This window comes from Pelophylax lessonae, assembly GCF_965119305.1.
Source record: "Pelophylax lessonae genome assembly, chromosome: 4".
NCBI lineage: Eukaryota > Metazoa > Chordata > Amphibia > Anura > Ranidae > Pelophylax > Pelophylax lessonae.
In genome coordinates this window covers 493,008,072-493,080,160 of record NC_138771.1, presented here as the reverse complement: position 1 = coordinate 493,080,160, position 72,089 = coordinate 493,008,072, and the positions used below count along the sequence as shown (strand labels likewise).

The window sequence follows — 72,089 nt, the reverse complement described above, 5'->3', positions numbered from 1 at the left end:
TTATATATTTTCTTAGCTCACTCCGTCATCCCTGTGCCATAAACCCAAAACCCAGCTCATTCCCTCACCTATCCCACGTTTTTTGTACAAAGAATTTTTGCTCTGCTAGTATATTGTACAAATATATATATAAATATCTATTTTTGCAAACTGAACACACAAAATGCCTTAAATGGACGCTGCAGAAGCAAAGAAGTCTTAATGCCAAAGGATTCCGAGTGATTGTGAGCTACGGGAGACATCCAGACTTAACCAGGGTAGGTGGCGGTATTCGAAGAGCAGCAATTGGCGCCAGTTCATCCTTGCTTTTGGCACTTCCTGGGTTGGTAATGTCTTTGGTATTTGATTTGGTTTTAAGGTCAACAAGACAAATTCTGAACAGAAACCTTATATCCATATAGAGATCTACTTTTTACAGATGGGAAAATCCAGAAAACTCCATGTGAACCAATTGGACTGCAGGATCAGGATTTTTTTTATTGTTTTTAACCATCATACTCGGTTCTCTTCTATGTGATTGGACAGGTCTACAGTGTTTTTACAAAAACGTGGAGTGCGCTGCCCAAGACTTAGATCACTCTCCTAAGAAACTGGGTACTGAGCACCTGTGAGGATCATCCTACACCTCACATACTGCAAAAAAAAAAAAAAAAAAGTGAAAAGACAGAGACTGCACTCCTTGAAAATTCAAACACTAGTAGATTTATCCTAGACAATGGCGTACCCGATGGAGACCTATTTATCTGAAGAGGGCACTCTTTGTCTATATTCAAATAAATTTAGTTACCAACATTAGAATTTCCAGGCAGTGCAGCCTGTCTTTTCACTTGGATTTCTACAGTGTTTTTAACTGACCTTTTACTGTGTAAATTATTTTTTTATTTTTTACATATTTTATAATTGGTGAACACACGGTGGCTCTTCCTTAACCCAGGCTCGGTGCTGGAGGCTGCCATAACTCTGAAGTGCCATGCAAGTAAAGCTCTTATCCCTGCCCTAGCACTGATTCTGGCTAGGGTGCAGCCTCTGGCAGTGACAAGCAATTTCAATAGGGTCCCCTTAAAACTGTTAAACATAGCAGGTGGAAATCGGATGTTGCTGATCTTTTCCTGCACACTTCATTTAGACAATCATGCATGTGTCCCCACATGAGAAGCATCTGCATCATTAGAAATTTGATACACAGCAAGAAATCCCAGCTATTAGAGCAGAGAAATCAGCTGAAGGTGTTTTATTTTGTAGATGTTCTCATTTCGGCATCATCAGAGAGTACAGCCAGCCTTGCCCATACATTGATTACAATTTGGCTGGTTCCTGCTAAATGGGCCAAATGTATGGCCTGATTTGGGGAATTTCTTGTTACCTCTCTGGAAAAAAAAATATTTTAGGTTGTTTTAGGACTTTTTATTTCCTCCTTGTTCTTGCACAATATTTATAAGGTTCTGGAAGTTTTATACTATTGGCAAAGTCCTGGAAGTTCTATCTGCTCTGCGACCCGCGTAATTAAATATACCACTACTGTAACGTCAGGGATACATGCTGGGAGAAACCACTAAAACCAGTGTGCAGGGCTATTAACTGGGGCCCTCCAGCTTGCCTGCGCCTGTCAAATCAGAGTAGCTTGGTTTTGTATTTAAAATGGACCTAAAGTGACCCAAAAGATGCCACAGGATTAGAACTATTTCACAGCAGGCAGCGTTCCTTAAATATTTTATTTGGAATATAGCCCCAAATCTTTTGGTACTGTAGTATGAAAATTCCAGCCAGCTTTCCTGGCTATCTCTGCAGTGGGTGACTTCCATGGCCATTAGAAAGATGAAGGTGGCTAGTAATTTGCATGCCGGATTACCCCAGGATTAAAGCAGACCTCTCTCCCATTATTTTAAACTAACATCTATGAAATTATTATAGCAACATATTGTAACCACTTAAGTGCCGGTTCACACTTGTGCAATGCGGGAAGGCTGCGAATTCGCAGCCTGTTCCCGCATCGCATCCGCACAAGAGGCAGTTCACACTGCCATATGCGATACGCAGGGGGTGTCAATTAAATGTTAACGACACCCCCAGTTTGATCGCATATCGCAGTGCGATCTGACAGTTCACACTGGATCGGATAGCACAAGTGTGAACCACTGTGCGATCCGATCCTGATGCGGCTGAAAAAAAGGGTCCTGTGCGTCTTTTGTGCGGGTGCAGTGCGAATTTCAGCCATACAAAGTGTATGGCTGAATTCGCATCCGCACAGGAGATCACATGTAATGAAGGAGCAGTGCGCTCCGAATTACATGCGATCAGCGCATCCGCAGTAGTGTGAACCGGCACTAATACCAGGCCTTTTTCTGACATTTGTTGCTCACAAGTAAAAATCAGAATTTTTTTGCTACAAAATTACTTGGAACCCCTAAACATTATATTTTTTTTTTCTTTTTCTTTTTTTTTTTTTAAGTCGAACTGTCAAACGCAATTTTTTTAGGGGGAAAAAAAAAAACTTTAATGAATTAAAGGAAAAAACAAAATCGTAAAATTAATCCATTTTTTTGTATAATGTGAAAGATGTTACGCTGAGTAAATAGATACCCAACATGTCATGCTTTGAAATTGTGCACATTCATGGAATGTCAACAAACAAAGGTACTTAAACATTTCCATAGGCGACGCTTTAAAAATGTTTACAGGCTACCTGTTTAAAGTTACTAAGTAGGTCCTGTGCTAGAATTATTGCTCTCTACCGATCGCCATGATACCTCACATGTATGACTCTTAACGCCGTTTACATATGCGGGTGCAACTTAAGTATGTGTTCGCTTCTGCGTGCAAGCACGGAGGAGTGGGGCGTGTTAATCAATTTTTTTTTCTTATTTATTTCACTCTTTTTATTTTTACGCTGTTCCCTTTTTTTTTTTTTACTTTTTTTTTCCTATTGCAAGGAATGTAAACATCCCTTGTAGTAGAAGTAAGCATTACAGGTCCTCTTTATTGAGATCTGTCATTTATTCTAAAAGCAGAAGAAAAAAATAAAACCTTTTGACAGTTTGACTTAAAAAGAAAAAAAAAATCACGTCTTTAAGCCCGAGAACCACAAGTGATGTTGAAAGGTCACTCCGGTCCTCCAAGGGCATAGAACTATATGGGGGCTATCTTGCCCTCACTCGGCTTCCTGCCTAGCCATCGGCCTCATTAGATCGATTCCAAGCTTATAAAAGTGATCCCGTGGCAAATCCACCGCCAAGATCCCTGTTATCTAAAAGCTGGCCACCTAAGGGAAAAACAAACAATACTAGGGTTATGCCAGCTAGCCGTTATTTAACATTAAAATCATGACGTACATTCGCAGTTTCGTGGTCAGCAAGTGTTTTAATATTGTTAACTTTGGCTTTTGAATTTTTATTTTCGCCAGTCGATTTGCTTTGTCCACACCTTATGTGAAATCCTGCACCACCATTTTAAAAACAAACCGGATTGGTGGCCGGCTTCTTCTACTGATGGCGTCCCAGCACAAATGTCATCTGTGTGCTGTATGAGATCTGGAATGGTTTATTTATACTTTGTGAACACTTAAAAAGTAAAAAGCAAAGTAGGTTTCATTACTCCACCCAACACTCGTCGCTGAAGCCACAGTAATGGATAACCCCCAAATGGCACTAGATTGCCCAAGGCCTGTGTGGGAGGTCTGGAGTGGTTTGTTAGATATACATATATCGCTGCAAACAACAAAAAGGCCCTTTTCCCAAGATCCAGCGAGATTTCACATAAAATTCAAGAATTTGCTGGTAAACCAAATAAGTTTCCTGGAAAATACTTCCCAGGGGACAGCTTCGGGAGACACTGGCTACTTCACCAGTGTCTTGAAAATGCCAGAAGTGAAATAAATGCGAGTGTAATTATATACAATTGCTGGTTTTAAACGTATGACTGAATCATGCTTTACATGTTTATTAGGTTTGGGAAGAAAGGTCTGCTTTAAGTTTTTCGGGTCTGAATAGATTGTGTTTACGATTTCATGGATTCTTGGATTATGGCAGGTTCATTTTAGCCCTTCTCTTGTCTGAGATCTGCTGGATCCTCCCCTAGTAGTCGAAGCCTGAAAAAATGTGTTTTCTATTTTCCGAAGCTGCGAATGTTAAGTGTTTTTATACCATGTATGATGTAGATACTGTATTTGTATTTATAAACGCAAAATGTAACATTTTTCTAATAGTGTATATCCCATTTATATATCCTTGCAGTATGTTCAAATAATTGCTTCGTACAGTCACCAGAATGCAGGAGTTTAAAATGTGCCCTTAGTGAAGGGGTTATGAAGGGTTTTGTGACTGTTTTGCTATGTAATTGCACATTTTAGCTTTGCATTAGATAAACACACTTTCATCCTCTTATAGTGCTACAGAAAACTTCGGCAACAAAGGTTGCTAGTTCATCATGGTAATGTAGACCTTACAGGAGGTTGTTGGAATGGAAGACAGTTGAGGCAGCCCATGTCACCTACTAACCTCCCCTCCATTTCTGTGATGCCACCTCTAACACTTTGGCTTTGCACACTCCCGGAGTGGCTCCATCCACAGACTATGTCACTGCTGAGTCCTGTAGAGTGATGTACAGGTTGGTGGATAAAACCAGAGCAGGCAGCAGGGAACACAGGTATCCAGCCCTCCATGTGCAAGAGTCTTACAAACGCTGCACTGTTGGAATGGGTAAGAGCCAGGAGAAATGAGCCATCAGAGACAGGGTCACTGGAAGTAATAGACCATAAACAAAGTGAATTTTGTTAATGTGTGACTAAAACCATCAATTTAACGGTTTCCCAAAATAGTTAAATTCAAGACATGCCCTGGATGATAGTCATTTTCTTTCACCGTTTTAGTGGTCTCAACTGAACGATCAAGCTTTCAAATGGTTAGTATAACTGATCAAATGTGCAGCACTAGGACAATGGAAAATCCTACACTAAAGCCGGGTAACACACTTCATTTTTTTGTTCAACCCTGCGTGTTAAACAAAAAAAAAAATCAGTCCACTCTGTTTGGAGCCGCTGTACTAACCATGCGAGGTTAGTTCAGCGGTCACCCCCGCTGAGCTACCAGAACTCTACAATCAGTTCTCTCGGTCATTGGCTTAGGCTGGCCATACATGTTCAACTTTTGTTGTACACTTTGTTAGATTTACCACAAACCACAAAATATAAGGTCAAAGCTAAACAACACTTTCACTTGTATCTAATTAGGCAGGCCTTTGTACTACATATTTGAAGGTAAATTTCTAGAAAATTGTATAGTGTATGGCCAGCCTAAGAGCATGTACCAACAGACCAACATACACACAGGCCGAATGTCAGCCAGTTTTTGGGGGGTTTTTTTTAACCGGCTGTTGTCTTTTGACATTTGGCCTGTGTGTACCTGGCTTAAAGCAGAAGTACAGCCTAATACCTTAAATTCTCCACTGCAATCATTAATGTAAGCGGATTTCAGCCTTATGTGTCAAAATGAAAAAAAAAAATCCCAGTTTTTTTACCTTTATTTTGCAGTTTTTAGTGCGCTCACATGACTTCAATTCCTCTTCCTGCGGAGTCCAAGAGCAGCAAGTGGGTGTGGTTACTGAAAACTAGTGAAATCACTTCCAGGGAAGGACACTGTGCCTGTGTAGCTGGTGGGCGTATACAAGATGGGAGGAGCTGATTATATGTTCCCGCCCAGTGTTCCCTCATCAGTAAGGATGCATTGTTAATCCTTTTTCATGAGAAAATTAAGAATTAATTCACAGAGGGGGGAGGGGGGGGGCTGTCAGTGTAGCTGGAAGTGTTCCAGGGTTTCAGCTCACAATCTACAATGATGAGTACAGGCAACCACACTAATGGGCCATGCACACTATAAGATTTTCTGAAGACTTTTTCCTTTAGACTTACCAAAACCATATAATATGAGGTCAAACCTAAACACTTTCAATTTGAATGCAATCTGGCAGGCCCCTGCACTACATAGAAAATGTAAATCTGAAGGAAAAATAACCACAAAAGTTGGATAGTGTGTATCCAGCTTAAGTCTACGTTTCCACTAGTGCAACTAATCAATGCCACCTGTTCCCATCTATGCGAGTTTGAAAATCTGCAGCTTTGGAAAGGTACCTGCTCTACTTTGATGCAACTTTTGATGTGACTTTGTTCCAGAGAGTGTAAAGTTGGATCAAACTCGCGCTCTAATTTGCGTTAGTGTAAACGTAGCCTAAAGCTCTGTTTCCACTAGTGTGACTTGTCATGCGACTTTGGACACACATTCGCATGACAAGTCACAGCCCAATGATTTCAATGGCACCTGTTCCCATCTATGCAAATTTGAAAATCAGCAACCTTGACAAGGTACCTGCACTACTTGTTGCGACTTTGATCCATAGAGTGTAAAGTTGGATCAAAGCTGCACTCAGTCGCACTGTAGCCTAGTAGCTACGTTTCCACTAGTGCGGCTCTTAAGTTGTGCGATTTGGAGTGCAACTTTGAGTGCAGCTTTGAGCCAACTTTGCACTCTCAATGAAATTCACATCAGAGTAGTGCAGGCATCTTTTCAAAGTCGCTGGTTTTCAAAGTGGCATAGATGGGAACGGGTGCCATTGAAATCAATGGGCTATGATTTGCCATGCGACTTTGTGTCCAAAGTTGCATGACAAGTCGCACTAGTGGAAACTGAGCCTAAAACTCATTACATGTAATGAGGAATAGTAATTGATCTGTATCCTTCTAAACTAAAAAAATGTTCCTTTGTACCTTGTTTATTTCATATATTGCTCGGTCACATAAAAGACAGCTTAGCAAATTCAGATAAAGGGAGATAGCGTTGTCTGTGAAGAACAGGAAGAAGCTGTTTAGTTTAGATAAGACTTTCTAAGCTACACAAACAGCTAGCCAAAAAATGAATAATATCAAAAATAAAGATATTTAACATATTGATTAAAAAAATGTCATTTTTACTGGAGTTTTCCCTTAAGATTGCAGCTTACTTGGCTGTAAAGAATAGCAGGGTTTAGTTCCACTTTTATTTACAGAGATACGTTTGAATTCTAGAAAACTACTCTTAAAACTTGGATGGTTTTATAGCCATAAAGAGCCAATTAGTACACATTTCCATTGACTACAGCAGGAAAAAAAAAGTGTTCTACAATAGTAGCAGGGTTCTGGCCCGTTTCCTAGGTTTTGTCCATCCCTGTCCTAGCAAAATAAAAATCAGCCTACTGTTGGATGTTTTAACAACTAAATTAAATAAAATCTGCCGTGTCTTGTCGTTTTAAACCAAATTGTAAAATGTTTACAAAGTCGCTAACGCATGCAGATAAGTATATGTAATCCCTCATTCTTGTGTCATGAGAGCGCCTTGTATGTAACATGATACATAATACCGTTTATTTTTTTCCCAGGCATAGGGCACCACCAACTAAATTCAACTCTTTTGTTCTTTCATTCAAAGACATGGGGATCTGTGCCTTTTACATATTCACATGTGCACCAGTGCAAAAAGTTTACAGATAATACCTGTATAAAATTACATTTTCACAGTATATTACTTTATTTTATTTTTTTTACTCAAGGCAGTTATTCTGCTCTTTAGAATCATTCCCTCTTGCTGATGGCATTTTTATTTACTTCCCTTTTGCAAATATATTTTTTTAATTTCAAGATTTAAAGTATAACCAAAGGCATTTTTTTTTTCCAATTATGGACGGAGTGGAGATAGATTAGAGCACATGTTAGGTGTTTATTGCTGTCTGTGTCCCTGTTAGGGAGAATTCCCTGTTTTATAATTGTTATTGAAAGTAAAATAAAATCCCAAATTTGCGTTGTCCCCAGAAAATAGAATCTGAATCTTGCAATGGGGACACTAGTTTTGTTACCTCAATTCGCGTGGATTCCTTCTCACTTCCTGTTTTGGCTGTGGGACAGGAATTGAAAGGAAATCTCCCCAATAGGACACCAATGGCAAAAACCCTGACTGGTTCTAACCCTTGTTTGCTCTATAGCTTTGCCTATAGTTCTGTTTTAAAGCGTAACTTCACTTTTGTTGAGAAGAAAAACATTCCCCTCTGGGTGATCTATGTATATTGCAAGGGTTATAACAACCTTTGTTGCAGATTCCTGTCTTTTGTTCCAAATAAAAACCCTGTTTGTTTCTCTGTGCCCCTGTGCTAAGTGGGTCTACTGGGAGTGGTTTCATAATGATCAATCAGCTGCTGCACCTGTAGAGCACTAATGAGGAAAGCTGCTTGGCCTTGCATCCCATTAGACGTGTTCCTATTGGAAGTATCCTACCAAAAATGACATTTTTGTTCCAGGGGATGCCTGAAATTTGGCTTGTATCTAAGACTTCTGGGAAAATCAGTGAGCCAATCACACAAGCAGAAAATTGTTTCTGTGGGTTGGTCAGTACACATTCTGTGTACTGAACACCTCTAGGTAGCCATATTGTGTTGCCTTTTTCAGAAAATTACAGCGGCTGCAGATTGAAAAGTAAAGGTCATTTTTTTATAACATTCAATTACAATATGACTTGTGTCCCAATTGTATACGCTATATCCTTTTTTTTTTTTTTTTTCTTTAGTTGCTATTTTTTTTTTCCCAAAAAGGTGGAATAACCCTTTAAGGCAATTGTAAAAGTGCATGTTTAATGGGCTGTTGCCAAATGCACACTGTTCTTGTGATCATATTTCCAGATCTGGATGTTTTGGGACCAAATTTTTTCACCCGGCTTGTGGATGAATTTTCATATTCAGTGGCTCATTCAGTTCCGCTTTATATGGAGAAACTAGAATGCTATGAGGTTTTGTGGCTCTGCTTGTCCATGTTGTATAAATCTCTGGGTAGAAAGTCCTGTGAGGTTGCTTCGATTAATTTTTGATAAAGGGACCCTGTCTTCCCCATTCAGAGTAAAGTAGCAGTGTCTGTCAGCTGATTTTGGGCTTGTGTTGATGCCATTTGTTTAAGGTGCTTTCATTCAGTATTTATGGACAGATGCATATGACCTGAAGTTGTCGTCCTGTCCAACATTTGACCTGCTTCTAGCAGGTTTTACATTCCCAAAGACTTGTATAGGGAAGCAATACCTGCTTGAATTGAACGAAAGCTGCTCAATGCAAACCCATTAACCCACTCCTAACCACCTTATACTCACATCTTCAGTGCTTGCCTGCCAGCCAATCCATCTTTAGAGAAGGTTGCTGCAAAATGTCCAGCGCTTTCATAGATCTTTCTATATGCTCAGGGTTAGGCCCAAGCAATGTCTCATGACAGAGCACCCAGAATTGTGGCTTCCACAGAGGAAGGAGTAGCAGGAGATCACTGTACATGTGTGAATAAAGTGCTTGGGGAGTTTTACAAAGACACAAACTTAACCCTGAATAGACAAGATGGAGGCATCTTTATAACTCATTTGGTGTCATTTCCATTTAGTAAAAAATGCTGAGAATTAGCAAGAGCTGTCTCCGGTACTGTGGACTGTAGGGCTCTGCTCACCACCTTACATCTTATGTTCTTCCCACCATATTTCTCAGATCTGCTATCCCGCTCACTTTGGCTTCCTTTTCTGCAAAAAGTCATCAATTCTGCTGAATCCACTTTAATAGAGATAGGAAAAGTCCAACAGCCAGAGCAAGAGTTACTCAGCTTCTTCCATAGTTTCATTCCCCAAGGCTCTCGATCATAGACACTGTTTTGCTGGATTTGTGCATTCTCAGCGACAAGTCTGGTTGCTAGTGCATGAATAGGGAGGGCCTCCTGTCCTACTTGTCACATTTCCTGTTCAACTTCCTGAAACTGTCCCCTGTTTATTATATGTAGAACTTTTCAATTATTAGGACAATGAGGGGTAATTCCAGTGTGTGCTATAACTACATCAGTGTACGTTTTATTTTGTGGATCTTTGTAAGTGCATTGCGCAAGAAGGTTTATATGGTTGCGATGGCACTGATCCTATATGAATGTCTTATTCATGTTCCAAGCTTTAACTCTCACCACTTCCTATCTCCTGCCGCTGGTACGACAGATCTGCACAAGGATGTATTGTTTTATGCTATCGGCCAACATTTGGTCATCTCAGAGCCACTCATTCAAAGTTTTTTTCTTTTTCATATATTTTTTTTTTTTTGTAAAATATGGGCTTTATTTGGAAGCTGTGTATAATTAAAAAAAAAAATTCCAATGACTGTGTATAAAGTTTTATTATTACTGTAAGCCGAATTGTAACAAAGAATTAATTTTTATAATAAAACAAAAGCTTAAAACAGAGTTTTATATGTTTGGTAATGTGACATTCTTGTCTGGTAATGAATTGCTAAACTTCAAAGTTAATTGCCTCTGCTCTTGAGTTTTGTTAGGATTTGAAAATGCAGTTTTCTCAGAGACCATTGGTATCTATTAATGAATTATATTTTACATTTTTATCACAAAAAAAAATCATTGAGTTCTATGAAGAAAATCTTCAACTCCTTGTGTGCAAAAAAAAAATCTTGATGTTGTCCCCATCTTGTGAAATTGTACACCGACACATGCTAGTGGGATCGCAGTACTCCTTTAACACAGGATTTTTAAAAAAAGTACCTTTGCTTATGTTTCAGCCCTGTGTGGGCCTTAATAAAAGCCTCCTGTCGTCCTCGTATACAGTCATCTGAAAGAAGTACACTCCATGGAAATTGTCATACTTCACCATGCAAACATTAGATCTTTATCATAGTGCCTACCGCTAATACATATTTATACATGAATAAAAACAAATGATAATTGTGTCTTTTCAATCATTTTTGACACAGATTTCAACAGATTTAATGGTGTTCTGTCGAAAGATTAGGTACATCCTTGGCCTAAGAAGCTGGTATTGCCCCCTTCAGCAGAAATTACTTGTAGGTATTATGCAAAACTGCCCACCAGTCTTGTGACATTTACATTTTTTCTCTCTCTTCAATGCAAAATGTCTTCAGTTGCACAAAGTATGTGGGTTTCCTTGCATGAGCTACCCATTTTAACCACTTTCCACCAAGCGACCTAACAGTACATCGCTAGATTTCAAATGGTTATACCGGTCTGCAGCCGACAGTCAGCTCTCTTGATACTGGTAAAGCTTCCCACGGCTTTACCAGTATCTCCCTACCAATCAGGAGTCCTAAATGATCAGCCGATGCTTCTGTCAGCTGATCAGAGCCAAACAAAGACCAAATTGGCTTTGTTCGGCTCGGATATAGTAACCCGGAAGCGATGACCTTACATCACTTCTGGTTTACCCAGATGTGAACGGCGCCATTTTTAAGAAAGAGAAGCATTTGATCACACTGATCTCATCTTGGTATAAACAATGTCTCAGTATAGGCCTGGGGGGGGGGTCAAGTGGTTGAATCCCTCTACAATACTTCACTGCGATTTAAAACCATCCAGTTTCTCTTTTGATCATTGACGTACACAGCTCCTGGTATTCATAACTATTGGGTATTTTCTGCCCCCTACAGGAGTAGGATACTAGGCAGAGAAAAATTCTGGCTACACCCATGGGCCGTCCCAGGGGGTATACTCCCTCGCTCTGCTATAGCCACTCAGTTTTTTTTCTGCCTAGTGAGGAGTAAGGACCTAGTTCCTTGCTGAGATCTTGGGTCCTGGCAAATTTTTTTAGATAGGAATCTTTTTCCTTCTGGATTTTTCCTGTGATTTTGTTTCTGGATTCCCCTCCTTCCCACAGGCACCCCCCTTGCCGAATCCCTCATCATGCCCCCCCCCCCAAATATGCTGATACTGTATGGGTGGTCTGGCCACTTTCCAGGGGTGGGGGCAGGGTGCTGACTGGCGATGGGGGACTGGACAATTGTCCAGGGGGGGGGGGGGTTACCTGGCAGGGGCTCCTGCCATGGCCCCCCAGCCTGTCTGGATCTCTCCTTGAGGCCTTGTCTTCTAATCCTGGGTCCCTGTATGCCTAGTGGTGCCACCATTTTGTTGTAGCCTGTGTGTTATATACACGGCGGCTATGTTTTGTGTAGTCCGGCGGCCATTTTGCTGTGGTTTGCCATTGAAAATAGTGGTGGCCATGAAAGTGGAGCCCTGTGGGGGGCAATTTTGATGGTGGGAGCCCCTCCTCATCCCCTAGTGCTAACTTCTGGATCATTTTACTTCCTGATCGCTGCATGTGTGCAGATTATCCTGGCTGCAGGTGCTTGAGTCTGGTGGGGTCCTCTCCCTCTGCTGAAGATCGCTTGGTGCTTTGTGCCTGGCGACCAGCGTCTGGAATCCTCTGATAGTGAGGATGATTCCTCCACATCTATGTCCACGCAGGAAAAGGCGCTGGTAGTCCACTGATAGTTTGAGTTTGAGACCCTGAAGATGGAGAACGCAGCTGAAGCTGCGACTGAGGCGCAGGTACCCTTTGGCACTCACAAGCCATCCAGAGCGGCAAAGGAGTTCCCTTTCCCTGCCTATTTTGGCAGAATTGTCGTTAGAGTGGGGATGACCAAATCGTCCCTGTGGGGTCCCCAAGCACTTTACTAGGCGTTACCCCTATGAGGAGTCCCTTCTTAAGAAGTGGACTGTGCTGCCAGTGGTGGACCCTCCTGTTTCCAGATTAAACAAGGAAACCATTATTCCGGTTGAGGAGTTCCCGGCCTTTAACCACTTTAAGACCGGAAGCATTTCCCCCCCCCCCCCCCCAAATGATCAGGCCCTATTTTGCGATTCGGCACTGTTACTTTAACGGACAATTGCGTGGTCATGCGACGCTGTACCCAAATAAAATTGACTTTTTTTCCCCACAAATGGAGCTTTCTTTTGGTGCTATTTAATCACCTGTGCAATTTTTATTTTTTTGCGCTATAAACAAAAAAAGCGACAATTTTGAAAAATAAAACAATATTTTTCACATTCTGCTATATGACATTCTCAAAAAAAAATGTAAAAATCAAATTTTTTTTAAACATTTTAGGCCAATTTGTTTTCTGCTACATATTTTTGGTAAAAAAATCGCAATAAGCGTATTTTGATTGGTTTGCGCAAAAGTTATCGCGTCTACTAAGGGAAAGATTGATGTCATTTTTAATGTGTTTTTTTTTTTTTTTCATTTTTTTTACTAGTAATGGCGATCTGCGACTTTTTTTTTTTTTTCTTTCGGGATTGCGGCAGACAGATCGGACAAGGCTTCTTCAGCATTCGCTGGTTTCCAGACCCGTGGACTTCCCTAGTGCAAGACAAGTGGGTCCATGAACTCATTCAGTCAAGCCACAAGATCGAGTTTCGCTCTTGTCCCTCGGCAAGGTTTTTTCCTTCCAACTTGCGCCTGTCCCCATCCCCAGACCCCTTACAGGGCCTGTTTGGGGCCGTAAAAGACCTGTTCTTTCATGGGGCGATTGTCTTGGTTCCCACTTTGGAACAGTTTCAGGGTTTTTACTCAAACCTGTTCAGTCCCCAGGAAGTAAGGCAAAGTGCGTCCAATCCTGGACCTCAAGGCGCTAAACTGCATTGTGCGGGGACAGAAGTTTAGAGTGGAGACCGTTCGAACCGTGGTGGCATCCCTGCATCGGGGATTTCCTTGCCTCTATCGATATCAAGGATGCCTACCTTCATATTCCAATATGTGCCAGTCACCAGCGTTTTCTCTGTTTTGCTATGGGAGAGGAGCATTATCAGTTTGTGGGGTTACCCTTTGGTCTCGCCTCTGCTCCTCCGGTCTTCACCAAAGTGTTAGTCCCAGTGCTAGCCTTGCTACGTCAACGGGGGATAGCAGTACTGGTCTACTTGCACCATCTCTTTTTCTGAGCGGAGTCTTCTGTTGCTCTGGTGTACAGCCTGGAGATCACAATATGAACTCTGCGGGAGTTTGGCTGGATTCTGAACCTTCAGAAGTCTGCTCTGGTTCCATCCACAAAGCAGGACTATCTGGGCCTGACTCTGGATTAAGCCTTAGCCTTGCTCCTTCCTCTGGACAAACTCCAAAAATCCTCCCGACTTGCATGCGGGTGCTGGGCCTGATGGTGTCTACCTTCGAGGCAGTTCCCTTTTTGACAGTGATATACGAGGTCCCTGCAAAGGGAGATTCTGACCAAATGGGACAAGACTCCCCAGTCTCTGGAAAATTTGATCCAGCTGATTCGGGAAACGAGGGAGTCCTTGTTATGGTGGCTTTGTTCTCCGGCGCTTCGGCTGGGAAAATCCTTCCTCTCCTTGTATTGGACAGTGATCACCACGGATGCACTTATTACTGCAGTGCGTGAGACTTTAAAAAATGGAGGATGTGGCTATCGTGGCCATGGACGTGGCTGTCCCTTTTGGTACATACAAGTCACCTCCTACAACTAAGGTGTTTCCTTATCTTATTTTGACAGATTTATCTATAAGGAGTGGGGGCAACCAAAGCAACCCTGCACCGACGAACCAAGTGACTGCCTGCAAACCTGAGATATTGGCGCTTGATGACAGAAGACCCAAGAAGTACTAGGCACCCAGGTAGAATGTGCTGTGGCAGGGAAAGGAGAAACCTGGCCTTTAATAGAATAGGCCTGAGTCACTGACTGATCCATCTAGAAATGGTAGCCGAAGAAGCGGGCAGCCCTTTTCTTGGTCCTTTTGTAACCACAAAAAGCGAGTCTGACCTCCGAAAAGACTCAGTAGCTGCCATACACCCGAATCCCTCTAACCACATCCCCAAGGTATGCAAAGAAAATTCCTTGGGATGAGCCGGCTTGGGACACAAGGAAGGCAACACAATGTCCTCATTGAAATGGAAATCAGAGACCACTTTGGGCAGGAATGACGGAGAGGTACAAAGAACCAATTTTTTTTGCATCTGTGGATACTTTTTTGGCCACAAGGTTTTGCAGGCTGCTGTTTTAAGAGTGGCTGTTCCCTCTTGAGGGGCAATTTTCTTTACATTTTTATTTCAGGTGGGGCTCTCGTGACCCAGTTAGGGCTCTTTTGTTTTGCCTTGGGTTATTTTCCCCACCCCTCATTTTCCTTTCGGCACTGCTTTTTGGACATCCCTATAGTCATGAATAATGGAGCGCTGTGTTCATCGATGAACTAAAGAGAAAATGGGAGAAAACTCTAAGGAGTTTGATACTTCTAATACTGCTTTCTACTAAACTGAATACCTATAGCAGAAAGGGGGTTATATACCAGCTGAGGACGACCCATGGGCGTAGCCAAGTTTTTTTGTTCTGCCTAGTCCTACTCCTGCAGGAGGCGATATAACCTATAGTCATGATTAATGAAGCGCTGTGTCCGTCTATTAATTTTACAGTGAGTACAAAATCCCATTTTCTCTGTCGCTCATTGACAGACGTAGTCTTCTTGATTCACAAGAACTGGGTTATGTTGTCTCCGCAGGAGTAGGACTAGGCAGAAAAGAAAAAACGTTCTGGCTCCACCCTAGGGGCAGTCCCAGAGGGTATATCCTCCCTCTCTCTGCTACAAGGCAAGTAAGTATGCGGGGCCGGGCGACGGGCTGGATGTTGAGATCCAGTGGTCACCCCGGTTTCTGCCTACGAGCGCGTGCAGACCAGAGCTCCGCGCTGGGTCGGCCGCGACTGAGTCCCATTGGAGGGACTGACCTTGCGAGTTAAAAGTCTCGCTTGGACGCCAGGAACCAGAGAGTCGAGGCGTCCGGAGTGGTCCACAACCCCCCACCCCGGTGGAGAGGGTATTGTGAAGAGAGGGTGCCTGTCGGTTCGGTATGGTGAGTAAACGTTCCCTTTTTTCCTCGTTATGAGGCAGTATGAATTATGGGCCCCTCCATACATGGTCAGTATCTGTCTGACACTAAAAGTCCCCCTTGTAAATACAGCATGTGTTTGGTGGGAAGTGGACTTGGTCTGAGAGCTAACACTCTACCCAGCAGACTGTAGTATTACAGCAGACATAGGAGGTATAATCCTACCTTAATTGTAGTGTACCTCCTGCAGATCGATAAACCGCCATTTAGCAGAGATGCAGGTGGATGTGCTGGGAAAAACGATTTCGGCAGTCCTCCGCCATTTTGCCATAGACCGGGTGCATGAATGTCCTCAGGTCACGCCGGCCGCCATGTTTTTGGAGTCTATTGTCTCCTGTATGGGGGCGGCCATGTTTGATGAGCCCAGCTACCTCGTGGAGAGCTGGGAACGCCGGAAGGCGTACACAGGGGGCGGAGCCACGTCCTTCTACCCGGGAAAACTAACACAGCTCTTTCCAGTCTGTAAAAGACAGACGCTGACTGCAGTTGGTTGGAAACTTCTCTGCATCGGGTGGTGAGCCTTGAGGGTCCCTCTCTCTCTCTGTGGGGATCGAGAAGCAGGTACTCTGAGGGGCGCTATTGCGCTAGGGGGATACACATAAAAAAAAAGGTATTTTTTATTTAAAAAAAAAAAAAAAAGTTTTTGTTTTTTCTGGCAGAGGTGTCCTGAATTAACATGGACCCTGCCACTCATGTATCTCCACCGGATCCTCCAGCACCCCACTGACAGTTGAATCATTGTCAGCTATTATGGAAACTTTTGTGTCCCGGGTGGAAGTGGCTTGTCAGGGACAGGGCGCAAGAAAGCAACCCCCGCCTAACCCCTTATTATCTGAAACTTCGGATTCAGAATCTGAGCCTATTTCTGCAGTTGCAGGTACTTCATCTGGGATTGGTGTCTCGGGTACTGTCTCTTCAGACAGTGAGGAGGATGTTTCGGCATCAGCCATAGCCCGAGAGGAAGCGTTGGTAAACGCACTCATTGTATCTGTTCAAGAAACCTTAAGATTACAGGGTATTCCGTCGGAAATAGCTGAAACTGAAATCCCCTTTGGGACTAAAAAACGCATCAAAGTAGCGACGGTTTTTCCATTGCCCAAATGTTTTGGCAATCCAATCAAAGAAGAATGGAGTCTGCCAAAACGCACTTCTGCTATTTCTAAACGCATTAACAGGCGTTATCGGTTTGAGGAAACCCTCATTAAGTAATGGACAGAACCACCTGTGGTGGATTCACCAATTGCTAGATTGAATAAAGCCACGGTTATTCCTTTAGAAGACGCTCCGTCTTTTAAAGATCCAGTGGATCGCAAGATAGAAGCTATGTCTCGCACCATGTTTTCCTTGATTGGATCAGCTTTCAGACCAATAATTGCTATTGGACTGGTTTCGCAGACTGTAACTGAATGGACCAAGTGGTTGCGCCGGGACTTAGAAGAAGTCCCTCAGGCGGTATCAGATTTGTTGGAACAAATGATACAGGGGTTACAGTTTGTGTGTGATGCGGCGTTAGACGCCACTCCATTATTGGCGCGAGCATCAGTTTCAGCAGTGGTTCTCAGGCGTACACTGTGGCTAAAAGGTTGGTTAGCCGACCAAGGTTCCAAAAAAGCATTGGCTAATATCCCCTTTTTAGGAGAGCGTCTATTTGGAGCCAACTTAGATGAGATCATTAAGGATCTCACGGGAGGAAAGAGCACCTTTTTACCGCAAAATGTTAAAGGTAAAGGACCTCGTCAAAGACGAGGGCCTTCTTTCTCTGCTCACAAAAAGTTTTTTCGTCCCGCGGGTGAAAAAATTAAGTCCTCCAAAGCTCCTTCAGGAGGCTTCAGGGGACGTTGGTCGGGCAAGCAAAAGCCCGCCCCCTCCAGACCTGAAGATAAATCGTCCAAAGCCTGAAGGTGCGCCCCCACCCATAACTGGGGTGGGGGGACGTCTTCGCCGGTTCCCGGATCCATGGCTTTCCAGAATCCCGGACAAGTGGGTTTGCAAAGTCATAAGGTCAGGGTACAAGATCGAGTTTCGATCTCTCCCACTGGCGCGATTCTTCCCTTCCAATATCCGACTATCCCCGGATCGTCTAGAAGATCTGCGGAGAGCAGTCACGGATTTACTACAACAAGGAGTGGTAGTCCACGTTCCTTGGACAGAACGTTTTCAGGGGTTTTATTCAAACCTATTTACAATACCCAGGAAAGAGGGCAAAGTGCGTCCAATTCTGGACTTAAGGGCACTCCATTCCTTTCTCAACATAAGAAAATTCAAGATGGAATCCATTCGCACAGTAGCAGCCTTCCTGCATCCAGGGGATGTCCTAGCGTCCATAGACATCAAGGACGCCTATCTTCACATTCCCATTTTCGCAGGACATCAGCGGTTTCTACGCTTTTCCGTAGAAGAGAACCACTATCAGTTTGTGGCGTTACCTTTCGGTCTCGCCTCGGGTCTTCACGAAGGTGTTGGCCCCAATGTTGGCACTACTGCGCCAAAGAGGCATATCGATTCTAGGTTACCTAGACGATCTCCTGCTTCATGCAGAGTCTCCTCAGACCCTGCTACAAAACATAGAAATTACTATAATTTCTTTACAGGAATTTGGGTGGCTGGTGAACCAGCAAAAGTCATTTCTGGTTCCCACCCAGAGGCTCGAATATCTGGGTCTAATTCTAGACACAGTCAGGACAAGAGTTTTCCTTCCGGTAGGGAAACTCCGGAAGATTCAATCAGAAGTCCAGTTGTTACTATCCAACAGCTGGTCTTCTCTTCGAACTTGCATGAGGGTTCTGGGGTTGATGGTGGCTTCCTTCGAAGCAGTCCCATTTGCCCAGTCCCATACCCGAATTCTTCAGCAAGAGATTCTTGAATCCGGAATCCCTGGACAATCGGATCCGATTGAGCAAACAGACCAGAGAGTCTCTGGTCTGGTGGCTTCGGTCTCCGATGCTCAGCCAGGGAAAGTCATTTCTACCAATATATTGGACGATAGTGACCACGGATGCCAGCCTATCCGGATGGGGAGGAATTCTCGGTCAGTTATCTGTCCAGGGACTTTGGTCCCCGGAAGAATCCAGGTTGCCGATAAATGTATTGGAACTGAGAGCGATCAGACTTTGTCTGATTCACTGGACCGAGCAGCTCCAGGGCAGCCCGGTTCTAATCCAGTCGGACAACGCCACGGCCGTGGCTTATGTCAATCACCAGGGGGGCACCAAGAGTGTCCGAGCGGCCAAGGAAGTGGCTTGCATTCTTCGCTGGGCGGAACGATTTGTTCCAGCGATCTCTGCGGTGTTCATTCCGGGGGTGGAAAATTGGCAGGCAGATTATCTCAGCCGTCAGACTCTGGATCAGGGGGAATGGTCCCTCCATCCAGAAGTTTTCCACCAGTTGTGCCTACGTTGGGGCACCCCGGATGTGGATCTGTTGGCATCACGATTCAACAGGAAAGTACAGAGATTCGTGGCTCGCTCCCGCGATCCTCTAGCAGAGACCGCAGACGCACTGATCGCCCCGTGGGGGCAATACCAGCTAATCCCTCCTCTCGGGTTACTGCCAAGACTTCTTCGCAGGATAGAGGAGGAAGGAATTCCAGTAATCCTGGTAGCTCCGGACTGGCCTCGCCGAGCGTGGTACGCCGACTTGGTCAGACTGGTGGCGGACGTCCCGTGGAGACTTCCTCTCAGGGAGGACCTACTGTCTCAGGGACCGATCTTCCATCCTGCTTTACGATCGCTGGCTTTAACGGCCTGGCTATTGAGACCCAGGTGCTGAAGGACAAGGGTTTGTCAGCTTCAGTTATTCCTACTCTAGTTAAAGCAAGGAAAGCGACTTCCAGAAAGATTTATCATCGCACATGGAAGTCCTACATTGCATGGTGTGAACCTCTGGGGTTCCGTCCACGGTCTTATTCGGTTAGTCGAATATTAGCTTTTCTGCAACAAAAATTGCGTGACTTTGAAGCTGTGCCCCCTTCAATGCAATGAACACTGTGCTGTGCCCCCTTTAATGCAATAAACACTGTGCTGTGCCCCCTTTAATGCAATAAACACTGTGCTGTGCCCCCTTCAATGCAATGAACACTGTGCTGTGCCCCCTTCAATGCAATAAACACTGTGCTGTGCCTCCACAATGCAGAGTTCAGCGTGCATGCCCCTTTCAATTCAGAGCGCCACAGCATTGTCCCCAATCACTGCAGAGCGCCACAGCATTGTCCCCAATGATTGCAGAGTGCCCACAGCATTGTCCCCCAATGATTGCAGAGTGCCACAGAATTGTACCCCAATGATAACAGAGTGCCCACAGCATTGTACCCCAATGATTGCAGAGTGCCCTCAGCATTGTACCCCAATGATTGCAGAGTGCCACAGAATTGTACCCCAATGATTACAGAGTGCCACAGAATTGTACCCCAATGATTGCAGAGTGCCACAGCATTGTACCCCAATGATTGCAGAGTGCCACAGAATTGTACCCCAATGATTGCAGAGTGCCACAGCATTGTACCCCAATGATTGCAGAGTGCCATAGCATTGTACCCCAATGATTGCAGAGTGCCCACAGCATTGTACCCCAATAAATACAGAGCGCCTCAGCATTGTACCCCAATAAATGCAGAGCGCCACAGAATTGTACCCCAATGATGCAGAGTGCCACAGAATTGTACCCCAATGATTGCAGAGTGCCACAGCATTGTACCCCAATGATTGCAGAGCGCCACAGCATTGTACCCCAATAAATGCAGAGTGCCCGCAGCATTGTACCCCAATGATTGCAGAGTGCCACAGCATTGTACCCCAATGATTGCAGAGCGCCACAGCATTGTACCCCAATAAATGCAGAGTGCCCACAGCATTGTACCCCAATGATTGCAGAGTGCCACAGCATTGTACCCCAATGATTGCAGAGCACCACAGCATTGTACCCGAATAAATGCAGAGTGCCCACAGAATTGTACCCCAATGATTGCAGAGTGCCACAGAATTGTACCCCAATGATTGCAGAGCGCCACAGCATTGTACCCCAATAAATGCAGAGTGCCCACAGCATTGTACCCCAATGATTGCAGAGTGCCACAGCATTGTATCCCAATAAATGCAGAGCGCCACAGCATTGTACCCCAATAAATGCAGAGTGCCCACAGCATTGTCCCCCAATAAATGCAGAGTGCCCACAGCATTGTACCCCAATAAATGCAGAGTGCCACAGCAATGTACCCCAATAAATGCAGAGTGCCACAGCAATGTACCCCAATAAATGCAGAGTGCCCACAGCATTGTCCCCCAATAAATGCAGAGTGCCCACAGCATTGTACCCCAATAAATGCAGAGTGCAGTGTGCGTGCTCCCTTCAATGTAATGCACTTACCTGGCGGCGGCGGCAGGTTCTTCCCTCCTCGATCCTCTCTGCGGCGGCGGCGGGAAGGAGAGCGGCTTCTCCCTCGTCCTCTGAGCGGCGGTGACGGTGAGTGACTGACTCATGCACCGGCACCGCCCCCATTGTGACGTCAGGGATCGGATGTCCTGGATGATGATTGGTCCAGGCTGGAGACTGGACCAATCACAGCCAGGATATCCGAAAGTGGGGGTGTCCAATCGCAAGGACTTGCGATCGGGTTACGCCCCCAGAAGGCTGCCGATCTGCGCCTCTTCTGGGATGTAACCCCACCCAGTCACCACTTCCCTTACAAAGGCCGGCGAACCCAATTTTTTTTTTTAAAAAAACTTTATTTGTTCGCTGTCATTTTTTTTTTTTTCTTTTTTTTTCTTTTCTTTTTTTTTAGTGGCAGGGGGGCGGCGCCCTGGCGCCCGCTATGCACGGGCCCCACTGTGTGTAATAACATCTCTCACCCACAGGTGGTTTGGTGAGCTTTGACGCCGTGTGTAAAGATGGCTGCCGGATATCCAATTGACCATGTGGTTTTGGAAGGAAGTGCATGTCTTGCTGGCATCACTCACAAAACAACCTATGAGTGGTCAGCAGGAATATTTACATCCTGTGGGTGGTCTCTGGTCCACAGGACTATAAATAGAGTCTCTAGCATGGGGGAAAGAGGTTTGTTTTGAGACAAAAAAACCTCCTCACTGTCCTGTTCCAGATATCGAGTGCAAGCTGTCACCAGAGTGAAGTATTATTTGACCTTTCTTTTGGATATTGGGAATAGGAGTGTATGTTTGAGTCTTGTTATTGTTTATGGTAATTTTTATGTGTAAGAAGCTTCATGTATTTTAATGTCCAGTAAAGTTTTGTTTTATGCTTTTTACTAAAACTGCTCTTGGTGTTTCTGTTCATTTTAAATATTCACTAGATATTTCAGTGGCTGTCTAGTATACCTTCACTACAAAAAATGTTCACACTTTTTATACAACTGGTGTAGTCAGCAGGATACTGCATGGTCACTAAATATAGCATATTTCGATGAAATATTGTGTTATTGAGGGTGTATGAGTATTTTTCATTAAATTGCTGCTAGAGTCAGCAGTTTAGTGAATAAGCCCTAAGCACAGTAACTTTGAGCCAGGACAATACATAGAGATTGTGATTGTTGTTTTGCATTTGTGTTCCCCTGAGAATAGAGATGTATACTCTGTTTAAACAAAAGTAAGAGAGCATGAGGGAAGCAATCAGCTTCTAAGTATGGAGTGATTCCAACATGGGTCTGTTCTAGGTTCTGGAAACACGTTGCAGAAGAATTGATTAAATATGCTGATCCAATCTATCCAGAACTTGGTATGCAGGTTTTGCGTTTAGATTTGAGCGTATATTCTAAGAAGGAGTGGAAAGCTCCTGCCAATACTGGGTGGTTAGTTGTGTAGGCCCTTTGCCACGAGGTGCAGAAGAATGAAGAGCTTGAGAATACGTTGCTGGAAGTGAAAGATATGTTGGTTATGACTAAACAATGTATGCAAAGTAATGCATGTCGAGTAGTTGCCTTACAGGAAAAGTGTAAAGTGAGAGCGATGATTGCAGATCCCAAATGGAATCCTGAAGACACGCTCCAGTCTTCAGATTATGAGTATGTGTCCTATTCTGATGATAGTGATGATTTGGATGAGTGTCAGGCACGTCCAATAATCACACAACAGAGAAAAAGGAAAATAAATTGTGGGCATGGTGGAGAGAATGGTTTGCGGGATACTGCTCGCGATGAACTAAATGAAGTGGTATACCCAAACTGAGCTCAAAGAGCAGCTTGCAGTGGTGACCGAGTGTTTGGAAGACACTGCAAGCAAGGCGAATGATTTAGGAAATAGGATATTTAAAGTTAAACCTGCAGTGGCTTTGAAGTGTGTTTAATGTGGGGACTGATTTACTTTGGGCGGGGGTCCCTAAAGAGGGAATGGATGGGATTCCTACACCAGCATTGCATAAGAAGTGGAAGCAAGTGGTTGGGAATTGTAGATTCAGTCACATTAAGTGTTTTTGTTGTCATAGAATGGGGCACATTGCTAGAGAGTGCCATGCTGTAAAGACTGGACAACAGCAGGCCTGTTTTCCCAGGACAGCACGGAGAGACATGCAAGTTTATATGTTTCGTTGGAAGTCAATTCCTTTCTGTGAAAGTGTTACAAGGCAACAGTGGGCACTCTACAACAGTTCTTAAGTTTAAAAATGGGCAGATTGAGAAATGTCAGCAGTGATCTATGTTGTTTGGCACAGGTGGAAGGAACATGTAATCTGCTTTGTCTCTTAGGCAGGCCATAGACGATTCGAATTTCGTTCGCAAATCGTAAATGGCAGTGTTATCGAACGATTTTCGTATCGTTAGTGTGGTATGTAAAACGTTCGATTTTCGTACGACAGCAAAAATTCACATATCCAACATGTTGGGTTTTTTTGCGAAAATCGGCCGAATTTCGTATCATTAGTGGGGAAGTTGTATGATTTCGCCTAACAAAACACAGAACAGTAGGGAGTGTGTCCGGTAGAGATGTGGTTAAAAGGCACAAAAAATAGTGTTTTGTCGTACGATTTTCGGCTCACATTGATGGTAACTCGATGATGTGCACGAGTGCCGCTTTCCTTTTTATCGAACGATAAATCGTACGTAATTCGAATCGTCTATGGCCTGCCTTACTCTTTTAAAGTACTGAGCATAGAGAGGTGGAGTAGGCAGAGCAGATGACCAAGCCAGATGGAATGAGGCGGAACAGAAAACCGGATGAGAGCCTGAGGAAGATGCAGATGATTTCCTGATGGTGGTTGAATTGGAGTAGACTTTCATCTGAGCATTTCCATATGACCAGGACGACAAGGAAGGATGACATGGGACTCTCCTCATCTAAAATTTTCTTTCCACAGACTGTCAAGGACATTGCTAACTCTGCTCAAAGGAATGTTAGAGTTTTGCAGGGACTTTGTCTGATTGCCCAGAACATATGGGAGTCGAAAGGGAATTTTTTCCTCCCATTTACAATACGGGGGGTTTATTTCACCCTTTCCTGGAAGAAAGGTGTTAGGAGCTATGAGAATTCTAAAAAATCAAGAGGTTGAAAATGTTGCTATGGATATTTGATGATTTTATAGCAAATGTATTTGTTAGTTGAATTCTGTGTTAGGAAGCTAGGTTTCCCTCATTGATATGCCAATAAACCAGTCCGATTGGCTTAGGAGCTAAACATGTAACAAGACGTATGTGGGGGAGGTGTTAACCACTTTAAGACCGGAAGATTTTCCTGCTTAATAACCATTTGCTGACCACTCACATTGAGCGTACTGCGGCTGAGTGGCTCTCCTGGGTCCAGCGACGTAGACCTACCTCGCTGGATCCCGCCCCCTCACGATTCTGACACAGCGGGAGTCGGGCCAGGGGAGGAGAGGTGGTGATCACCGCCGCTCTTCCCCCGATCGCCGGGGACAGAGCGAGGAAATCTGCCCGCTTGTGTAGACAAAGTGGGCGGATCTCCTCTGTGACAGGCAGGGACAGATTACAGGATTCAGCATAGTTTAACCTGCGATCTGTGTCTGTGTCACACAACCCCCTCCCCCCACACACATCAGTAAGCATGAGGCATACATTTAACCCTTTGATCACCAACAGTGTTAACCCCCTTCCCTGCCAGTGTCATTATTACAGTAACAGTGCATATTTATAGTACTGATTACTTTAGTAATATCACTGGTCCCCCCAAAAGTGTCAAAAATGTCAGTTAGGGGTCCGATCTGTCCGCCCGAAATGTCGCAATCCCGCAAAAAAATCGCAGATCGCCGCCATTACTAGTAAAAAAAAAATAAACAATAAAAATGACAAATCTTTCCCGTAGTTAGTAAACGTAATAACTTTTGCGCAAACCAATCAAAATACGCTTATTGTGATTTTTTTTTTTTTACCAAAAATATGTAGCAGAAAACAAATTGGCCTAAAATGTTAAAAAATGTTGATTTATACATTTTTTTGGGGAATGTTATATATCAGAATGTGAAAAATATATATATTTTTTTTCAAAATTGTCGCTCTTTTTTTCAAAAATTAAAAATCAAATTACACCAAAAGAAAGCTCTATTTGTGGGGGAAAAAAAGGATATACATTTAATTTGAGTACAGCATCGCACGACCGCGCAATTGTCCGTTAAAATAACTTAGTGCCGAATCGCAAAATATAGCCTGGTCAGGAATGGGGTAAAATCTTCCGGTCTTAAAGCAGTTAAAAATAGGCTCATTAAGAATTTTTTTGTCAAAGACATGTAGCTAAATACATTTTAGCCTAAATATATGACAAAAATTATGTAGCTAAATACATTTTGGCCTAAATATATGACAAAATTTAAATATATTGGATATTTTTTAACTGTCAAAGTAGAAAATTTAAATTTTTTCGCAAAATATTCGCTCTTTTTATTAATATCGCAAAAAATTAAAAGCGCAGAGGTGATCAAATGCCACCAAAAGAAAGCTCTGTTTGTGGGAAAAAAAGGACGTAAATTTAGTTTGGGTATGTCCATGCAATTTTTAGTTAGTCGCGCAGTGCCAAGTTGCAAATAGTGGTCTGGTCATTAAGCAGGAAAATCCTCCGGTCCTAAAGTGGTTAATGACCAGGCCCTATTTTGCGATTCGGCACTGCGTTACTTTAACGGACAATTGCGCAGTTGTGCGACGCTGTACGTCCTTTTTTCCCCACAAATAGAGCTTCCTTTTCGTGGTATTTGATCACCTGTGCGATTTTTATTTTTTGCGCTATAAACAAAAAAAGAGCGACAATTGTGAAAAAAAAAAATGATATTTTTCACATTCTGCTATATAACATTCCCAAAAAAAAACAATGTAAAAATCAAAATGTTTTAACATTTTAGGCCAATTTGTTTCCTGCTACATATTTTTGGTGAAAGAAATCGCATAAAAAAAAGCGTATTTTTATTGGTTTGCGCAAAAATTGTTATTGCGTCTACTAACCAGGGGAAAGATTTGTCATTTTTATTGTTTTTTTAATAGTAATGGTGGCGATCTGCGATTTTTTTGGCCGACAGATCGGACCCCTAACTGACATTTTTGACACTTTTGGGGGGACCAGTGACATTACTACAGTAATAAGTGCTAAAAATATGCACTGTTACTGTAATAATGCCATTGGCAGAGAAGGGGTTAACAGTGTTGGTGATCAAGGGGTTAAATGTGACCCTAGGGGAGTGATTCTAACTGTGGGGGGGGGGGGGTTAGGCTTGAGAGATGACCTTTCAAATATTGGGAATAGGAGTTTGAGTCTTGATAATGTTTATGGTAACTTTAATGTGTAAGAACTTGAAGCTTTGTGTATTTTGATGTCAAGTAACATTTTGTTTTATGCTTTTTATCAAAACTGCTTTTGGGTGTGTCTGTTCATTTAAATATTCACTAGATATTTCAGTGGCTGTCAAGTATACCTTCATTATAAATTTTGTTGTTCCCAGATTTGATACAGTACCCAAGAAAAGGATGTGATAGGTAATCCAAAAATCCTTGGATTACATAAATGAATATACCATGTCAATTTTTGTGTAATTTGTCCAAGAATATCATCTCTATCTGTAAGCAATGATTGAAACAATATCTAATGTTTGTCTGTTCAAATGTGTTTTTAAAAAGTAAACAGATTTCTATGGCGTATACCTGCGCAGAGATGTCAATTTTAGTTGTGTGTGGCCACATTGATAGCTACACACATCTAACAGACATCTGAAAAGTTCAGGTTGAGTTGAAATTTGTATTCTGCTCTGTAAAGGCTCTGCTGTCAGTCATGGTGATGAAAAACAGCCCCAACAGGTTTACAGTAGATATTGTTATGTTTGGAAGCTAAAAGAAATACTTTACTATTGTTCATTTTAACCACTTGCCGACCGCCGCAAGTACATAAACTGCGGCGGTCAGCCCCGGCCAGGCAAAGTGACGTACCGGTACGTCACTAGCCTGTCACTGGCTTTTGAGCCAATAGCGGGCGAGCGCGCGCGCCCGGCTCGTTCCCTAACAAGTCAGTGCGTGTGACCGGCGGACCCGATGTCCGCCGGTCACTCGCGATCGTTCGCCGGGAAGGGAGAAAGGCAGGCGGCTAATGTAAACAAGCCGCCTGTCATTCTCCCCTGTGTAAAAATGGAGATCAGACGGTTCTACTATGTAGGACCGTTGATCTCTGTTTTTAAACTAGTAGCCATGTCCAATCACAATTAGAAACACGCCCCTAGGACACACTTAACCCCTCCCTCTCCCATACAGTTAACCCCTTCCCTGTCAGTGTCATTTTTACAGTAACAGTGCATATGTATAGCACTGATTACTGCAGTAATGTCACTGGTAACCCCAAAAGTGTCAAAAATGTCAATCAAGGGTCCGATCTGTCCGCCGCAATGTCGCAGTCCCGCAAAAAAAAAATCGCAGATCGCCGCCATTACTCGTTAAAAAAAAAAACACCAAAAATGACAAAAATCTTTCCCTTTGTTAGTAAACGCGATAACTTTTGCACAAACCAATCAAAATACGCTTTTTGCGATTTTTTTTTTTTTTACCAAACATATGTAGCATAGAACAAATTGGCCGAAAATGTTAAAAAATTTTGATTTTTACATTTTTTTGGGGGGAATTTCATATAAAAAAATGTGAAAAATATTGTTATTTTTGCAAAATTGACGCTCTTTTTTTGTTTATAGCGCATGATCAAAAAATCGCACAGGTGATCAAATATCACCAAAAGAAAGCTCTGTTTGTGGGCTCATTGACAGACGTAGTCTTCTTGATTCACAAGAACTGGGTTATGCTGCCCTCTACAGGAGTAGGACTAGGCAGAAAGAAAAAACGTTCTGGCTCCACCCTAGGGGCAGTCCCAGAGGGTATATCCTCTTCCTGTCTGCTACAGAGAATCAGTTTTTTTCTGTCTAGTCAGGAGTAAGGACCTAAGTTCCTTGCTGGGATCTTTTTGGTCCTGGCAAGATTTTTTCTTTAGAAAAAATATTTTTTAGGTAGTTTTCTCCAGTGTTTTTTTCCTGTGAGATCTTCAAGCAAAAACGCCGGACTGGGCGACACTAGTGGTCACCCCAGCCGGCCTACGAGCGCGCGCAGACCATTGCATTGCGCTTGGTCGGCCGCGACACATTCAAGTAAGTATGCGGGGCCGGGCGACGGGCTGGATGTTGAGATCCAGTGGTCACCCCGGTTTCTGCCTACGAGCGCGTGCAGACCAGAGCTCCGCGCTGGGTCGGCCGCGACGGAGTCCCATTGGAGGGACTGACCTTGCGAGTTAAAAGTCTCGCTTGGACGCCAGGAACCACAGAGTCGAGGCGTCTGGAGTGGTCCACAACCCCCCACGCCGGTGGAGAGGGTATTGTGAAGAGAGGGTGCCTGTCGGTTCGGTATGGTGAGTAAACGTTCCCTTTTTTCCTCGTTATGAGGCAGTATGAATTATGGGCCCCTCCATACATGGTCAGTATATATCTGACACTAAAAGTCCCCCTTGTAAATACAGTATGTGTTTGGTGGGAAGTGGACTTGGTTTGAGAGCTAACACTCTACCCAGCAGACTGTAATATTACAGCAGACATAGGAGGTATAATCCTACCTTAATTGTAGTGTACCTCCTGCAGATTGATAAACCGCCACTTAGCAGAGATGCAGGTGGATTTGCTGGGAAAAACGATTTCGGCGGTCCGCCGCCATTTTGCCGTAGACCAGGTGCATGTATGTCCTCAGGTCACGCCGGCCGCCATGTTTTTGGAGTCTATTGTCTCCTGTGTGGGGGCGGCCATGTTTGATGAGCCCAGCTACCTCGTGGAGAGCTGGGAACGCCGGAAGGCGTACACAGGGGGCGGAGCCACGTCCTTCTACCCGGGAAAACGAACACAGCTCTTTCCAGTCTGTAAAAGACAGACGCTGACTGCAGTTGGTTGGAAACTTCTCTGCATCGGGTGGTGAGCCTTGGGGGTCCCTCTCTCTCTCTGTGGGGATCGAGAAGCAGGTACTCTGAGGGGCGCTATTGCGCTAGGGGGAGACACATAAAAAAAAAAAAGAGGTATTTTTTTATTTAAAAAAAAAAAAAAAAAAAAAGTTTTTTGTTTTTTCTGGCAGAGGTGTCCTGAATTAACATGGACCCTGCCACTCATGTATCTCCACCGGATCCCCTCGAGGTGTCTGCAGGATCCTCCAGCACCCCACTGATGGTTGAATCATTGTCAGCTATTATGGAAACTTTTGTGTCCCGGGTGGAAGTGGCTTGTCATTGACAGGGCGCAAGAAAGCGACCCCCGCCTAACCCCTTATTATCTGAAACTTCGGATTCAGACTCTGAGCCTATTTCTGCAGTTGCAGGTACTTCATCTGGGATTGGTGTCTCGGGTACTGTCTCTTCAGACAGTGAGGAGGATGTTTCGGCATCAGCCATAGCCCGAGAGGAAGCGTTGGTAAACGCACTCATTGTATCTGTTCAATAAACCTTAAGATTACAGGGTATTCCGTCGGAAATAGCTGAAACTGTAATCCCTTTTGGGACTAAAAAACGCATGAAAATGGCGAAGGTTTTTCCATTGCCCAAATGTTTTTGGCAATCCAATCAAAGAGGAATGGAGTCTGCCAAAACGCACCTCTGCTATTTCTAAACGCATTAACTGGCGTTATCCGTTGAGGAAACCCTCATTAAGAAATGGACAGAACCACCTGTGGTGGATTCACCAATTGCTAGATTGAATAAAGCCACGGTTATTCCTTTAGAAGACGCTCCGTCTTTTAAAGATCCAGTGGATCGCAAGATAGAAGCTATGTCTCGCACCTTGTTTTCCTTGATTGGATCAGCTTTCAGACCAATAATTGCTATTGGTCTGGTTTCGCAGACTGTAACTGAATGGACCAAGTGGTTACGCCGGGACTTAGAAGAGGTCCCTCAGGCGGTATCAGATTTGTTGGAACAAATGATACAGGGGTTACAGTTTGTGTGTGATGCGGCGTTAGACGCCACTCCATTATTGGCGCGAGCATCAGTTTCAGCAGTGGTTCTCAGGCGTACACTGTGGCTAAAAGGTTGGTTAGCCGACCAAGGTTCCAAAAAAGCATTAGCTAATATCCCCTTTTTAGGAGAGCGTCTATTTGGAGCCAACTTAGATGAGATCATTAAGGATCTCGAGGGTGGAAAGAGCACCTTTTTACCGCAAGATGTTAAGGGTAAAGGAACTCGTCAAAGACGAGGGCCTTCTTTCTCTGCTCACAAAAAAGTTTTTTCGTCCCGCGGGTGAAAAAATTAAGTCCTCCAAAGCTCCTTCAGGAGGCTTCAGGGGACGTTGGTCGGGCAAGCAAAAGCCCGCCCCCTCCAGACCTGAAGATAAATCGTCCAAAGCCTGAAGGTGCGCCCCCACCCATAATTGGGGTGGGGGGACGTCTTCGCCGGTTCCCGGATCCATGGCTTTCCAGAATCCCGGACAAGTGGGTTTGCGAAGTCATAAGGTCAGGGTACAAGATCGAGTTTCGATCTCTCCCACCGGCGCGATTCTTCCCTTCCAATATCCGACTATCCCCGGATCGTTTAGAAGATCTGCGGAGAGCAGTCACTGATTTACTACAACAAGGAGTGGTAGTCCACGTTCCTTGGACAGAACATTTTCAAGGGTTTTATTCAAACCTTTTTACAATACCCAGGAAAGAGGGCAAAGTGCGTCCAATTCTGGACTTAAGGGCACTCAATTCCTTTCTCGACATAAGGAAATTCAAGATGGAATCCATTCGCACAGTAGCAGCCTTCCTGCATCCAGGGGATGTCCTAGCGTCCATAGACATCAAGGACGCCTATCTTCACATTCCCATTTTTCGCAGGATATCAGCGGTTTCTATGCTTTTCCGTAGAAGAGAACCACTATCAGTTTGTGGCGTTACCTTTCGGTTTCGCCACGGCTCCTCGGGTCTTCACGAAGGTGTTGGCCCCAATGTTGGCACTACTGCGCCAAAGAGGCATATCGATTCTAGGTTACCTAGACGATCTCCTGCTTCATGCAGAGTCTCCTCAGACCCTGCTACAAAACATAGAAATTACTATAATTTCTTTACAGGAATTCGGGTGGCTGGTGAACCAGCAAAAGTCATTTCTGGTTCCCACCCAGAGGCTCGAATATCTGGGTCTAATTCTAGACACAGTCAGGACAAGAGTTTTCCTTCCGGTAGGGAAACTCCGAAAGATTCAATCAGCAGTCCAGTTGTTACTATCCAACAGCTGGTCTTCCCTTCGGACTTGCATGAGGGTTCTGGGGTTGATGGTGGCTTCCTTCGAAGCAGTCCCATTTGCCCAGTCCCATACCCGAATTCTTCAGCAAGAGATTCTTCTCAGATGGAATCGGAATCCGGAGTCCCTGGACTATCGGATCCAATTGAGCAAACAGACCAGAGAGTCTCTGGTCTGGTGGCTTCGGTCTCCGATGCTCAGCCAGGGAAAGTCATTTCTGCCAATATATTGGACGATAGTGACCACGGATACCAGCCTATCCGGATGGGGAGGAATTCTCGGTCAGTTATCCGTTCAGGGACTTTGGTCCCCGGAAGAATCCAGGTTACCGATAAATGTATTGGAACTGAGAGCGATCAGACTTTGTCTGATTCACTGGACCGAGCAGCTCCAGGGCAGCCCGGTTCGGATCCAGTTGGACAACGCCACGGCCGTGGCTTATGTCAATCACCAGGGGGGCACCAAGAGTGTCCGAGCGGCCAAAGAAGTGGCTTGCATTCTTCGCTGGGCGGAACGATTTGTTCCAGCTATCTCTGCGGTGTTCATTCCGGGGGTGGAAAATTGGCAGGCAGATTATCTCAGCCGTCAGACTCCGGATCAGGGGGAATGGTCCCTCCATCCAGAAGTTTTCCACCAGTTGTGCCTACGTTGGGGCACCCCGGATGTGGATCTGTTGGCATCACGATTCAACAGAAAAGTACAGAGATTCGTGGCTCGCTCCCGCGATCCTCTAGCAGAGACCGCAGACGCACTGGTCACCCCGTGGGGGCAATACCAGCTAATGTATGCCTTCCCTCCTCTTGGGTTACTACCAAGACTTCTTCGCAGGATAGAGGAGGAAGGAATTCCAGTAATCCTGGCAGCTCCGGACTGGCCTCGTCGAGCTTGTTACGCCGACTTGGTCAGACTGGTGGCGGACGTCCCGTGGAGACTTCCTCTCAGGGAGGATCTACTGTCTCAGGGACCGATCTTCCATCCTGCTTTACGATCGCTGGTTTTAAACGGCCTGGTTATTGAGACCCAGGTGCTGAAGGACAAGGATTGTCAGCTTCAGTTATTCCTACTCTAGTTAAAACTAGGAAAGCGACTTCCAGAAAGATTATCATCGTACATGGAAGTCTTATATTGTGTGGTGTGAATCCCTTGGGTTCCATCTACATCTTTATTCGGTAGCCCGAATATTGGCTTTTCTGCAACAGGGAGTTGAGCAGAAGCTGGCCTTGAGTGTTATCAAGGGTCTGGTTTCAGCATTTGCTATCTTCTTTCAGAAGCCTTTGTCTACTCATTCCTTGGTGCGGAATTTCATCCAGGGGGTGCGACACCTGGCTCCGCCAGTGCACGCGCCCTTACCATCCTGGGATCTTAATTTGGTGCTGTCGGTTCTTCAGACACCTCCCTTTGAAAATATCAGGGAGATTCCCTTGCTTACTTTATCCCAGAAGGTGGTCTTCTTGGTGGCTATCACTTCTGCACGTAGGGTGTCAGAACTGGCTGCATTATCCTGTTGTTCCCCAGATCTGGTGGTTCATAGGGATAAGGTTGTTCTTCATCCGAATCCATCCTTCCTTCCTAAGGTGGTTTCAAAGTTTCATTGAATGAGGACAGTGTATTGTCCTTCCTATGTCCTTAGCCCAATCATCCTCGAGAATTTGCATGGCATTCCTTGGATGTAGTTCGGGCGATCAGGATATATTTGAATACTACGGATTCAATTTGTAAGACGGATTCACAGTTTGTGATCACGGATGGCCCTAAGAAGGGGTTGCCTGTTCTGCTGCGACCATCTTTAGATGGATCAGACAGACGGTGGTATAGGCTTATTTTATCTAAGGGTCGGGATCCCCCGTTCCCTGTTAAGGCGCTTAGAGTTTCCTGGACCCTCCGCCATCAGGCGTCAGTGGTTCAGGTTTTCAAGGCGACTGTTTAGTCGTCGGTTCATACCTTTACAATATTGTATAAGGTTTATGTGATGGCATCGTCAGATGCCTCTTCTGGCCGCAAGGTTCCTGCAGGCCACTGTTTGAGGAGACTGTTGGTCTACCTCGAGGATTTGTGGGGTAGGTCTCATCTGTTTACTCGATGAGTCCTTTGATACTTCTGGTTGGCTCCGGTTGGGCCTTCTAGTTTGGATTTTGATTTCGGTCAATCCCACCCTTCATTTGTGGCACTGCTACTGGATGTCCCAGTTCTTGTGAATCAAGAAGACTACGTCTGTCAATGAGCGACAGAGAAAATCGGATTTTTGTGAGATCTTACCGTAAAATCCTTTTCTCTTAAGCTCATTGACAGGCGTAGTACCCGCCCCTCTATCATTGAGTTGGGTTGGGTTAAATTCTCTGTTGCTGCTTTGGGACAGAACTGATTCTCTGTAGCAGACAGGAAGAGGATATACCCTCTGGGACTGCCCCTAGGGTGGAGCCAGAACGTTTTTTCTTTCTGCCTAGTCCTACTCCTGTAGAGGGCAACATAACCCAGTTCTTGTGAATCAAGAAGACTACGTCTGTCAATGAGCTTAAGAGAAAAGGATTTTACGGTAAGATCTTACAAAAATCCGATTTTTTGCAAAATTGACGCTCTTTTTTTGTTTATAGCGCATGATCAAAAAATCGCACAGGTGATCAAATATCACCAAAAGAAAGCTCTGTTTGTGGGAAAAAAAGGACGTCAAATTCATTTGGGTACAGCCTTGCACGACCGCGCAATTTTCCATTAAAGTCACGCAGTAAAAAATCGGAAAATACCCCCAATAACAATATTCAGATTTTTGCAATAAAATAATCTTTGTATGTTTTTCTCTTTAGAACAGAGCCTTTGTACTGTGTGCAGTGTATTGGTAGACCAGGTGATCTGTTGTCATTTTCTTTGCAATCCTCCATGTTAGAAGAAAGAAATGTGAAACAATTCCAGCATTAACTAGGTCTTTTTTTTTTTTTTTTTTTACTTTTTTGTACTAATTCATAAATAACACATAAAAATCGGAAACACTTAAACAAATCACATCTAATCATACCCATTACTACATGATGCAGTCACTAATTGCAAATGATGTGCAATACCTTCCTGAAGAAGAATATGACATTTGTGAAAATAGATTTTAAGCATTATAAAAAATGAATATATCAACTATTGGCTTCCTCCAAGCCAGTGCTCTCCAAACTTGACCCTGTTAGCCAAGATATCCATATCGTTTTTGGAATTTCTGTTGCTAACAAAATTTGTAGAGATATGATTGTCGATTACTTGACTGAGGTTTGTATGACCTGATCGATTTATAGAGCAAGCCAGGCTGTTTTTTCAGGGCTGTGTAGGCTGACATTTACACAGGTGTACACATAGCTGGGAACTTTTGAAAACGAGAGGAGAGTATAGGTGTGGAGCGGTCAGTGGGGCTAATCGCAGTGCATGATGCATGCTGCGCCAAATAGTGGGAGTGCCCAAATTGCACTAAAACCGAGAGGCTTAAAGGATTGTTTCTAAATATGTCAAATAACACTTTTATTAGGTGTTGTTAACTAAAATAAAATAATGAAGAGGATTCAGGGATGACAAATGTACCAAGATTAATCAAAGGAAGCCCATTCACACATGGATGTGGATGGAGGAATCCCTTCTGCGGAGTTACTGCATTCTGACAGCAGGGAGTCTTTCCCGCCATCAGAATACACTGATCAGCGCTACTGGCGGCATTGATCGATTTGAAAAAAAAAAAGTTTTAGGGTTGTTATACAGAAGTCGATCAGTAGATCGACTTCTGTACAACCAACTTTCTCATACATGGATCAAGATTCGATCAGTGCCTGCAAAACCAGCCAAATTTCGATCCATGTATGGCTGGCTTAAGTGAAATAAATGAATTGAATACAGCATGACCGGGATAAAAAAAAGGGAAAACAACTGTTGAACAAAGTGTGACTTGTAGTAAAGAAGTTAGAGTGACATTAAACTCAGTTCTAACTGAATATGCAGCAGCTTTATATTTAATTCCTTGCCTATGTTCCAGTTAAGGCTGGTGTCATAATTGCTGCCCAAGGTTTCCTGTTTCAGGTTGGCTTCCTATTCTTGAAATGTCCTATGAAACCATCATTGAAACACACAGCCGTCTTGTAGCAAAGGTTGGCAAGGCACTCTGCTGCTACTCCCACCTTTCTCTGAGCTACCAGACTTGCTCAAGTCTACTGTCTATTGTTAACTTTTTCCTGTGAAGACTTGAAGTCAAAGTAGAAGTTCAGGCAAAACCTAACTAGCGCTAAACCTGCTCTCTGCTACATTCCAAACCTAATCTACCTAATTCTGTAAAGCAAAATCGCTATACTTGCCTATTTTGCAGCTGACCCCGTCCGGTCCCACGCTGAGCTGTCAGCAGCGGCTTCATCGTGGAAGGGGGTGCAGGAGAGGCAACCGACAATGGAAGTCCCATAGTAACAACTTTATGGGTAAAGTCACTTTCCAGGCATTTCACAGCCGTTGTCGGTCCTCTCCTGCACAGACCTTTCATCGCTGGAGACCGGACCGGAGTGGCTGCAGAATAGGTAAGTACAGCGATTTTTGCTTTATAGGGTTAGCTAGATTAGAATGTGGCAGAGAGCAGGTTTAGCGTTCCGTTTTTGCCTTGACTTACACTTTAAGGAAAGCCTCAGCGAGAGAGCAGGAGCCAGCATAGCTGAAAGTTGTAAATAGCAAGTGCTGGGGTAAGAATCTTAAAGCGGTAGTATCCCGCTTTTTGACACTTTTACCTACAGGTAAGCCTATAATAAGGCTTACCTGTAGGTACAATTAATATCTCCTAAACCGGCACGGTTTAGGAGATATTTGCAGTGCATGCAGCCTTTCACGCGAGCAGCGCATGCGCTCTGAAGGTCCGGGGGGACCTCCAGTTTTCCTTGCCGGGAGCTTGCCGGAAAATCATGATCGTGACGTCATCGAAGCTCCGGCCAATCACAGCGCTGGAGCCGCCGAACCCGGAAGAGACGCCGAGGGATCATGGCGGCGCCCGCAGCGAAGTCCGGGGGTCCGTGTCGGGGCTTCGTTCTAAGGTAAGTAATACATAATGAGCTAGTATGCGATGCATACTAGCTCATTATGCCTTTTGTCTTGCAGGTTTTTTTTTTTCGTTTTCGGGATTACAACCGCTTTAACAAATAGTTTACTGGGGAAAGTTTACTGTATTGTGCCTAATGTGTTATGCTAAAAAAAAAAAAACAGAGTTTAACACTACTTTTAAGCATATCCAGGGTCAGTGGGACAGCAAAAACACTGACACACCTTGTTGTAGCAAGTTTAAGTTGCTTTAGAATAATGATGGGGAAGGACCGGGACCAAACTAAAGGTTGATTCTGAGTGACAGGTGAGCACTAAGATGGCTCTATGAAAAAGGGATAGATAACCATCCAGAGAGAGAGGAACAGGGGAGGGTACAATACTGGAAGGAAGGTAGAGGGTATGGAATGATAGAAGTAAGATTTTATACAGTAGAGAAGAGCACAGGGGAGGTGTGTAAATGTTTAGTCCAATGCTTTGCAGCTGAGTGATGCAGGGCAGGGGAGGTTCATACTTGAGCTGTGCCCTCCCCAGCATGCTTCTTCTGATTCACCTGCCACCCGGCAATCTAGCATCATTGGTTGTTATGTTGCAGGCAGCCGGTGATGTGGGTGGAAGCCTGGAGCTTAACAACTTATACCACCATGCATAGCCTTGATAAGGTAGGTACACAGCACCCAAGGGCATTTTTAGTGTGGGCAGACCCAACAGCAATGGAGCAGCATTTGCCTGATTGGAGATTTGCAGAAATTAAATTCTGGCCAAGCGAAGTCATCTCCTGCAAGTTCCCAGGTATATATCCATACACACACCAGGGATACGACCAGGCACATTTAAGCAATTGTCTTTAAAATAGAAAAGATTTGTTGCTTGGAAGGTGCCTACGCATCTAACCACCAAGTCTGTAGCCATTGGTTTAAAGACACAACAACCTCATAAGCTTGTTTTCTGGTATGAGAGGTTAGACAGCTCCTTTCGAGCGGGCCACATCTTCATTCTAATCAACAATTAAAGGCATCCATGGCCTGTACTCCTCAAAAGGCCTTGTGGCAGGCATCTGTCTGTCATCTTGTAGTGGTATAGGTCCAATATGGGTTTCCTAGTTTCATTCTATCTCTTCCTCAGCAACAGTTTGGATTCCCATAAAGTTTTCCTGAAATTAGAGAAAATTATTTAGATGTTGCATGGAATGATTCTTACCACAAGTATCTTGCCCCATTTTTTTTTTTTTTTAATGCACTAAAATACAATACAAAAATTACCTAAGAAAAAAAAAAGAAAAGCTGAAGTTTTTAGAGTACTTTTTGGAGATACAGCACCAAACACATAAGGTATGGGAGTGTAATGATATTAAATTACCACAAGGCAGCTGCTTCAGCTAAAAGTCATCCATGCAGTGACTCCGTAACAGCTAAATAGATGTCTCCTGGTGCTATGAAGATGAGCAGCAGCAGCTGCTACAGAGGAAACTTGCACCACTCACCCACCAATATCTGCCCTCTCTGCCATTTACAGAGCTTTTATGTAAAGTAACCACCGCACCGCTACATATATCATATATATATATATATACACTATTTTGCAAACGTATTGGGATACCTGCCTTTACACGCACATGAACTTTAAAGGAATCCCAGTCTTAATCAATAGGATTCAATATTGAGTTGGCCCACCCTTTGCAGCTTTAACAGCTTCAACTCTTCTGGGAAGGCTGTCCACAAGGTTTAGGAGTGTGCCTATGGGAATGTTTAACCGGTTGCCGACCGCCGCATGACTATATACTGCGGCGGGCAGCCCCGGCCAGACAGAGTGACGTATGGGTACGTCACTCGCCTGTCACTGACTTGAGAGCCAATTGCGGGCGGGCGCGCGCCCGCCGCGGCTCGTTCACTGACAAGTCAGTGCGTGTGACCGGCGGACCCGATGTCCGCCGGTCACACTACGATCGCTCCGGTGAAGGGAGAAAGGCGGAGCGGCTTATGTAAACAAGCCGCCCGTCATTCTCCCTGGTGTAAAAATGAAGATCAGATGGTTCTACTATGTAGGACCGTTGATCTTTGTTTTTACACCAATAGCCATGTCCCTATACAGTTAGAATCACACCCCTAGGACACACTTAACCCCTCCCTCTTCAATACAGTTAACCCCTTCCCTGCCAGTGTCATTTTTGCAGTAATAGTGCATATGTATAGCACTGATTACTGCAGTAATGTCACTGGTAACCCCAAAAGTGTCAAAAATGTCAGTCAAGGGTCCGATCTGTCCGCCGCAATGTCGCAGTACCGAAAAAAAAAAATCACAGATCGCCGCCATTACACGTTAAAAAAAAAAACACCAAAAATGACAAAAATCTTTCCCTTTGTTAGTAAACGCGATAACTTTTGCGCAAACCAATCAAAATACGCTTTTTGCGATTTTTTTTTTTTACCAAACATATGTAGCATAAAACAAAGTGGCCGAAAATGTTAAAAAATTTTGATTTTTACATTTTTTTGGGGGGGAATTTCATATAAAAAAAATGTGAAAAATATTGTTATTTTTGCAAAATTGACGCTCTTTTTTTGTTTATAGCGCATGATCAAAAAATCGCACAGGTGATCAAATACCACCAAAAGAAAGCTGTTTGTGGGAAAAAAAGGACGTCAAATTAGTTTAGGTACAGCGTCGCACGACCGCGCAATTGTCCGTTAAAGTCACGCAGTAAAAAAATCGCAAAAAAACCCCTGTTTTTTTAGCAGCCAAATCCTCCGGGGCTTAAGTGGTTAACCATTCTTTCAGAAGCGCATGACTGAGGTTGGACGAGAAGGCCTTGCTCACAGTCTCGACTCTAATTCATTCAAAGGGTGTTCTGTTGGAATGAGGTCAGGACTGTGTGCAGGCCAGTCAAGTTCCTCCACCCCAAAACTTGCTCATCCATGTCTTTATAGACCTTGCTTTGTGCACTGGTGCGCAGTCATGTTGTAACAGGAAGGAACCATCCCCAAACTGTTCCCACAATGTTGGGAGCATAAAATTGTCTACAATATCTTGGTATGCCGACACCCTAAGTGTTCCCTTCACTGGAACTAAGGGCCCAAGCTCAGTCCCTGAAAAACAACCCCACACCATAATCCCCTCTCCACCAAAATTTGCACTTGGCACAATGCAGTCAGACCAGTACTGTTTTCCTGGCAACCACCAAACCCAGACAAATCCACCTTTTTGCTAGACAGTGAAGCATGATTTGTCACTCCAGAGACCATGTCTCCACTGCTCTAGAGTCCAGTGATGGCGTGCTTTACACCACTCCATCCAATGCCTTGCATAGCACTTGGTGATGTAAGGCTTGGATTTAGCTGCTTGGAAACCCATTCCATGAAGCTCTCTACGCACTGTTGTTGTGCTAATCTGAAGGGAACACGAAGTTTGGAGGTCTGTAGCTATTGACAGTTAGTGACTTCTGCAAACTGTGAGCTTCAGCATGCGCTGACCTCACTCTATCATTTTATGTGGCTTACCACTTCTTGGTTGAGTTGCTGTTGTTCCCAGTTACTTCCACTTTGTTAAATAACCACTAACAGTTGACCGTGGAATATTTAGTAGCAAAGAAATTTCACGGATGGACTTATTGCACTGGTGGAAACCTATCATGGTACCATGCTTGAATTCACTGAGCTCCAGAGAGCGACCCATTCTTTCATAAATGTTTGTAGAAGCAGCCTAGATGCCTAGTAGGGTTGCCACCTCATCCCTTTAAACCAGGACATGTCTGAACTATGCAGGTCCTGAGGCTAATTTATTGTAGATAAAGCATTAAGTGAGTTTAACCACTTCTGGACCGGGCCTTTTTCTGATACTTGTTGTTTACAAGTTAAAATCATTTTTTTTTTTTTTTGCTAGAAAATTACTTAGAACCTCCAAACATTAGATATGTTTTTTAGCAGAGACCCGACAGAATAAAATGGAGATTGTTGCAATATTTTTTATCACGCCGTATTTGCGCAGCGATCTTACAAACGCAATTTCTATGGAAAAAATTCACTTTTTTTAAATAAAAAGATAAGATAAGATTCTATAGTGTGCAAGATAATGTTAAGCCGAGTAAATAGATACCAAACATGTCATGCTTCAAAATTGCGCACGCTCGTGGAATGGCTACAAACATTGGTACTTAAAAATCCCCATAGAAGACATTTTAAACATTTCTACAGGTTACCCGTTTAGAGTTACAGAGGAGGTCTAGGGCTCAAATTATTGCTCTTGCTCTAACGATACCTTACATGTGTGGTTTGAAGAGCGTTTAAATACAGTCAGATCCATGAATATTGGGACATCGACACAATTCTAATCTTTTTGGCTCTATAATGGATTTGAAATGAAACAAACAAGATGTTCTTAAACTGCAGACTTTCAGCTTTAATTTGAGGGTATTTACATCCAAATCAGGTGAAAGGTGTAGGAATTACAACAGTTTGTATATGTGCCTCCCACTTTTTAAGGGACCAAAAGTAATGGGACAATTGGCTGCTCAGCTGTTCCATGGCCAGGTGTGTGTTATTCCCTCATTATCCCATTTACAAGGTGCAGATAAAAGGTCCAGAGCTCATTTAAAGTGTGCTATATGCATTTGGAATCTGTTGCTGTCAACTCTCAATATGAGATCCAAAGAGCTGTCACTATCAGTGAAGCAAGCCATCATTAGGCTGAAAAAAACAAAACAAACCCAGCAGAGAGATAGCAAAAACATTAGGTGTGGCCAAATCAACTGTTTGGAACATCCTTAAAAAGAAAGAACGCACCGGTGAGCTCAGTGATGCCAAAAGTCCTGGAAGACCACAGAAAACAACTGTGGTGGATGACTGAAGAATTCTTTCCCTGGTGAAGAAGACACCCTTCACAACAGTTGGCCAGATCAAGAACACTCTCTAGGAGGTAGGTGTATGTGTGTCAAAGTCAACAATCAAGAGAAGACTTCACCAGAGTGAATACAGAGGGTTCACCACAAGATGTAAACCATTGGTGAGCCTCAAAAACAGGAAGGCCAGATTAGAGTTTGCCAAAAAACATCTAAAAAAGCCTTCACAGTTCTGGAACAACATTCTATGGACAGATGAGACCAAGATCAACTTGTACCAGAGTGATGAGAAGAGAAGAGTATGGAGAAGGAAAGGAACTGCTAAGGATCCAAAGCATGAAAGGGCTAGAAGGAAGGATGGGGAATAGCAATGTTATATGAAATTGGTAACCCTGGGGGAAGGACAACCAGTGGACGGTGATAAATAGGAAAGTTTATTGGAAAGAACAATAAAATCCACAAACTGGTCACACGGTCTTCGGCATCACGTGAGGACATTGTGGGGGTCCCGCTCAGTCTAATTGAATGGCACTACTCCAAATCCAGGGAAGGACCAGGAATGGGATCCGAAGGGTCGCATAGATGGGGAAGGAAGTCAGCCCATCATGTGTGTCAGCCGTAACACACAAGCAGGCGCCGGACCTCACGTCACTTCCGGGATCCTCCTACCGTACAGCGTCACAGGAAACAGAGAGCCGAGGCCAGGACAAGGAGCGGACCGGCATGGAACTCAAGCTTCAGGTTGCCGTGACTACATGTTTCGCGCGCATGCGCTTTGTCAAGTCATGGCAATCAGCAACCTGAAGCTATTTAAAGGCAACGAGAAGGGCGGGGAGTGGACAGAGCAAAAAACCATGGAAACCAAAACATATTAAAGGCACAAAAGGAAAGAAAAAAGGACAGGGAAAGGGAACCCCACATTGACCTCATGGATGGAAAAGGCCACATAAAATCAACTGAAAAAAATAAACCAATGGGATGAGAGATAAAAATATCAAGATATATCGGATACTAAAAAATAAATAAATATGTATTGATATTGATAATAGTTAAATACATATGTGTATTGGTTTATTTGTTTCAGCTGAAAATATAATTGGTCCAGAAAAGTAAAATGGTTTTGTGTCAACTACTTAAGAACCACCCCACATACATTTACTGCAGCAGGGCAAAATCAGGTACCTGTATGTGACGCTTTTTGGGATTTTTTTTACTAAAAATATGTAGCAGAATACAAATTAGTCTAAACTGATAAAGAAATTAGATTTTTTTATTGGCTATGTTTTATAGCAGAAAGTAAAAAATATTGTTTTGTTTTTTTCAAAATTGTCGATCTTTTTTTGTATATAGCGCAAAAAATAAAAACCGCAGAGGTGAGTGATCACATATCACCAAAAGAAAGCTCTATTTGTGGGAAAAAAATGGACACCAATTTTAATTGGGTACAACCTCGCAGGGCCGCGCAATTGTCAGTTAAAGCAATGCAGTGCCGTATTGCAAAAATGGCCTTCTAATTAAGGGGGTAAAACCGTCCGGAGCTGAAGTGATTAAACAAAATTCTACACTGTCTACCAAAAAGTTTGCCTGTCTTGAGTTAATGTCACCACTTGTGGTTAAAAATTATTATACAGCCCTAAGGCCTATGTCGTGGGAAATTGACATATACAGAGAGGAGACATCTAAAGATGCCCACATATAATTTTCGTCCTAGGAATATCCCTTGAGCATCTCAATGACATGTCGTAAATCCCTGTTGTAAGGTGGTAGGTGATAAACTATGGGTTGAAGGAAATAGTCAATATATATTGACAGGCCACTGGTAAAACTGTCCATACTAGCCACTATCGGCCTTCCCGGGGGATTGTCTAAAGATTTGTGCACCTTGGGGAGGTGGTAGACGTATGGGGTGCTGCATAACAGAGGAAGCAAGAACGATCTTTCTTTCCTATCAAGCACCCTATCCCTCCATGCCTCATCGACCAAGGTTTTTAGTTCTAACTGAAAGCATGGAAGGGGATCAGATGGCAATAATTTTTGTGTTTATATCTGCTAAAAGTCGATGTAGCTCCTGAATATAGTCTTTCCTATTTTGGACCACCAAACTTCCACCCTTATCTGCCTGCTTGACTGTTTTATTAGCTGTCAGATGTTTTAGGGCTAGTTGTTCAGACTTTGTCATGTTGCCATGGGTCTTGGTGCTTGGAGCATCGCATAGTTTCACCATTTCTCTAGAGACTGCCTGATAATATGTCCCTATATAGGGTCCCTTGGAATTAACATGATTAAAATTCGACTTTGGTTTAAAATTGGTATGTATAACGTCAGGGTCTAAGAATACCCAGGATCGGGTTTACCCTCTGACCATAGTTCCTGTAGTAGTTGAAGCATATTTTCTTCTGAATGGATAGACTCATTCGGTATCGCTAACTCAGAGTTGGACATTCTTGATTTTATTACCATCAGCATAGTGTCTCTTGATGGTGAGTGACCTTATAAATCGGTTAAGGCCCTTGAAGAGAACAAATGTATCTGGTCTGGTGGAGGGGGAAAACTTAGACCTTTCAATAATAAAGCAAGCTCAGCTCCTGTGAGGGAGTGTGAAGATAAATTATAAATCTTCATAGTGCTCTCGGCTATATTGTGTCTATTTTTTCTTTCTTCATGTCAGCAATCGCCTGCCTGCACACCACGGCGGTCTCTTTCCATCTTGCTTTACCGAATAGTGGATATTAACCTTTCTACATCTGGACCCACTGGCCTGGTACTATATTCATTTATATAATGCAAGGATTTTAACGTACTTGTTCACAATAAAACTGCATTAAGACTTTCCATTTGCTCCTTACATTTAACAAGGATATAGTGTTTACCATCCCATCCAGATAGCGCTGCCTCATCCCTTCATGGATTATTTGGCCACTACTGTATAGTATAGTGAGTTGGGGTGTCATTTAAATTGAATGTTTTTTTTGGTGCATTGCATTGTTTTTTTTCTAATTATATGCATTTAAGCCCTATTAACAACCCATTCAAAATGAATAGGCTGTTTGAACACATAATGCTTCACTGCATGCAAACCTATGCATGGGCTATAAAGCATAGCTGATCCCCTGCGTCCCCTTCAGGTACATATTGACATGGATCTTATGGCTAAAACCTCCTTTCTGCTGACCATGCCCAGTCCTACTTTAGGCTTCTATGGGGCTGTTTCCTTATATAGGATGTGGGTGGGGCCAGGAGGTTGTTACCCAAGTTGAAGGAATGACACACAAAGTCTGGAAAATGTTGAACAGTTATTGTATTGATATGTTTCAGGTAAAACAAATAAGGTAAACAGCGATCTACAATTGCTAGCACTAGTAATATAGCTGTACCAACTGCAGCAGAACACTTGAAGTAACAGTTCCAGGCGCTCTAGTAGTAGCAAGCTCCATACTGCTGGAAGTACAACGGTATAGCTTCAGCACCCCAAGATACAGTAATGTGCAAAAGTTTTAGGCAGGTGTGACGAAATGCTGTATAGTAAGAATGCTTTCAAAAATATATATTTGAATTGTTTATGTTTATAAATTTACAAAATGCAGAGTCCGCGAACAGAAGAAAAATCTAAATAAAATCAATATTTAGTGTGACCACTATTTGGCTTCAAACCAGCATCAATTTTTTACACTTGCACAAAGCCAAGGATAATTTTGTAGGATCAGAGTCAGGTGTCTGATAAACCACTTTTACCAAGCAGGTGCTAATGATCATCAATTTCATATGTAGGTTGAAACACAGTCATTAACTGAAACAGAAACAGCTGTGTAGAAGGATTTACATTGTGTGAGGAACAGCCAAACTCTGCTACTAAGGTAAGGTTGCTGAAGACAGTTTCATGTCAAAGGTCATACACCATGACACGACTAAGCACAGCAACTAGACACACAATAGCAATACTGTATCAGCAAGGTCTCTCCCAGTCAAAGATTTCAAAGCAGACTGGGGTTTTGAGATGTGCTGTTCAAGCTCTTTTGAAAAAGCACAAAGAAAGGGGCAACGTTGATGACTGTAGATGCAGTGGTTGGCCAAGGAAACATAATGCAGCAGATGAAAAACTCATCATGCTTACTTCCCTCCCTTCACATCAGAAGATGTCCAGCAGCGCCATCAGTCAAAAACTGTGACTGGTAACCAGTGGGACCCAGATACATCCAGCTATTGTCCAGAGAAATCTAGCCAGAAGTGATCTTTATGGAAATATTGCAGTCAAAAGGCCATAACTGATGTAGAAACAAGGCTTTATGACTCAACTATGTAACGCTCCTGCGTTTCATGTATGGTGTGGATTTTCAGCTGCAGAAATATTCCACTTCAGTAGTCATGTAAGAGAGATGCTGAGATACCATTCCCAACCTCAATGACTCATCATGTGTGGAAGGTCTTAATTCAGCTAGTAAATACACACACTCAACAAGCTGGTTCCTAGAGTGGCTTTATGTATGTAGTAACACAGTGATGAAGATTTAAGAGACAGGTTGAGTGGAGGTGGTAGGTGACAGACACTTGAAGGTAAGACAGTAGCAGATGGATGCAGGTAGGTTTAGCAATCATGTATGGTAGCAGATGACAGAGTAGCAGGTGGACATACAAGAGAGATCAACCCAGTGCAGGAATAAGTAGCAGTAGTCTTAAGAGCTAGCAATCTAGATATGCAGATGTGATAAATAGTCTTTACTATGCAGAGCTAGATAGTGTAAGCTTAGTATAAGTTTATAGAGGGTTCCCCTGCGGGGTACTTAGCACTAATAGCAATACAGCCGAAGGTTGGTTCAGGAGGAGCGGATGATCCGGAAGCGGGATACAGGGATCAGCGCAGCGAGGTTCCGTCAGCGAGGTATGCTTGCAAGCACGAAAGCTTCAAGCCAAGTTAGCATCCAGGTAAGGGTGTTTGAACGAACACATGTGAGTGAGAACCGGCGATTTAAATAGCCATCTAGTCCGGCGCTGAGTGATGACAGCTTCAGTCTTAAAGGTGTATGCGCACCTTTCCAAAAGAGAATGGTGGGGCGCATACACTTGTAAAAAGAGTAATTTAGGGTACCAAAGGTACTGGAACATTACAAACTAGCGGTAAAGGTCCTAGGCAGTAATTCCAGGGACTGGTAAATAGCAGGGCATACAGTGGTGTTCCTAATATCTCCCTTCTCAAGCAGGAACCTTTCTCTTTGGTTGGCCATACATGTTAAATTTTCTTGTACATTTTTCCAAAAACCATTTAATAAACAAAACTAAACAACTTTCAATTATAACCAATTAGGCAGGCCCTTGCACTACATATTTTAAGGTAAATCTAAAGGAAAATTGTACAAGAAGATTGAACATGTATGGCCAGCCTAAGGCAAATTCACTGTCCCTGACTGGAGTGGTTCCTCTCCCTACTCTAGACACTCACAAATGCATGCTGATATTTATTAACAACTCCCATGCTAAAGAAGCCTGCCAAGGTCACTCAGTGTTGAATTTTTAAATTGAACCACTGCTCCCTTGGTGACACCTATGGAGTCTGCAGAGGAACAACATTCCTTCTAACTTCTACTCTATCTGCACAGCAACACAGTGCCACCTATAGAATGGAACCAACAAGGAGACAATCCGGAGACAGCCCTTTAATGGTCTATAGGGAGCAACTGCAGAGGCATGGACAATGGACAGAGGTTTTCAACTGCGGGATGTGAAGAGTGCAGCAGGTTATGGCCTTGGGTCCAGCTAACTATGCATCTACCATGGGAAGGGAGGTTACTTAGGAGGGGCCAGGCAGGAAGAACAAGTGTAATTTATGTGAAGTTCTGAAGATTTCTTGCAACTTTTACTCTTCCATTTTTGCTTTTAAATGTCTTTCAGCAAAAGAAAAAGCTTGCTGTTTAGGATTTGCAGCCATAAAATGAATCCGCTTTTACAAAAAGTTACAGAGCAAAGTAAGAGTGACAAAACTCTTGCATTCTTATATAATGAAAACATTGATTTTTCGCTTTATCTTACCCATCCTCCTCTGCTCTGAATCCAGGGGGAGTAGTTGTCTTGGAGATAGCGAGCACCGAACCCAAGGCTCTTATTCATTGGTAGACTTTCTAGTGTGGTGAGGGCAGTGGTGGCGTGGAGGCACATGGCGATCTTACTGGTTTGGTCATTTTCCTCTGCCTCGGAGGTGGGGACCACTTCCGAAAGAAAACAGTCTGTCACTTTCTTGTAAAAGCTGTATGACCACAGCCCTTTAATTCTCTCCATGAGAGTTCTTTCCTCCGTTATCTGAAAAAAAGAGAAAAACTGCTTAAAAATGCCTTTGCATTTATCTGTTTAATAGACGCTAAGCTCCTAAAATGTGACTCTAGGCAGATATAAAAACACAGACACCTAAAGCAGAACTCCAGCTAAGCATAACAGGCTACAAATAACCTGCTGAAAGTTCTAGTGCTGGGCTTTCTAATAATAAAATCCAGCATGCACTGTACGCACAATAGAAGGAACGAACCTTGTAATAAGGTCCACCGAAACTCTAATTCTTTCCTTTTAGAGTGATAAACATTTTCACTGCAAGTAGGCATGGTTTATGTCTTTAAAAGAAATGTAACTGACCTTTCTTTTTTTTTTTAAATCATAAATGTTGCTGGAAGCTTCATTTCCCTAAGCTCATGCAAATAGAGCAATGTACTATCAAGCTAAAGGGAGCAGAGCTATATGTGGCTATTCACTGATAGGGCTATCAACAGTGCTAGCATACAAGTACCTACAGTCACTACAAGGATGACAACTCTGTATTCTCGCCCCATCAAAGGGAAGGATTCAGGGCAGGTTCACAAGGGAATATTTTATTGAATGCAGCAGATTTTAAAATATTGAAAATTTATTTTTTAAATCTATTAATGAGTTAATGCTTTTGTGATATTTAAAGCCGAGTCCCACCCAAAAGTGGAACATCCGCTCATTTGCTTCCTCCCCCCTTCCGGTGCCACATTTGGCACCTTTCAGGGGGAGGGGGAACGGGTACCTGTTTTTGACAGGTACCCTTCCCCACTTCCGAGAGACGGCACCACGGTGCTGTCCCCTCGGACGTTTGGCCCCCTCCTCCTTCCCCCAGCCGATTTGCGCATGCGCATTAGGGACCTGCAGGGCGGCAGCACCCGACGGCCGATGGAAACATCGGCTGCAGTGCTAACATCACTGGACTCCAGGACAGGTAAGTGTCCTAATATTAAAAGTCAGCAGCTACAGTATTTTTTGGTAGTATTTTGTTTAGTAATTTTTGGAGGGGGAGAGGGGAGGCTGGAGCTCCGCTTTAAGTTCTTGGGTTTATATCTACTCTTACACATTTTAGATGAATTAGGGTATTTTTTCTAATCTGTTGAGGTGCGTTTTTTGTTATCAGCAGAATTGAATTGTGATAACCATCTATGAAAATAGACTGTGGGGTTTAAAGGATACCTACTACCAACTAACCCAATAAGAAATCTAATCCCTCAACAGTTTGCATACTCAATCTGTTGAGTTCGACAATAAATGGTGCCGCTGCCACTCCACCTGCCACTCCACCTACAGACTGTGGATTACTGCTGCACCTCATGTGGTAACACCAAGAAAGCAGTATTTTTTGCTAAAAAATTACTTAGAACCCCCAAACATTTTATATATATATTTATTAGCAAAGACTCTGGGGAATAAAATGGCAGTCGTTGCACTATTTTATGTCACACTGTATTTGTGCGGCGGTCTTTCAAACGCAATTTATTTGGAAAAAATACACTTTACTGAATTAAAAATAAAAAAACTAAACCGTAAAGTTAGCCCAATTTTTGTATATTGTGAAAGATGATGTCACACTGAGTAAATAGATACCTAACATGTTACGGTTTAAATGTGCGCACTCGTGGAATGGCGACAAACGACGCTACTTAAAAATCTCCATAGGCGATGTTTTAAAAAGTTTTAACGCCTACCAGTTTAGAGTTACAGAGGAGGTGTTTTGCTAGAATTATTGTTCCCTCTCCGATTACAGCGATACCTCACTTGTGTGATTTGAACACCGTTTACATTTGCGGGCACGACTTACGTATGTGTTTTCTTTGGTGTGCGAGCACGCGGGACGGGGGCGCTTGAAAAAAAAATATTTTTTCCTGTTTATTTTAATTTTTTTTTTTTCACTGTCCCTTTTAAAAAAAAATATGATCACTTTTATTGCTGCCATGTAAAAGTTACCTAAAAGTATTAAAAACGACGTTGTAACCCAATTGAAGACGAATCCGCCTTCATTCAAGACTCCAGCCAGCCCGCTGACGTGCCGGCTGGTGGCTTGGGTCTCCCGGTGGGACAGGAGACCCAGGCGGAGCGGCAGAAGGCAGCGTTCCTTGTGAGAACAGCTGATCGGCTACTGAGCCACATCAGTTGTTATCACTAGAAAGCTGACCGCCGGCTCTAGAAAATAGTATCGGGGTGATGCCTCTGGCTGCAGGTACGTCAGTTTGCGGGAAGTGGCTAAATTGCTGTAGGGATCATAACTAAAGTATGATGTACAGTAATTCTCACCTTATCATTCAGTTTGTCTCCTGTTGCTCTAAGAATCTGGACGATGTTGGCAATTAATTCATCTTCATCTGCGAAAGAATATAAAGTGAGTGTCCATGATTCTCCTAAAAGTACAGTAGGTCTTATAACAGGAATAATTATAGGGCCCACTATGTGCTGCTGGAGGACCCTGGTACTCTAACTCTCCTATGTTGAAATAATTCTCACTCCTAGAGCACTCTGCTCCTTCCTCTATCAAACTCTCCTCCCCTGAAATACTCTGCACTGCTGGAGAACTCTGCTCCTTCCTCTATCTAACTCTCCTCTCCTGAAATACTCTGCACTGCTGGAGGACTCTGCTCCTTCCTCTATCAAACTCTCCTCCCCTGAAATACTCTGCACTGCTGAAGAACTCTGCTCCTTCCTCTAGCTAACTCTCCTCCCCAGAAATACTCTGCACTGCTGGAGAACTCTGCTCCTTCCTCTATCTAACTCTCCTCTCTTTAAATACTCTGCACTGCTGGAGGACTGCTCCTTCCTCTATCTAACTCTCCTCTCCTGAAATACTCTGTACTGCTGGAGAACTCTGTTCCTTCCTCTATCTAACTCTCCTCTCCTGAAATACTCTACACTGCTGGAGGACTCTGCTCCTTCCTCTATCTAACTCTCCTCTCTTTAAATACTCTGCACTGCTGAAGGACTCTGCTCCTTCCTCTATCAAACTCTCCTCCCCTGAAATACTCTGCACTGCTGGAGAACTCTGCTCCTTCCTCTATCTAACTCTCCTCTCTTTAAATACTCTGCACTGCTGAAGGACTCTGCTCCTTCCTCTATCAAACTCTCCTCCCCTGAAATACTCTGCACTGCTGGAGAACTCTGCTCCTTCCTCTATCTAACTCTCCTCTCCAGAAATACTCTGCACTGCTGAAGGACTCTGCTCCTTCCTCTATCTAACTCTCCTCTCCTGAAATACTCTGCACGACTGGAGAACTCTGCTCCTTCCTCTATCTAACTCTCCTCTCTTGAAAAACTTAGCGCTGCTGGGGGACGCTGCTGTTTCCTTTGGAAGCTCACTAGCCATATGCTAGTAGAATTCCAGAGAAACGTTCCTATGAAAATTCTCGTTAGAACATTCTTTCTTACCAAAAAATGACAGACAAGGTTATGAATAAAACAATGTTCAGCACCCCACAACAGTCCACCTGAATCCAGATCAATGAAATGTGTATTCTGGCTGGTTGCTAGGGCAAACTGCTTTCCTTACACTGCTCTCTATGTAATTGTATAATTCTCCCGCTTACCATCACCATCCTGCTGGATGCTGGAAACGCGCCTAAACGTCCGGTAGCCGCTTTCCTTTTCTTGCTTTTTAATCCTCTGTACAATGCGCTGCAACTGGCTGACAATACTCTTGGCTTTCTCTTCCTCTGGGTCCTTCGCTGTTACCAAAAAGAACATGAACATAGGTGAAACACTAGTGGGAATAAGAAAAATCAATTGTTTTCGCTTTGCTAAGATTTCATCAAAAATTGCATTAGAGACATTAACCCCATTCATGCCTAAGGGTAAAACAAATCTTAATGCCTAAGCACAATTTTGCAATTTTGACATGTGTTAGTAAAACTATACAAATCATCACAACTACTTTTTGCATCCAGGTAGATTATACTGCGTTTTTTTTTTCAGGACAAATTGGGCTTTCATTTGGTGGTAAATATCTCCTGATTTTTTAAAAATTATTATTATCAAAGGAAAACTGGCTTTAACCACTTTAAGACCGGAAGGATTTGCCCCCACAAATAGTGTTTTCTTTTGGTGGTATTTGATCACCTAGGCGATTTTTAATTTTTGCGCTATAAAAAAAAAAGGGGCGACAATTTTGAAAAAAAAACAATATTTTTCACATTCTGCTATATGACATTAGGCCAATTTGTTTTCTGCTACATATTTTTGGTAAAAAAAAAATCGCAATGAGCGTATTGTGATTGGTTTGCGCAAAAGTTATGGCGTCTACTAACTATGGGAAAGATTTATGTCATTTTTTTTTTTTTACTAGTAATGGCGGCGATCTGCGATTTTTTGCGGGACTGAGACACTGCGGCTGACAGATCGGACCCCTAACTGACTTTTTTGACACTTTTGAGGGGACCAGTGACATTACTCCAGTAATCAGTGCTAAAAATATGCACTGTTACTGTAATAATGACACTGGCAGGGAAGGGGTTAACCCTGTGGGTGATCAAGGGGTTAAATGGAAGCCTAGGGGAGTAATTCTAACTGTGGGGGGCATGGCTTGTGAAATGACCATAGAGACATGTGATCCTATATAGAAGGATCACATGGGCTCTATGGTCTTTATGGTCATTGCAGGGAGAAGGACAGTCGGCTGTGTTTACAACTATTTTTTTGTACAAAAACACAGAAAAGCGCTCTAAGTGCAGACAGAATTTATTATGGTGTATTAAACAACTGTAGCAACTCACAAGAAGCCACGGCATGAAAGGCTGTAGTATCAGTATTTAGGCTGGACTCCTCTGGGTGGTGCCATCCATTCACATATAGGACAAGACCGAGTCCAAACGTCCGTCACAGGAGAGGAGGTGCCGGCTGTCTCGGGACCTGGACGATAACGGGAGACAGCCGGCACCTCCTCTCCTGTGACGGACGTTTGGACTCAGTCTTGTCCTATATGTGAATGGATGGCACCACCCAGAGGAGTCCTGCCTAAATACTAACACTACAGCCTTTCATGCCGTGGCTTCTTGTGAGTTGCTACAGTTGTTTAATACACCATAATAAATTCTGTCTGCACTTAGAGCGCTTTTCTGTGTTTTTGTACAAAAAAATAGTGGTCACTGTACATACACATTTGCAAAAAATTAGACACCTGTGTGATTAGGCTTTAGGCCCCTTTCACACTTTTGTGACTTGTCCTGCGACTTGGGACTGCAAAGTCGCATGACAAATTTTATCCCATGATTTCCAAAATATCTGTGCAACTTCAAGTTGCAGCGACTTCAAAGTAGCCCCTGCACTACTTTGGTCCGACTTTGATGCGACTTGAGATCCACAGACCTCAAGATCACACAGGCATTGCTTCAAGTCGCGCTGCAAAGTCGCGTCAAATTTGCGCAACTTTCAGGTTGCACAAGTGTGAGAGGGTCCTTAATGGGAGCTGCCACATCTTTACTTGGTGAAAAGGCTGACGGTGGATATATTGATGTGCGAACTGAGCAAATTAAATCCACAAACAATTGAATAGCATAACTTCCCTTTCATTTAGACTCATTTTAGATCTTATTCAAACTGAGTCGAGGGGCCGGGGCAGAAAGTTATCAGTCATTTTGCATCAATCTGCAGCACCAAGATACTGTTGTATGTTCATGAATGGGATCGTACTTGGATCAGTCAGATTATGAGATTACATGGTGGAAACAGGTATACAATCGATAACAATTGATCAAAATCAACTTCCTTGTGTGTTGCATAATCGATCAAATAGATTGTTGACTAAAAATCAATTATTTCTATCAGTCGAAATCAAATGGAAATTAAATTAATCATTTATCAAAGCATGTGTGGCCACCATTATTCTGATTGTCCCTTAACTAATTTTAGACCGGATTTGCCCCCTTACTGACCAGGCCACTTTTTTCAAGTTAGCACTGCGTGATAATTGCGCGTTCATGCAATGCTGTAGCCAAACTAAATTTACGTCCTTTTTTTCCTACAAGTAGAGCTTTCTTTTGGTGGTATTTGATCACCTGTGCGATTTCTATTTTTTGCGCTATAAACAAAAAAATGGGGACAATTCTGAAAAAAGAACAATATTTTTCACATTCTGCTATTTGACATTCCCAAAAAAATTTTTTTTACAATCAAAATTTTTTAACATTTTAGGCCAATTTGTTTTCTACTATATATTTTGGTAAAAAAAGAAAATCGCAATAAGCGTATTTTGACCAATCTTCTCTCTCAGCGGGGTGTCAGGCGGCAATCGCTGACGATCGGGAGCGGGAGTGCGCCGCCAGTGGCACACGCTCGCCCCCTAGCTACCACTAAGCGACCGACGACCTACATCAGTTTGCCTGGGAGAGCCACACTGCCACAGTAAATATGCGCTAAGCGGTCGGCAAGTGGTTAACTTGCATGTGTATGCTTAGGTGTGCTTAAGGCTACCTCCAGCAGAGCCTTATCACACAGATATTTTGTCTTGTTAGGGTTCCCTGCAACCACAACATTTTACCCAAATTCAAACATAAAAGGCCCACTTTTCTCTGTATCCAACAAGCTTGTTGCTAACTGAGCAATTTCACAAATCCATACTGAATCACAGCACTCTCTTCCAGTCATTCTCCTCCACCTCTGACCTGTTTCATGTCAGTTGAGATTTAGTCATGAAGGTCCTTAATGCTATTCCCCCCTAGTGGGGTAAAACACATAGGCGTGCGCACAGGGTGTGCCAGGTGTGCCTGGGCACACCCTAATAACCCTGTGTGGAGCAGATTCCCCCTGTTTGAGCCCCTGATATTTCAGCAAAGCCCCCTACAATTTTATAAAAAATACTAAAATTGTAAGATATAATAAAAAACAAAACTACTGACACCATCCACTGCCCTGACACCACTCTCTGCCCTACTGACAGCGTCCACTGCTCTACTGACACCAACACTACATATACACATGTATGTGTTTGATCTTTGAGGTGCACACCCTAATGCAATAGGCTGTGCACACCTATGGTAAAACATGTGGAGGAACAGACCTGAATGAGTGTACACCTATGGCGAGGAGTAAGCCAGCTATATACCTTTTATTTAACCTACCTTTTTCCAGAGAATCATTTGTGGTTTTCTTCTGGCTTTTTGGCGGTCGGAGGCATGCAGGGGTCAGTGTTTTTGGCCAGCGCTTCTTTTTGGGTTTCCTTTTTGCTATTTTGGTTTCTCCATTAACTTTTTCCTCCTTCCCATTACTGATGGTTGTGTGCCCCCCCTGGGCGGATACCGCCCTCTGCAGATCCAAGAATTTGCTTTCAGAAAGTGAGCGCTGGGCATAGGCCATCAACACCCGGTACTCCATGGTGACCTCTTCTTCCTCCTGGAGGGGAACCTCCTCCATCGTGTGATCTGGAACCGACACCATTCTGACGCTGTCATGACAAAACAGAATTTTAATGATGTACCCACTCACTAATGGCACTCATTATACATATGTATTCTCCAGGCAGATATAAAAGACACAAACACAGCTCTGTATTTATTACCACATCATTACCTGCCGATTCACACAGTTGCCGTGGAACTGTGTGGGTGGCTATTCCAGCACAGTCCCCACCACATGACAAGCCAAATGTCTCCTGTGTGCCCTTTTCACACCAGTGATGTGGTGGTGTGTGGGCACGGTGCGTAAAAAATGTTCTGCATGTACTACTTTTTTCTCAGCACAGCACGAGGCAATCTACCGCTTCGCACCACATGACAGCCAATTAAACTTTATAAACTGTCTGTGTCACATTTCAATAAAGTTTGTTGAAAAAAAAAGTGAACAGTGTGATGAGCCAGCTGGACCACACCGCAAACCAGCTGCTGTGTTATGCAGAGGCTGGTCTGAATGGACCCTTACATTGTTACTAAACCAAGGACCCTGTATTCACTATTGGCACTTTTCCACTGCAAGTACCGGCTCGGCTCTACTCGGCCCTGCTTGGCCCCGTTTGCTTTTCCACTGCTGGTACCGCATGGTACGGTGTTGGAACCGTTCGGTACGGTACGGTATGGTTTGCTTTTCCACTAAAGTAGTACTAAAGTTAACTGGGTGGGATAACAACGGGGTGGGTGGGATTCTCTGACCAATCAGTGGCTAGTAGTGGCTGCATGCAAAGGATTGTGGGATATGGTAGCGGGTATGGTACCTCTTGGAACCACAATCGAGTAGGTACTGTTTTTGAGAGCCGTACCGTTCGGTTCCATGCAGTGGAAAAGCGCCGCCGTACCGTACCGTACCAAACCGTTCCTACACTATACCATGCGGTACCAGCAGTGGAAAAGCACAAAAGCGAGCCGAACCGTTCGGTTCCATGCAGTGGAAAAGCGCCATTAATCTGGTCTCCCACAGTACACAGAACATGGAAAGGCAATTATTTTAGTAATATAAACTGCTAAATGCCTTTTCTCATCAGCAGTATATAGCAGTCTTGTGACTTCTATCAGTGTCTGGTTAAAGCTTGTAGGAAGAGTTTTCATTCTACTCTGACTGTCCTATGAGGCTGCAGGACCAAAGCAGCCAATTTTGTTGCAGTGCTCATGCAGTGTTTTGCAGTGCTCCTGTGCTAACAAAAACATGCTGATAGGAGCAGAGTGTTAAAGAGAGTTCTTCAGTCTGCCGTTTGTCCTCTCACTGACCAATCACAGGTAGGGACAAGACCTGTGCCAATAAACTGTGTCAGAGAAAACTCAGATCTCCTGCCATACCAGACAGGGCAGTATTGTTTGGCAGAGCTGTGTAAATTTCAAGACTGGATGGACTGAAATCCATATCCTTTGTCAGGTAGGACAGCTCCCATATACTGTATGTATATTATCTGTGTATATAGTGGTTTGCCTTGAGTTCAGCTTTTTTTTTTTCTTTTTTTTTTATCAATCAATTTTTATTGATTTTTTGTTTTTTTTAGCGTTTATTATACAAAACAACAATAACAAAGAAAAGAAAAGCAGAAAAAAAAGACAAAACAGTACGTTCCATAAACATATCTCAGTAATGCATGTAAGATAATTAACAAAGTATGTCAGTTCAGCTTCAAATGCCAGAACACCAAAACAAACAGCATTACACAAAAATAAATAGAAAAAAAAGAGCTCCAGAAACACATCTGTATGAGTAGTAACACAAATATAATGTCATAAAATTAGGTAATGGAATAAACCAGCAATGGATGAACAGCACGCCAAGGGGACCATATTTTTAGAATTTTTGTACACAACCCCTATGTTGCTATGCTAATTTTTCTCTTCCAAGAGTTTTTTGAACCATATTATGCAATTGAAGAAATGGTGGGACATGGGACAACCAGTTCTGAGCAGTTAGTTTTCGAACTAGAATAAGTAAACATATGACCATTAATCTAAACTAGGCATGTGACGGTATCAGATTTCCATGCTGCGATTAATTAAGGTTTTGTCACGGTATACAGTATTATCATGATATTAAAAAAATGCAGTGGCCTTGAAATCCATCCTGCTTTTGCACCATGCGACTTACCTGCAGTTCCTGCACTGGCAAGCTTTCTGCATTTTTATATACGTGGGCCCAGCATTTAAAAACACAGTTTGCATGTGCAGGAACTGCAGGTAAGTCGCATGGTGCTAAAGCAGGATGGATTTCACGGCCACTGCATTTTTTTAAATTCTGCATGCACCTTTTTTCAGCCGAAAATGCAGGCATAGCAGCCCATTCAAATCAATGGGCTGCTATGCCTGTGCATATAATATATATATATATATATATATATATATATATATATATATATATATATATATATATATCTATATATTATATAGAGATATATATATATATATATATATATATATATATATATACACACACACACACACACATATCTCTCTCTCTCTCTCTCTCTATATATATATATATATATATATATATATATATACATTAAAACCTTGGATTGCGAGCATAATTCGTTCTGGAAACATGCTTGTAATCCAAAGCACTCATATCAAAGCGAATTTTCCCATAAGAAATAATGGAAACTCAGATGATTTGTTCCACAACCATTTATTCATAAGTCTTTCAGTTTATAGTCTATATACAAAGATTATAGCAATGTGATAGGTTGTGTAACTATAGAATGTCCATCTATAAATGGTGCCTCCACAAGGGGATTAGAAGCAAAATCCAGCAGGAGCTACAGAGTATAAAAGAGAAGAGAGGCGCCTCTAAGTGTAGCAGTATGGGGACATTTAATGAAGGTACAACATTTAGCAACTCACATGGTTGATGAATAAACAGGCACATCTAAGTATGCCGGCATCCGGGGTAAAGCTGTCCACATAGACCATCTTCTGAACCACTGGCTCTCACCGATGTCAGTCTGCACTTGTGATTGGGAAGACTACCCTGCAGTAGAGTGATCTGAAAGCGAGACTTTGAATCGCTTGTGGAGCGCAGTGTGGAAGGGTGTGATGAAGATGGCAGTGCAGAAGATGGTCTATGTGGACAGCTTTACCCTGGATGCTTCCATACTTAGATGTGCCTCTTTAAATCATCAACCATGTGAGCTGCTAAATATTGAACCTTCATTAAATGTAACAATATTGCTACACTTAGAGGGACCTCTCTTCTCTTTTATACTCAGTTGTGACATGACGCTACTTGTATATCAAGACATCGCTTGTATATCAAGTTACTCTCAAACCAAGGTTTTACTGTGTATATATATATATATATATATATATATACATATATATATATATATATATACATATACATACAGTAGGACACACAGGCTTTTATAGGGTTGAGTTTAGGAGTTTTGGCAAAAAAACGCCAAAAGCTCCTAAACTTAACTTTAGAAGCTGTAGTGTACATGAGCCCTTAGGCCATACTACTATGAAAAGCACCTAAATTGCTGTATGGTTCATGCCTTGGGCAGCCTGAACAGAGAAAGTATTGAGAGATTGTTAGCTTTTTCGTTTTTGTTGGTGGTGATTCATACCTGGTGGAGCAAATTGTCAGGGTGATTCCTGTATTTCCCTATTTAGTGAAATTCATTGGAGAAAATAGGGAAGGCAAAATAAATCATTTTTTTTTTTTTTGTAGCCTATATAACCCTAACCCTGCCAGTAACCTAAATTCTAACTCTAGCCCTAATAGTAACCCTATCCCTAGCACTAATGTTAACTGTTTATCATTATTATTATTATTCTTATACAGAACGTATACACTGATCAGCCATAACATTATGACCACCCAAATAATACTGAGTATGGCCGCTTTTTCCTATAAATCCCTGACCCATTGAGGCATTGACACAAAAGTAACATCCGCATGAATGACCCAAGGTTTCCCAGCAGAACATTGCCCAAAGCATCCCACTGCCTCTGCCGACTTGCCTTCTTATACCGCATTCTGGTGCCATCTCTTCCCCAGGTGATGCACCCACACTCGGCCATCCACATAATGTAAAAGAAAATGCGATTTATCAGACCAGGCCACCTTCTTCTATTGCTACGTAGTCTGATGTTCATGTGACCATTATTGAAGCTTTTGGCTGTGGACATGGGTCACCATGGGCTTCACAGCCCCATACACAACAAACTGCGATGCCCATTTTTTTCTGCTTTCACCACATCAACTTCATAGACAACATGTTCACTTGCTGCCTAATATATTGCACCAATTTTCAGATGCCATTGTTAGGAGATATTCCCTTCACCTGTCAGTGGTCCTACTGTTATGGCTGATCAGTGTATAGTGCCAACAATTTGCACAGCACTTTACAAAATGGACGGTGACAGTACAGTTACAATCCAATCCAATATGAGAGTTCAGAGGGCCCTGCTCATGGGAGCTATCAATCTAAAAGGGAAGATCAGGTGATACAAAAAGGTAAAAAATTTTAGAAATCAGCTGATGGAAAAGTAAAAATACTGTTTATTAGCTAGAGGTGGGATAGGTTTCCCTAAAGGAAAGAAAGTATTATGAGCTCAGTTTTGGAAACACATCTATACTGATTAGGGATGTACGAGGAGACAGATGGGGTGAGCATAGGGGTAGAGAGATAGATTTGGGTGTCATCAGCATCAAAATGGCATTTAAAAAAAAACAAAAAATGTTGATTAACTTAAAAGGATAGCGCATCTATTTTTTATTGACGGAAATGGTATGGAAGGCTATCTGCTGACCCAGGTAGGAGGTGTAGATAGAGATTAGAAGAGGTCTGAAGACAGAAACTTGGGGAACACAGGATGGGGGAGGTAGAGGTCTAAGTGACACTGTAGATGTAGTAGGACAGGTAGGAGGAGCACCAGCAAAGAGCAGGATCATGGATGCCAAGGGAGAGGAGCAGGTGGCCAACTGTATCAAAGGCAGCAAAGAGAAGAGTAAGAGCCGGTTCACACTACTCCGACTTGGAACGCGACTTGTGTGCCCTCAAGTCGCTCCAAGTCTCTTGTCATTACAAATTCAATGTAAATGAATGAGAGCCGTCTTAATATGCACTACTGAAGTCGCTCCGACTTCAGAAAAGTTTCATGTACTACTTCAAGGCGACCTCTATCCGACTTGTGCACATAGACTTCAATGGGAGTCGCCTCTAAGTCGGATCCTTATCTATTTTCAAGCGACTGTGATCAGACTTTCCAGGAAGAAGAAAAAGATTAGCCAGGCATTCCCCACAGACAAAGTCGCCTATCATTTAAGTCTCTTACAAGTCTCTTACAAGTCTCTGCTAAAAAGCAGCTTCTTCATGGGGCGACTTTCTGGTTGTGGTAGTGTGAACCGGCTCTAAGAGTATGGACTGGTGACCGTTGGTTTTAGCAAAAAAAGACATGTGATTACTGTGACAGCTCTGCCATGTGATTACTGTGACAGCTCTGCCATGTGATTACTGTGACAGCTCTACCATATGATTACTGTGACAGCTCTGCCATAGGAATCACATGACTTTGTATAAAAATAAAGCCATTCATCACCAGTGACAGGGTGGCCATGGTTTTTTGATCAACCTAAATATTATTGCATTTTTTTGTTTGGAAAAACAAAAAGGTATAATGATAGTGTGGTGATTAAACAAATACTTATGGGTTTAAGGAGTTTTTTTTTTTTTGTTTAAGTGGGTGCGTGCCCCACTTAGGAGGCAAAGCTTTTCAACAGCAATAACCAGGTCTTTCCAGCAGGAGAATAAACTGACTGGCATGCCGAGTCCCCTATTTCCATTAATCTGCAGTATTTGCTGAAGACATGTAGCTGGTGCTACGCTGCACACCAAACCACACCACACCACACCATAATCATTTTGAGAAAGTTAGACGGACCTCCAACCAAAAAAATAAAAGGTCTTCCGTTTATTTGACTACGTGAATGTCAGTATTTCCTGAACCGTCTTCTGGGGATTGTCATTGGAATGTGGAAGAGCCGGATAGACAACTCACCCCTCTCCCAACACTTCCTGATGTGTAAACAACAAGCTGTATTACCCTTTTACCTGCTCTGATATTTACCTGCCAGAGTTATCACTCTCCGTGTAATATTCACTGCTCATTCGTTTATTCCATTAAAGTATACTGATGATACAAAAAAAAGATCACTTCTTGTTCCAAAAAATACATCAACAGGTAACTGTTGTTCAAACTGAGTTAAAAAAATTTAAATACTGTTAAATCACATTATTAACCAGTAGATATTAATATTATGTCCTGTTAAATTTTATTAATAACTACCGTTATGACAGTCTGACTTAAAAAAGAAACGAAGGTAATGTAGAATAAATTTTGATGAAGAGAGCTGCTGACAGAGTTCACGGTAATTAAAATTCCTGAGCCCACACAAGAAATGAGATTTGCACCATCTATGTAATTTTTCTGAGCATGATTGTACAATTTCTGTACCATTTCCATTAGATCTAATGAAACTATCAATTATGAGGGTCATCCAAGCCATCCATTACATTCAATGTAAAATTCAGTCAGACAGACTCTTGTACTACATAGTAGTTGGTACATCTATAGAAGATTGTGCAATTGGATTATAATTTGTATGGCCAGCCATTGATTTATTAGGTGTTTATAGAGGCTTGCAAAAGGGGCCATCTTGTAGGTGGGGTGCAGCATGGTGCGGAGGCAATAATTCACACAGACAGGTGTGATAGAAACTTGTATTGAAGTAATGCAGCAATGGTTCACAACAAACCCAGGGAGCAGGCTGCCCAACCAGGCTCACTCATGGTTATCACCAACGTAGACAGAGAGGTTGCTAGCTGGACTGAGAGCGTCTGTGGAAAGGGGCAGAATGCGGCCTGCTGCCTTGTACCCAATCGGAAAGATGTCCAGAAGAGTAGCGACCCTACGCTTTCACTCCTCATCAGGAACCTTTCCCTATTACTACTGTCCCAAACAGGCGGGGTAACTTTTCCTGCACTACCCACTCACGTAAATTGGGCCAAACCCTGGGCCTGGGTCTTAAATACTCAAGATGGCCACCAGAGTCACATGAGCGGCCAGCATCCAATCAAGTCGCTGCCTCAGTGACCCAGGAAACCATACAGGAACCATGTTCCTCATGACTTCCTCTCCCTCTGTGGTTTAGCGCTACCTGCAGTGGAGACAGTAGACAGTAGACATTAGTTGGTGGTGTGATAGGCTTCCCTGAAGAGATGAGTTTTCAGGGATCGCCTGAAAGCAGCTAGAGAAGGAGATAGCCGTACAGGTTGAGGTAGAGCGTTCCAGAGGATGGGAGAGGCCCTGGAGAAATCCTGGAGACGAGCATGAGAGGAGGAGACAAGGGAGCTTGAGAGTAGGAGGTCTTGAGAGGAGCGGAGAGGACGGTTTGGGTGATATTTGGAGACAAGATTGGTGATGTAGCTCGGGGAAGAGTTGTGAATGGCTTTGTATGTTACGGTTAGTATTTTGAATTTAATTCGCTGGGCAATCGGGAGCCAGTGTAGGGATTGGCAGAGAGGGGAGGCAGACGCTGAGTGGTTGGTAAGGTGGATAAGCCTGGCAGCAGCGTTCATGATAGACTGAAGAAGGGATAGCCTATGAAGTGGTAGGCCTATGAGAAGGGAGTTGCAATAGTCGAGGCGAGAAATAACAAGGGAGTGAATGAGTAGCTTGTTGGTTTCAGTTGTTAAAAAGGGGCGAATTTTAGAGATGTTGAGGAGGTGAAGTCTACAAGCTTTAATAATACCCAAAGATTCGACTTTGGTTATACCACGTTAGCCTGCAGGTTGAGGAATCAACACCTGACCATAAGGGAAAATGAAACATGAATGAGATGCAGGTCTGAAAAGATAACTGTAGTATTTCTTCTAACGAGTTCATAAACATTCCAAGCAGTTCTCGATTATCCACAGAGAATCTTATACACAGAGATGCCTAAGGTCTCACAGTTATTATGTATAATAGAAAAATATGTTATTGCCAAAATATTTCCATATACATTGTTGAAAGTATAACTAAAGGCAAAACTTTTTGTTTGTTTTTGACACCTGTAAGTTTTTATTGCTGCCTGTGCCCCTGTTATTAGAGATTCACTCTCTCTATTTGTCCTGTATACCATTATCATTGAAAGTGAAAGTAAAAGAAAATCCCACATTTTAGGTTGTCCCCAGAAAAGTAATAGAGGGGAAATCTTCCAATGGGGTGGACCTGGGGGTCCCAAAGTAATTCCCTTTATTTTCAGGGATTTCCTCTCACTTGCTGTTTGGCTATGAGACAGGATGTGAAGGAAAATATCCACAGTGGGACACAAATGGTGAAAAAAAAAATCTGACTGGGGTTATAACCCTCTCTTACTCTATCCAAACTGAAAAAAAAAAGTTTTGCCTATAGTTCTACTTTAACCTTTAGCAATTAACCATTGGTAGGTTATACTGTAATACATCCCCAGTATGAATCACTGAACATGAGTCGTGCTTCTCCAGGATAAACACTGTACTGTATATGATCATAATACAAAATCTATTAGACTCCATGCATAAAACACTTCACCTCCAACATGACTGACCACTGGACACAATCATAAAATATTTCTGTTACGCTCTATAAAACACTACACACCTCCAACATGACCGACCACTAGACGTAATCATAATACAAATCTTTTACAATGTATATATGGACTACTATATCTCCAACAAGACCAACTGATGGATACAATCATAAAATGGTTCTATTACACTCTATACATAAAACACTACTCCAACATGACAAACCACACTGTATATGATCATAATGCAATTCTATTACACCCTATATGGCACACTACACCTCCAACATGGCCGACCACTGTATATGATCATAATGCAATTCTATTACACCCTATATGGCACACTACACCTCCAACATGGCCGACCACTGTATATGATCATAATGCAATTCTATTACACCCTATATGGCACACTACACCTCCAACATGGCCGACCACTTTATATGATCATAATGCAATTCTATTACACCCTATATGGCACACTACACCTTGAACATGACCGACTACTGTATATGATCAAAATACAATTCTAATACACTCTATATAGAATTCTTCACCCTCAAAATGACCAGCTACTGGGCACGACCATAATACAATTCAATTACACTTTATATAGGACTCTACAAACCCAACATGACCGACTACTGGATATGATCATAATGCATATCCACTATACTCTGTACATAGAACATTACTCCTCCAACAAGACTGACCATTGGGCAGGATCTCAATACTATTCTATTACACTCTATACATAAACCACTACACCTCCAACATGGACGATCACTGGATATGACTATAAATACCAATCTGCCACACTCTACATAGAACACCACAATCCCAACATAACCACCTACTGGATATGATCACAATATAATTCTAATACACTCTATATAGAACACTACAACCCCAACATGACCGACTACTGGATATGATCATAATGCATATCCACTATACTCTGTACATAGAACATTACTCCTCCAACAAGACTGACCATTGGGCAGGATCTCAATACTATTCTATTACACTCTATACATAAACCACCACACCTCCAACATGGACGATCACTGGATATGATTATACCAATCCGCAACACTCTACCTAGAACACCACAATCCCAACATAACTGCCTACTGGATATGATCACAATATAATTCTAATACACTCTATATAGAAAGCTACAACCTTAACATGACCAACCACTGGATAGGATCACAATATTATTCTTCTACACTCTACATAGAACACTACAACCCCAACATGACCGACTACTGAATATGATCATAATACAATCTAATACATTCTGTACATAGAACACTACACCCCCTATATGACTGACCATTGGATATAATAATAACAGTTTTATTACACTTTATACATAGAACACTACACCCCCAACATGATTGAATATATGATTCGTTTCTTTTATAATAATGCAAGTTGGAAACAAATCCTTTATCATTCATCTATTCCCTAAGACTCACCTTCAGACCCAGAGGGTGTATGCCTGCGAAATGCTGGAGATTGCGCAATGCGCACATGATCATGTGTGAGGGATCCACCCTGTACAAGAAAACGTGTTTTGTATACCTAATTTTCAGGAAGAAGTTCGCTCCCTCTTTCCCATTGATAGACTATACATTATTATATTATTAGTTAAACGCACAGAAAAGGAATTTTAAGGGTCTATAAAGTGAACAGATTTGGAAGCACAAACCAAGCCAAAATAAAATTTCTGGTCAAAGTGCAAATACATTTTACAACCTCTATTCCAAAAATCATTTCTGTTTGCAGACTTTTCGCATTGTGCAGTTCAGCCCACATAAAAATTATAACTAAAGAAGAATCAATTGCATTATTCCTACATGCAGAAATGTAAAACGTTCCCACATATGGACAAGGACAAAGTTCTGATACTGAGGGGACAACATTCTTGTCCCCTTGACTTACTGTCAGTGAAAAGTCACTGCACTCAGCCTGATATGAGTACTTTCTGGGAACATTAGGTTGTAGGTCTTTGTAATTAAAATGTAGATCACCTACCCCTTACTTCTTTTTTTAATTTCATTGTTACTTCATAGGCCGGCGATACATGGAGGGAATTTCTGTTTCCAACACACATCAAGGCAGTGTTGATGCAGGAATCCCTTCTGTTGGGCCATTGTCTTCTCCCAGCGGAGGATCAATGAAGGGAGGAGGATCACCCCCCCCCCCCCCCAGAGAGAAGACAGAGATTATCGCTATCAGCTATAACAGCCGCTTGCGATATTCCCAAGCGAATCAAGCAGGCTGGTTGTACCCAAGTCAATCAATCGATCATCTTGGTACATTCAGCCTGCCCTGTTCCTGTTGAACCAGCTGAAATTAGAACCGTGTATGGCTGACCTAAGTGGCTGGTGAATCCAGCTTTGAATTTTGGATTTTCTTATCAACTCATGCCTCGGTGACAATGACCATCAGCATATAGAAAGGGTGAATTTTCCCAGCTTTAATAAAAGGCAAAAGGTCTAACCATTCCACACTCCCAAAATAAAAATTTTAGTTTTTGATACATTTTAATCCATTAAAATATTTCTACAAACTGAAATTTGAATGCTTACCATCAAAATAATTTTATCCTGTCAATTGTACAACTGCTCCAGTGACTTTAAACTCAATTATTGAAGGGGAAATTTGAATAAAAAATGTAACTTATATACAGGCATGTGATTTTGAAATAAAAATTTTTGTGTGCTTAGTATTCTTACCACACACGCTTCCGGATTCTTTCCAAATCAGAAGTTGCCAGATGTAAAATGGTGCTTAGATTCAGGACAAATGACGGTTAAAGTGACACACCCCAATTTAAGATCCAGTATCAGAGCAGTCTGGAAACTCTTCCCTATACACAAATGTACACAAAACATTTATTCTTTACCTGCTTCCTGTATACGTAGACCGTCTTTTCTCCTTCCAGCAGATCAAGAAAAGTTTGAAACGTTTTGTACGGCAAAAGCTGCGACAAGTTAAATCTGTTAAAAAAAAAGTAAGTTTTCTTTTCCCCCCAGAATGAATCGTGCACTGAGTTCGCCCAACAGCTCAGAGTGTGACGACGACTACAGTGTTTGACTTGCAGATGTACTTGTGTCACCCTCCAGCCCAGTGGGAGTTTCCAAAGTCAGAAGATGGTGAGTCAGCAGTCGACAGAGCACTGACATAAGAAAGAGTTCCATAGCTCTGCAATTCTGTACAAGCCAACGGGGAAAACACCTTAAGGGTCCCTTCAAAGGCCCTCCCTGCCTAGTTCTACTGCACCGCAACATCAATCAGCCCTGTGTGCTATGGCACTGGGCCAGAATTATTCCTGGCAAGAGGACAGGAACTGGGCAAATAGCTGTGAGAGAAACTAACTAAAATTATAGAAATCACTTACAAGATATTGTGCCACAGCTTAAGAGACCTTGTCACCAATTCAAATAAAATGTATGTAAAAGCACAGGAAAATCAAATATTTGAAATGTATATACAGTATCTCTTGAAAGTGAGTACACCCCTCACATTTTTGTAAATATTTTAGTATATCTTTTCATGTAATAACACTGAAGAAATGACACTTTGCTACAATGTAATGTAGTGAGTGTAACAGTGACAATGTAACAGTAACAGTGTAAATTTGCTGTCCCCTCAAAATAACTCAACACACAGCCAGGGGCAGATACGGGGGGGAGGGGGCAACAGGGCAATTGCCCCCCCCCACACATCCAAAGGAGCTGCTCTGCTTGCCCCACTCTGTCTGGAAATTGGGGCACCGACGATGGCACCACAGAGCGCGCTGGGGACATGGGAAACAGCGCTGTATTCTGCAGCCAGCAGCTCCACTGACGCTCTGACCCCGCCAATGCAGCCTGTGCACTCAGTAAGGAGCCGTTGTAGTAGGAGCCAAGAGCCCCACCCCCGGATCTCTGCATTCCCCAGCCAGCAAAGAGGGGGCAGGGCCATGAGCTCCACTAATGCTCTGACCCCGCCCCTTGCAGCCTGTGTACTCTGGATGGAGAGGCTGTAGAATTAGAGGAGATTTAAGTGGATGCCCCGCCCCTGGACCTCTAAAAGTGCTATATCTTCAGTCTCTGACAGTCTCCTGTAGTGTGTCCGCAGCCTCTGACCATCCCCTGTAGTGTGTCCGCAGCCTCTGACCGTCTCCTGTACTGTGTCTGCAGTCTCTGAAGTCTGCCATAGTATGTCCGCTGTCTCTGACCGTCTCCTGTACTGTGTCTGGAGCCTCTGGCCATCTCCTGTAGTGTGTCCGCAGCCTCTGACCGTCTCTTGTACTGTGTCTTCAGTCTCTGACAGTCTCCTGTGGTGGGTCCGCAGCCTCTGACCATCTCCTGTAGTATGTCCGCAGCCTCTGAAGTCTCCTGTAGTATGCCCGCAGCCTCTGACAGTCTCCTCCAGTATGTCCGCAGCCTCTGACCATCTCCTGTACTATTTCTGCAGTCTCTGACGTCTACTGTACTACTTTGCTCAATTAATTGGGATTGCTCCATTGCTCAGTGAGCAGTAATGATGTGCTGTAACCTCTAGCAACCAATCAGTGAGCAGTAATAATGCACTGTAACCTCTAGCAACCAATTAGTAAGCACTAATGATGTGCTGTAACCTCTAGCAACCAGTGAGTGAGCGGTAACACAGTTCTACATTCAGTTCTGTAAGCAACACCTTATTTTCTAGCAGTGCCCCTCCCAAGATTAGACTCTGGGTCCGCCCCTGCACACAGCCTTTAATGTCTAAACTACTAGTAACAAAAGTGAGTACACCCCTAAGTGAAAATGTCCAAATTGGGCCCAATTAGCCCTTTTCCCTCCCTGGTGTCATGTGACTCGTTAGTGTTACAAGGTCCCAGGTGTCAATGGGGAGCAGGTGCGTTCAATTTGGTGTTATTACTCTCACTCTTTCATACTGGTCACTGGAAGTTCAACATGGCACCTCATGGCAAAGAACTCTCTGAGGATCTGTAAAAAATACATAAAGATGGCCTAGGCTATAAGAAGATTGCCAAGACCCTTAAACTGAGCTGCAGCACAGTGGCCAAGACCATACAGTGGTAAATGATTGATTAAACCCGCGCTAGGAACAACAATGTGCAAAAAAATAATGTGAATAATATTTTTTTTTGCAGCTGCTGTTTGCTAAGTCTAAACTTAGAAAAGATGATGTACCAAAAAAACAGCGCTTGCAAAAAATATAGTTAATGAAAATAAGGATCACCAATAAAATGTTGATCCTAAAGTGAAATGGTGCTAAATAGAAATACTGTAATTGCTGCAATGAATGACCGCAAATATAAAGTGCAATAGTGCTAATTACAATGACGGTTAGTGCAACTGGATAAAAAATGCTAAATATTTTGGTACATCATCCATTTAGAACAGGCCTCGCCATGGTTGACCAAAGAAGTTGAGTGCACGTGCTCAGCGTCATATCCAGAGGTTGTCTTTGGGGAATATGAGTATGAGTGCTGCCAGCTTTGCTGCAGAGGTTGAAGGGGTGGGGGGTCAGCGTGTCAGTGCTCAGACAATACACCTCACTCTGCATCAAATTGGTCTTCATGGCTCTCATCCCAGAGGAAAGCCTCTTCTAAAAGATGATGCACAAGAAAGCCCGCAAACAGTTTGCTGAAGACAAGCAGACTAAGGACATGCATTACTGGAACCATGTCCTGTGGTCTGATGAGACCAAGATAAACTTATTTGGTTCAGATGGTGTCAAGCACGTGTGGCGGCAACCAGGTGAGGAGTACAAAGACCTACAGTCAAGCATGGTGGTGGGAGTGTCATGGTCTGGGGCTGCATGAATGCTGCCTTCACTGGGAGCTACAGTTCATTGAGGGAACCATGAATGACAACATGTACTGTGACATACTGAAGCAGAGCATTATCCCATTTCTTCAGAGACTGGGCCGCAGGGCAGTATTCCAACAGGATAATGACCCCAAACACACCTCCAAGATGACCACTGCCTTGCTAAAGAAGCTGAGGGTAAAGGTGATGGACTGGCCAAGCATGTCTCCAGACCTAAACCCTGGTGAGCATCTGTGGGGCATCCTCAAATGGAAGATGGAGGAGTGCAAGGTCTCTAACATCCACCAGCTCCGTGATGTCGTCATGAAGGAGTGGAAAACGACTCTAGTGGCAACCTGTAAAGCTCTGGTGAACTCCGTGCCCAAGAAGTTTAAGGCAGTGCCAGAAAATAATGGTGGCCACACAAAAAATTGCCACTTTGGGCCCAATTTGGACATTTTAACTTAGGGGTGTACTCACTTTTGTTGCCAGCGGTTTAGACATTAATGGCTGTGTGTAGAGTTATTTTAAGGGGGACAGTAAATTTACACTCTGAACTTGCTAGAAAATTCAGAGTCAAGTCTCAAGCAAAGGCATGCCATTTCCTTCTCATTTCTTGAGAGTAGTTGGGGTGTTGAACCAATGAATGGGAGTTTGCACCCTGGAAGGCAGGTCTGAAACCACAAGCCATTCAAGTAATTCTCCACACTTCTGTTCCCAAGGCATAAACTACTTGATCCCCATAACCAACAGACACTGAGGCTCCAATCTCTCTCTCTTGGAAAAAGTTAGCGCTTTTAGGAGGGTGATGCAGAACATGACCTATTCTTCACCAGCCACTGGTGTCCTCCCTTCACACATGTCCCTTGAACATTACTCTGTTAATTTAATTCACTTTGCCACCACATGAGGCTAGCATGCTTCTTCTCATTCAAGGCCTTGCTCTTGTGACTTTCCAGCAGTCCAGGTTCTTAGGCCAACCCTGGCCCGCAGCAGGCTCCAATATGGAGAATGAGCCACAAGGTGAGGGATATGAAACGCACCTTTCCCCTCCCCAACAACTATGGTTGCCATCATATAGCACAGTCATCCACTTCCTACTCAAGCTGGCTGCTATATAATGTAATGTGTCCAAGCCTTAAAGGGAAAAATGTGCGTTGATTTAAATTATAATTATTTATTATTATTATACAGGATTTATGTAGCACCCATGTGGGGCCCTGCTCCGGCCTACATGTCTATTTACTCTGTGCTGGTCTAGCTCCTCCTCTATCCCCCCCTACACCTCCATCCTTGCATGTCATAGCCCTCTTCTCTTGTGGGAGTGTTTGATTACTGTCTGTGCTGGCCCATCTTCTCCAACCCCCACCTTCCTACATAACCTTCTATGTATTGATTGGAGGAGAAGCGAAGGGGAATCCTATTGAGTGTCACTTGAGTGATAAAATTTATTCACATGTATAATTATATACAGAAATTTGAGTGAATTGATGGGTAAAGTCCCATTGTGATGGTGAAGAGAAAGTAGTAGGTGTGTTTACACGTGAAAACGGTGACTTAAACAAGAAGGTAGATGGTCCTGCTCTGCTGTTCCTCATATCAAAGAATGGGAAATGGTTGCAGAGAGGGGCCTGATCGGTATTCCGGTATTCCGACATGTTTCGGCCTGTAGCGGCCTTTATCAAGGATGTTACCGATTCTAGGAATAAGTACAATGGATTTGTCAGTGATAATAATATATAGTTGTTCAGATTAGATTATATATAAGATTGTAATGTAACATACATATTTTTTGTCCACTTTCTGGAGTATTGCTTTCCCAGATTTTCTCCGGGAGCTGCAGGAACAATGCTGTATTGGGTGAAAAAGGTGTGGTTTGGTTGTAATTTGAGCCACAAATAAAAAACATGGAGGGTTGTTTGTAGTAAGTAATATAAAGTATAATAATAATTACTTCTTGGGCCACGTTTTTCTGGTCCAAATGGTTCAATGTGGCTATGATATACAGATTTCCACATTGATAGAGATCATCTGTGGTGTTTGCACATTGATGGAGATCATCTGTGGTGCGGGGTATATAAGGTGTAGTACATAGTAAAGGTAAAGGATGTGGTTTTAAGTAAAGTAAAACATCCTGGGTTGAAGTACAAATATTAAAAGTTTTTGGAAATGTATAAAGAATTTGGACTTGGTTGGAAGATGTTTGCACATCTTTTCCAGGTCTATGCTTACGCTTTGTAGAAGAGTATCGGTGTAGTATCACAGCATGTTGCCTCCAGGTCCTGTCCTCCTGCGATCCGGGAGAGACTGAGGACCTGGAGGTGTTCCCCGGCCTTTTAAAGGCTGTCGCACATGCGCAGTGATGCGCTGTGTGACGCCTATGGGCGGTGTCCGTGGTGTGACGAGAGATGCGTCTGCGTGCGGCAGATGCGGCATCCCTTGTAGCCGTGCGGACGTGCCCCTACGGCCGCCGACACGGACTGAAAGCCGCAATCCCCAAGGGGGATAGTGGAGGGTACAGGACCAACCAGTCGGCTTAAAAATGCCCCGATCCAAAAGGGGATTCGGGGCTTTCCGTGCCGGGAGTTCCTGGAGTTCTGGAAATGAGCAAAAGAAGTGGACGAACAGTATCATGACAATATATGTGATATATTCGAGGTGATACACTGTACAGAAGTGTAAACACCAGTTAAGTACATATAAGGAAAAAATAAATAAAATAAACAAGGCATGGTATATAAATAGTGTCTTAGTGCAGCAAAATAATAGTGGGAGG

The 72,089-nt window shown here is 43.1% G+C and overlaps 2 protein-coding genes across 2 annotated transcripts in view; one reads left to right on the top strand and one right to left on the bottom strand.

Moving 5' to 3' along the window:
* Positions 1–592, top strand: part of LRP6 (LDL receptor related protein 6) — a 158,108-nt gene extending 157,516 nt beyond the window's left edge. The window contains exon 23 of the mRNA XM_082255712.1: positions 1–592. This exon is cut by the window's left edge and continues 436 nt beyond it. The gene's annotated coding sequence lies outside the window, so the exon portion shown is untranslated.
* Positions 593–37,388: 36,796 nt separating this feature from the next.
* Positions 37,389–65,003, bottom strand: BCL2L14 (BCL2 like 14). Its single transcript, XM_082253387.1, has 6 exons — positions 64,982–65,003; positions 54,599–54,921; positions 51,074–51,211; positions 49,794–49,861; positions 47,256–47,522; positions 37,389–37,553 (listed from the first exon to the last, which is right to left on the bottom strand). The coding sequence occupies exons 2-6, from the start codon at positions 54,912–54,914 to the stop codon at positions 37,506–37,508; spliced, it is 837 nt and encodes a 278-aa protein (XP_082109513.1). The 5' UTR covers positions 54,915–54,921; positions 64,982–65,003; the 3' UTR covers positions 37,389–37,505.
* Between the last annotated feature and the right edge of the window lie 7,086 nt (positions 65,004–72,089).

Excerpts from the sequence above, each read along its gene's own strand:
- BCL2L14 (XM_082253387.1), bottom strand. The coding sequence starts at position 54,914 with ATGGTGTCGGTTCCAGATCACACGATGGAGGAGGTTCCCCTCCAGGAG. Across the intron at positions 51,212-54,598 it reads AAATGATTCTCTGGAAAAAG|CGAAGGACCCAGAGGAAGAG; the intron begins GTAGGTTAAATA and ends TTTTGGTAACAG. Across the intron at positions 47,523-49,793 it reads GAGACAAACTGAATGATAAG|ATAACGGAGGAAAGAACTCT; the intron begins GTGAGAATTACT and ends TCTTTTTTTCAG.